The 71,791-nt window shown below is 46.5% G+C and overlaps 1 protein-coding gene across 1 annotated transcript; it reads right to left on the minus strand.

Moving 5' to 3' along the window:
• Positions 1–13,698: 13,698 nt before the first annotated feature.
• On the minus strand, positions 13,699–36,131 carry LBHD2 (LBH domain containing 2). Its single transcript, XM_065063410.1, has 5 exons — positions 35,957–36,131; positions 26,348–26,450; positions 21,836–21,926; positions 17,848–18,049; positions 13,699–16,987 (listed from the first exon to the last, which is right to left on the minus strand). The coding sequence occupies exons 3-5, from the start codon at positions 21,923–21,925 to the stop codon at positions 16,911–16,913; spliced, it is 369 nt and encodes a 122-aa protein (XP_064919482.1). The 5' UTR covers position 21,926; positions 26,348–26,450; positions 35,957–36,131; the 3' UTR covers positions 13,699–16,910.
• Between the last annotated feature and the right edge of the window lie 35,660 nt (positions 36,132–71,791).

A 71,791-nucleotide genomic window follows, 5' to 3' on the forward strand; every position in this document is an offset into this window, starting at 1 on the left:
TAAAATGGTCCCTGATCCAGGGAGGCTATTAAACCACAGGGGTAAAAGAAGAGTTGGAGGGCCGGTTATACTGGGAGAAATTAGCTGCAGGGATTGGGGCTTCATGGACCTAAGCTTTGAGAAGGACCTAACATGCTTTGCCTCTTCAGGGCCATTGAGTATTTGTCAGTGTGTTGGCCAGTAAAACCCTGAGGAAGATGGAGAAGCGTAAACCAGGGAGGAAATGGGGGCACACACATCAGAAAGCGGATGCCCTGCCCTAACAGGAATTTGTCTCCTGGATCCCATCTGACATCCAAATCCAGGTCTGCCTCCATATATGGAGGAGGAAACAATTCAAAAGACATTTACAGCTGTGACTGGCTCTGGGTCACCTAAAATGGTCACAGAAATGGGGCAGGTGGTGGCATGCTCTTACGGACCTCTCTTCTCCTGGAAGACCAGATAGTGGGCCTGACAACTCTCCCCTCTTCAGCTCGGACCCAAGGGGACTGAAAACAAATGGAACAGATGAGCAGAGGGTGGTTTGCTCTGCACACCCAGAGCTAAGGGTTTTCTGTTGGCTGTTTCTGCTGGGTGTGCTGAAAGGTCAGCAGTATTTCAGGTCAAGTAACCAATAGCTATTTTTGGCTCTTATTTTGCAAACACTACATCAGAGACAAAGAGTTATTTTTGTACATCAGGATTGCCCTGATAACTTTGCTCAGTACAATGTTAAATAATCAAACCCCACAGGAATAACAGCACTGTTTTATAATCCCATATTATCAGATACATAGAGGCACACAGCAGGGTGTGTGTGGAGGGGAAAGCTTAAATCTCTTAATGAATACAAAAGAGTATTTATATTATTCATATAATCTGAGTCCACATATTGCAATGATTTGGAGTATTGTGTAGGTGTGCATAGAGGTGTGGATTTTTAAACAAGGGGGTACTTGTCCCAACAGGAGAAAATAGCAATAGCTATTGTCCTCCACCGCTTTTTAGCAAAGGCAGTGCACAATGTGGCTGTTGTGACAAGGAGCAGCTGAAGCGCCTGCAGAGCCCCACTCCTACACACACTGTCACCACAGCTTCCTCCACATCTGTGTTGTGGAAACACCGCCTGTGCCCATGAAAACCTTGGTGGAAGTGGAGTGTACTGATTTGTGAGTCACTGGTAACACTGCTACAGCAACAATGAAGAGAAAGTCCCAATTTCTGACACTCTATGGTTTATGTTACATAGGACCTAAATGGGACCAACATTTTCTTTTGCTAAACACTGTATGGACAGCTCTTTCCCAAAGACCTTGAAAATGTCACTGGAGAAGACAGATAAAGGTAAGAGAAAGGCTGTCTTATAACATCCAATTTATGATTGGAGAAGTGAAGTACAGACACTTCACAGACCATCTGCTCTGCACCTGTCACATCCAGTGTATTTTTAAAAACTTGCTATTTGGGTGACAAAGAAACACCTGTATTTTCAAACACGGTCTTCATGGCGGGCGATGGCCATATGGAAAAATCTGCTTCAAGGTATGCAGCTGGTAGAGGTGAGGAACTGACCTCTCCTAGGAACACAGAGGAGCTGTTCCTGCTCACAGCTGGACTCACAGCTGGACACTTCAGAGCCACGTTCCTCTGACTACCTGCCAACGGTGTCAGTTAGGCTGGTATTGGAGTGAGGCACTGAACTAAGATATCTTAAGCAGGCCTGGGTCAAGAGTTGATCTTTTTGTTAAGCCCACCTTTCTGTTCCTCAGAAGCCTGAGATCTCCCTTGTCTTGTCTTGTCTTGTCTAACCACCAGTGGGTGGTTACGGAGAAGAGGCAAACTCTTCTCAGGTGTGCACAAAGAAAGGACAGAAAGTGACAGTCACATATTGCAGCAGGGGATAGGACACAAGGGAAAAAAAATCTTATTCAAGAGCATGATGAAACAGGAGAGCAGGATCCCAGAGAGGATGTGGTAATTTCATCCTTGAAGGTGTTCAGGGTTCAGTGGGACATGGCCATGAGCAGCTTGCTCTACCATCAGATGTAGCCAGGCTTTGAGCAGGGGTTGGACCAAACAAAGTCCATAGATCCCTCCCAGTCTAAGTTACTCCACAACTTTTCTGAGTAGAATATGTCACTGACATGTTCCCCATCCTATCTGAGAGGCTCGGTGTTTTCCCCAGGAGGCAGCATTGAGATGAAGCCATCACTTACAGACCTGGTGGCTCAGCTGGCTAGTGAACACAGCAGGATGTGAGAAAGCCTCAGGAGTTTTTATTTCTGCTTGGAGGATTTGACTGTGTTTCCTACTTAAGCGGTGAGTGTTCTGTAAAGGACTAGGGAGTTGTGAGGCTGCAGGCCATTTTGAACCCCTGAAAAAACAAAAAACCTACTGCACTTTGCATGCAACATCAAACAGTCATTGGTCTGAGAAGACAAAGACCCTGCAGGCTGCTGCTTAGGGCACCCAGCTGGAAGATAAGTATCAATTAAAGAATATTTTGGAGTCACTATTTGCTAGAGCAAATATTGAAATCCTGGAGTCTCACTTTCCCTTGTCCCTAAATCTCTGCGAATACCAGCCCCTGAGCTGTGCTCTTTTCAGCTGACCTGGTGGAAGGGAGGCCCCAAAATGCCTTTCCCTGCCAATGGGGCTGCCCCTCTATTGTGCTAGGAGGAGGAGGAGAAGGCTGAGTTGGCCCCAGGAAGCCTCCTGGCTGCAGGCACTGAGCAGAAACTAACACCCCTTGGTACTGGTGTGTAAGTCTCTGAGAGAGGCGGAACTCAAACCACCTCCTTCCTCAGGATTTCCTGCAGCATAACTTGGGCTTCCCCGTAAGTTTCAGGCTGGCTGTTATGAGTCCTGTTTCCCAGGCGCTACAGCTTGCCATGTGCCTTCTAGGGAGCCTTGTGTCTCCTTTGGTGAGTCTGCAGGTTTGCAGGATGCCCAAGAGTCTGGCCCTGGGGCTGATGTCCTTGTGTGGGTTTAGCACAGAGGGACCCAACAACCGGTCCAGCATCACAGAGTAGGATTGAAATGTTGCGGGAACATCAGCTTCCAAGGCAGTATCGTTGACTTAGAGTTTATTGCTCACTAGATCACGTTCTCTCACTCTCTCTCTGGAAATTCAGTACTTGGAGTCATGAGACTGTCAGAGAATCTCAGGGTGGGGATTTTCTAAAGGATGTTCTCAGCTGTAATGTTCCTCTTCCCCTGCTGCAAAAAGCAATTAGGGAGCCCAGGTCCACTCTTTTTAAACCTTGTAATTTTAAGCTTACCACGGAACTCCTGAACACCTGGAGCTGACAATCCTACAGCCCAGAGGTCCTTGTGCTTAGACCACCCAGCCTTTGCAAATATCTGCACAGATACATTTGTCTTCAATTTGTAATGTATTTTGCAAAAGCTGTTTCCATTTCTTGAAACCGGCACTTAAAACCTTGAACGTTCACATTCCTTAGTACTGGCTTCTTTTGGAGTATTCATGCGCCTTTTGTCTGTGTGATGGAGAGGCTGCTGTCACTCGGTCAGAAGGAAGGTAATATATGCCATTGCCTATTTGGGTTGCTCATCTTCTGGAGTGTTGAACAGAATTCCTAAATGATGCCTCAGTCCTTTGTTCCACTTTCAAAATGAATATCCCAGAGAGGTCTGCATTTTTCTGGCTCAGAAAGACTTTCAAGCACAATGAATCAAAAAGGGGATGATTTTTGAAGTACCTGTATGGGAAATTTATGGCTTTGCTTCTTCCAAGATGAAAAACCTGATGTAGGCTATAAATTTACTTAGAGGTTTGCCTTTAAAACTCAACTTGTGACTTCTCATGGGAAACAGAAGACAGGTAGGTATAAATCAACCTGAGCTAAACGGAATGGCTAAGACTTCAGAAAGAGAAATCTGGTCCAAAGGACGTGCTCTTTGTTGTGGAGTTAAGTTGAGTTGAAACCCAGTGTTATTATTTCACTCATCTGTGCACACAAGACCTTCTGGCATGAGTTTGGTGGCACTTCCAGCCAAGGGAGTTGCTGTGAATAGGAGCAATGTCAGCTTGCAGGGAAGATGCAGGGTAAAAAACCCTGCTTGGAGCACTCCTATAATTTTCCACCGGTCCCAAGAAAGACAGAGAGGTTTTCCTCGTGCTGAACAGGCGAAAGACCAGGATAAGTGGGTTTGGGGAAGCATAAGAGGCTAGTTACTCCGTAATTCATGCCCAGCCTTGGCTAACCCACACCTAGTAATGGTCATCCAGTGTGGCTGATGTGAAAGCAAATCCTGAACTGCTCTGCTGGGACAGAGAACAAAAAAAAGTTAAACTGCTATGGAGAAACAATCCCATGTGTATTTGTTATTAGTTTACATTGAAACATAACTGCTGACAGGTTATTTTGGTAAAAAAGGCAGGAGCTCATTGTATCCCTCATTCTGCTGCCTGCTCTGCATGGGTGGAGTTTCACTGAAATCGGCTGGAGCCTTTCCACATACAGCAAATGGCAGGATTAGCAGCGATGTTTTGCAAATATCCCTCTTACTCAAATAAGCTATTAACTAAAATGCTCCACTGAGCTGCAATCACTGGTAGGGTTGTTTTAGTTTATAGTTTCTACGGTGAGCAGTGTGTTTCTGGAAGCTGGACTAGTTATTTCTTTTTCCACCACTTGGAAAGATTGTGCTGAAGAAAGTGGAGATTGCTAGATGTTTTGAAACATGTTCTTCCACAAATACAGTTTTATTTTGAATATTTGACAATAAAAAAGTACTTGTATGATGGTGCAGGCTGTGGGCTAAATTGTGTGGCTTGATGATTATTTAGCAAGATATGGAGTTGCCACAAAACTAGATGCAAGCTCAGAAAACAACCGGGAATTGTCTGGGTTTGCAGCTCCAGTGGACTGTCACAGAGCAGAGGGATGGAGAGCTCATGGCATCACTCAGGGTGCTGAGCAGTGCTGGGGCTAAACAAAGAAAACCTCAGCGTTACAGCACAGGAGACAAAGCTGAGGCAGGCCCCATTGAGAGCTCTGACAAAAGTTTGCTGTTTGTCCCTCTGCTCTGTAATGTGGAGCAATGGCTCAAGCCAGCCCCAGGGATTCCCAGGGGTCGCAATCATCTGCCAATGACTCTGGTGGTGGGTGACTGCCCTTGTGTCAGCTCTTCCGGCAGATTAAGATGAAAAGAAGGCAGAGCAGAAAGCTGTTGGGTACATGTGGGCCGCAAAAAGGGCAACAGTTTGTTTTGTGGGTGTTATTTTGGTGGCACTTGGGGACCAGCACCTGCTCTGGACAGGCGGTAGTGTTACTGCCAGCAGCAGGGTTTGGCCACCAACCATCGCTCCAGCTGCAGATTTGGCTCCTCATCTCTCTCTTGGCTGTTCGTGTCCAACAGAGGCATCTGCGTCCTGGAGAGGAGAGATGGGTGTGTAGCAACATCAGGCGACTGCTGATAGGAATGTAGAAAATTTGAGCTATTTTCCTTTTTGTGTATAAAGCTCAATGTCAGCACCCAAAATGCAACATGAAAGTAAATGTCAAACAGGAGAAGAGTCAAGAAGCTAAGAGCAACATCTTCTAGTAACTGCATGCATGTTTCCACCCATTAGTTTGAATATGTAATCCCTAAATCACACTAACCTCACCAGTGTGTTTTATGCAAACCATATACTGTCTCCAGGAGCTGCAAGTAAAACACTGTAGTTATGCTCTTATATCACGTGTAATGATTCTTGTCCAATTTGCTAGGCAGCAGTGTTCAGTGTCACACTGTGTGGGCATTAGAAGTATTATTTGGTAGTCTTTTTTAATTTTAATAATTTCTGAAATACTAGGCATATAATTTGCTGCTTTTAAGTCTGAGGTGAAAAGGGTTAAAAATATGAAGAGTATCACTGTTTTTAATGGGTTTATCATCTCGAGGCCATGCTCTTAGAGGGGAACACTTAACTGCTCAGCAACCTTCCTCCTGCCCTGAGAAGAAGCAACCAAAATCTATCCTGTGGGGACACTCTCCTGGACTAGACCCTGCCAATGAGAAAGTTTGTGAATCTCACAGGTGTACGTGACTATTGATGTCAGATGTAAAAATGCAGAACACTTTACTGAGGAAAGATATGTATTTCTAGGAGAGTAAAGATGGAAGGTTTGAAAATTTGGGGACATATAAATCTCCTTGTATGACTTCAGCTCAGATAGATGAAGTGGCTTCTTCTAGGTTTGTGGTGAAACAAGAACCAGAACAGAGGCCTAGGGACCTGGGGATCCTGGTGGACAACAGGATGACCATGAGCCAGCACTGTGCCCATGTGGCCAGGAAGGCCAGTGGCATCCTGGGGTGTGTTAGAAGGGGGGTGGTTAGTAGGTCGAGGGAGGTTCTCCTTCACCTCTACTCCACCCTGGTGAGACCACATCTGGAATATTGTGTCCAGTTGTGGGCCCCTCAGTTCAAGAAGGACAGGGAACTGCTGGAGAGAGTCCAGCACAGGACAACAAAGATGATGAAGGGAGTGGAGCATCTCCCTTACGAGGAAAGGCTGAGGGAGCTGGGTCTCTTTAGCTTGGAGAAGAGGAGACTGAGGGGTGACCTCATTCATGTTTATAAATATATAAAGGGTGAGTGTCAGGAGGATGGAGCCAGGCTCTTCTCGGTGACAACCAATGGTAGGACAAGGGGTGATGGGTTCAAACTGGAACACAAGAGGTTCCACTTAAATAGGAGAAGAAACTTCTTCACAGTGAGGGTAACAGAACACTGGAACAGTCTACCCAGGGGGATTGTGGAGTCTCCTAACTCTGGAGATATTCAAGACCTGCTTGGTCACATTCCTGTGTAACCTCATCTGGGTGTTCCTGCTCCGGCAGGGGGATTGGACTGGATGATCTCTTGAGGTCCCTCCCAATCCCTAACATTCTGTGATTCTGTGATTCTGTGACCCCTACAGCCCAGCAAGCAACACTTTTCCCTTCTGGTTAATCCATCTTCTGAATCATTTATGTATGTTTTGAGGCTGCTCACAAAGTTCCGAGGCATTAGTCTGGATAAGAAAGTGCGGAGAGGTGTTGTGTGTGCTGTCAGCCCCCCGGCAGTGTGTCCATCTGCTCTCATGCGCTAACGAGGACCTGCTGCGCGACACTTTTCAGGAAGCTCCGATCTTCAGGGCCTTTTGCATTAATCTTTAATATGCTCTTTATGTGCTTCTCATGTAGGAATTCAAAGACAGAAAATAAGCTGCTTAGCAGAGATGGGGCATATTAGCTGACTTATACTGCAGGCTGTGGGCCAAATCCACCAGCCTCTAGTGCAGAAGAGACCAGCTCAGCTGATATGCCCTTTTGCAATTTTTTTTTCAATGAGAAGAGACAAACACATCAGCACCATAAGGGATCCCATCCTCTGTTTTTCAGTCCTTCCTTTCTTTGAGCTACCTGATCTCTCCAAGAAGACACATGAGGAAAGTTCTCAGTGGAGGCTCAGCAAAGCTGCCAAGAAATGCACACCAGACAAACAGGGCCACAGTCGCTTCAAAAGTAAGCTCTAATAACAGTCCAAATGCCCAAATTCAGTGTGTTACCCATCTAGAAGCAGGTCCACAAAGTCAAAGGAACTACTTCTGCACATACGTGATCTCAGAGGAACCTGGGGTTGGAGGTTCATGAGCACAACTTCACCAGACCTAGCCTGGAAGCATGGATACTGCTGGGGTTGGTTTATGCTTTTGTGATAAAAGTTGAGTATCTGCATTAGCTGTTTCCACATTAGATGTCAGAGATTCCTGCTCTTTCATGTATTTTGTGTCCAGTGTTTTGCTTTGAGTTGGAGGCAAACCATTACTCAGAGGGCAATGGTATCATTCCAGGTTAAAAAAAAAAAAAACAAAATCTTCAAAGAGAAGATCTAGCTTAACTACGGGATAATTCAGTGTACAGTGTTATATGTTCCTAGTAGCCTGTAGAAAGCCTGGCATATGCAAGTTTTCTGAGTTAGTGCTGGCATACACAGTCCTGTAAGTTCTAGTAATGATCTTTAAGTTTATTAAAATGCACTGAAAAGGAAGGTGACATAATAAAACAGAATAAATAGTGGTGCCTTGTAAAGCCTGAAATGTCCACGTGAGTATCTTGAGTACAGTGCTAACCACAATAAATTTGGAGTGGAAATGAGCTCTTCCAGTTTGTTCTGAAATCTCTCTCTGGAGCAGAGCTGATGGTTGCTCTAGCAATATTTAATATTTTATTTATTGGCATCATATGCTCTGTACTATTATGCCGCATTTGGTTTGTGTGTGTTTAACTTGTGTAAATTAACTACTCTGCAGTGGTACAGTACTTACAAACCGACCTACTGCGATGCATCGCCTATAGCATATGTTGCTACGGAAGCTCTGTTGTTTATGAACACCCCAGGCGTGATTGCATTATAGCGATAGCTGTATGCTGTTCTGGTGTAAAGCATGGGCCTCATCCTGCCATCCACAGCCATGCTAAGAGCTCGTATTCTGTTGTGTTCAAGGCACAAAAAGTGCTGCCTGTGGAATTTTCCTTCTAAGTAAGAATAGTTCCACTAGCAGGGAGATTTTTCTAAAACATAGTAGCATCTGGTTCTCATTTAGAGAATCAGTCATTTATCCAGTTTTCCAAGACTGAGACGCAAGATGTCAAACGACTTCAGTCCAGGCACCGAGTTGGTGGATCAGGTTGATTTACATCTCAAGATGCTCTTAGTTCTCTCCTTTGGGCAGCACAGGTTACAAACTGATAGAAAAGAGAGTTTCCAGCACTAATGCAGTAGTGCCTGTCTCTTCTCCTGTAACCTATGCACACTCATATATTAAGACTCTGTAAGATCATATCATGGTGTTTTCCCAAGCCTGGATATATCTTCTGATTAGATATGTATGCTGGATTAAGCCAAATCCCCACTTAAGTGATGTATTTTATGTATCTAGGTCATTTGCACAACAATTTTTATTGTAAATCTGGAATAACAAGCACAGCTCTTGGCAGAGTTCCGTATGGCAGAAGCATTTTATGATGTCTTCATATAAACGCATGTGAGCTTTACTAGAGGGGAAAAAAAATAAAAAGGAGAACAAATTAGTTAATTTGTCTATGGTTTTCCTGGCAACTCAAGAGTAACCAGGAAAGACAACTGGAGAGGCTCAGAGCTGCTGCTTTTACTCTGCTTTTGGGTAAACATGTTGGGCAGCTCTTGGCCCACTCTCAGTCTGGCCCTGGGAACCTGCAGTGGGGAATGCAGCAAAAACCTGCTGGTTTTGTCCAGATGGGCTGCAGTGGGGAGTGGGGCTGTTAGCTGCAGGGAGAGGGGTGATATACCAAAAGCTACCCCAAAACAGGGCAGGCACAGCTCAAGCCTCGGGCAGGGTATGGACCAGGCACCTCTGCACGGGTACAGGCACCTCAGGCATCTCCTGCTGGCTTCATCCCACCACAGGTGACCCTCCTGCTTGCAGACCAGAGCCCACTGCCATAGACATTGTACAGTTATTTCCAATGCAAAGCAACCAAAAGGTAGTTGCAACCCTAAAGAGCTTAAAATCGAATCACTTGGAAGGCAAGCTGTGGCTTGGTTGCATTAGTGGTTATCACAACCACAGACAGATGTTAGGTTATGACAAAATCCTACATTGTGAAAACAAAGTAATTACACATCTGGGTTATTTGTGACTTGCATCAGTTCTTTCCTGTTTGCTGAATTGAAATGCAAGCACATAAGCAATGCATTCTGCTGCATTGTTCAAACAGTGAAGCACCTCCAGCAGCACTGCTGCCCAAACACGCTGTGGCTCTGCATGGGGAGAAGGGCTCACTTCACTGTTAGAAACCAAAAAACCTTTGAAAAACACAGTAAAATCTGTACTAACTCAGAGCTGGCCTTGCTTGGGACAGCGACTGAGCATGCATCATCTCTTGGTCTGCTTATTTCAATATATTACTGAGCATTTCTATAGAACAAGGATTTAAAATACCCTCATTTTATTACTTTTTTTTCTTATCGCCCTTGGTACACAAACTCATCCCTCAGCTGCAGTTTACCCAAAGCAATGCCAGTAAATTTAGAAGATTTCTGTCAGTGGATCTGTAAGCAGGGTTTGTACCCACATGCCAAAACTCTAGTATTTTAACAGCTTCTTTTTCTCAGAACGCATACAGAAATCATACAGATGATTTCTAGCAGGACACTTGTTCATGCTGAGCCAGCAAATAATTTTCTAGTCTTATTTTGAATCACTCTTAGGACAAGTCTTAGCTCTGCATGTACCAACTAGGCCAAAAAAAAAAAGGGTGGAGAAAAAGACACAACGCCTTTTGTCCTCTCCAGAATTTGTTTAAAACCTCAGGGATGAATAAGGCACTTTATTTAACCCAGCCTAGCTATAAATAGGAAGCAGCACCTTAGCCTCTACGTGAACTAGGGAATTTAGATGTGTCTCCTCAGTTACAATTCACTTGGGAGGCACAGTTTCAGTTTGAGATGTATTCCCATACTCAAAGGTCATTGAAGGTAACCAAGGGCTCTGGGTTTGGTCCAAAGAAGAGAGACCTTGACTTAGAAGGAAGGTGCTGGGATCAGCAGGAGCCAAACAGCTGCTTTGCCTTTGCTTGTGTTTTCTGGTTGTGCTTTAAGCACCAAGTTCTCCTGACGTTTAGTGTCCCAAATCCCATCTTTTTTGTTTTGTTTTGTTTCTGCTGGAGCAAAACTGGTTTCAGCACAGTGGGAGTGATTGCTCATCCCTGTGGTACATGAAGGGCTTCATGGTGGAAAAGGCACAAGGAGGTGCTCTTCCCTCTCTGCAGAAATCCTTTGCAGGAGTGGGGCCAGCTCCTGTCCCCACAAGGGACACTGGCACTGCACTTTTGAGCCAAATTACCAAAACCAAGATGAACAAGAACGCCTGAGATTTATAGAAACCTCTTCTACAGGAGGTCCCAGACCTTGGGGTCATGAGAAGGGGGTGGATGAGCTGTCCCAGCCACATGTGTGTCCTGCTGGTGGCTGGACATGGCCATTAAGAAGTAAAAAAATCCAACCATGCTGTTTCCAGAGCCCATGCACTTTACAGCTACGTGGAGACCATTTTTGTGTACAATTCAGTTTGTTCTTTCTCCACCATAAATTTGGGGAAAAAAAGCTAGTTGCTTCCCTCTACACACCCAAGCTGAGAGTTAAAGAGCAGTACCAGGGAAATAGCACTTGAGTTGCTGTTTTTCATCCCATGTTGAGTTTATTTTGTTCTGCCTGTGTATCTACAGTTGCAGTTCTGTATTTGCAAGACCTCACCAGCCTGAAGAGTTAATACCAGAGGACATATGAGGCTGCCAAATGAAGGCTGGGTTGACAAGACAGGTGCCTGTGCTACTTCTTCCTGCTCAAATAATGATCAGTGAATAGTTAAGAGCAACAATAAATTATTCTTAGATTTCCAGCACTGTGGGATCTGGAGCTTTCCCCATCTCCTGGGTCTGGCTGTACATCCCAGCAGCACCCCAGTCCCAGGGGTTTTCATGGCTTCATTGCCTGCTGAATAGTAATGCGTGGGGGTACAGTTGTCAGGGGTATAGAGGACACGTGGGTGTGTGACAACATCCAACCTATGTTTCATAAATGAAATGACTAATTCATAAAGAGAATTTGTCACACTCCAGGAGCCATGCCGATGCTGAATGCTGGCTTGATTGCAAACATCCATATAATGGTTGGACTCACCGCAATCACGGGCATTTTAAAAAGATTTTCTTTGGTGTGTGGGCATGAATTGTCAGGCAGGATGAAAAGATCCTTGTCCTTCGTAGAGTAAGGTCTGGGGTCTGAAAGCTGAACATGAGGCAAACAGCTCCTGGTGTGTGTCCCCACCTCCCTGGAGGCCCCACTCCTGCCCAGCTCCCAGGTGAGCTCAGGGAGCGTCTCCAGAAGGGCAGTCTGCTAAGGTTAGATGTCGAGTTTTTGGACTCTTCATGGCAGAAATACTGGACAAAATGGAGGAAAATGTTTCATCAGCATTCTTAGAGGAAAATTGCAACTTTTTAATATTTAAAGTTGTTTGTTGTTCTGGGGTTTTTTTTGTTTTGTTTTTAAAGAGAGAAAACCAGAAACTTTGTTAAAATCCTACTTTTCCAGAACTGAGTGCATATAAACTTTGGAGAGTCACTGTCTCTGAAATGAAAGCCACAATATGTTTTCAAAGACAATGGGAAGAAGGATGCCCTGCTCTAATTTGTGATGGAAGCAGTGCATGTGAGTAACAGCTTTTATAATGTAAATGTGAGGGCTGTGATGTTTGTTATGAGAATCATGGCTCCCTGTAGCTGCCAAGGATCACTTTTCTCCACAAAAGAATTCACACAAATATTGTATTTTGGGGGGGGGGGGGAAGGTAAAAATACTAATTAGGATTGATTTGATTTAGATGTGACATTTTTCAGTTTCACATAATAAAAAACAATTTCCATCTCTTACTGGTGGTATAAATAAAGGTTAATTCCACTGAAAATGGTATTTGCTCCTTTAGACAGGTGAATCAAACAGAATACATCTAAAAGAACTACTAAGCAGACGTCTAATCAAAGACAAATGAAAATATCTCATAATATGTCGATGGGATAACATTAAATAAACCGGAGGATCCAGTGGATTTAAGTTTAAAATATGTCAGGAGCAAGACAACAGTGTTCTGATGCTAATCCTATATAGTTAATTACAGAAAAACTGCCCCTGCCTTCAGCCTCGAGGAAAGAGAGCAGCCAGGACTCAGCACAGATCTCACAGCAACATAAAACCAGCACCAGTTCAAATTGCATCCCCTGGAGCCATCAGGTAGCACCTGTTGCATCCTTATGTGCATGAACACCACACGCCACGCAGGAAAACCCCCGAAGGAAGGGATGGCTTCTAGCAACGTGAGAAGGAGGCAGCACTGGTTGCTCTGCCACCCCACCCCCAGGGTAATATATGCCTGGACGTGAGATTTTCCATGCACGGCACATGGAAACTCCAGTACTGAGTGACATTAAGCATCAGGTTTGCAAGCGTTGCCAAGTCCCAAAGCTGGGGTCATTGCCTCCAGCCTGGACACAGGAAATTTCCCTAATCATGCTGGGGAGAAACTGGCTTTGACCCCAAGCAAAGCTTTTTGCCACGCTGATATACCCATCTTGGAATGCAGCAGCTGCTTTTGAACCGCAAAAGTAAGTGTGAGTCTCAGCCTCCAGTGATCTGATCCTTTGCTTTTTGGTAACTTGACTTTTCGGGAAAAAATTTGTTGTTCAGTGGCAGATTATCTCTGCCTCTCATCTTCTCTGCCACATGACGCTGCTCTCCTTGCACGGCGTATAGGTTTCCAGTAATGTGAGTTCCTGCTGGGCTCCACAATAGCCTTTCCAGAAAATGTTAAAAATGTGCATTGCATTAAAAGGTGAAGGCCGATGAGCCAGCTGACTCGCTGCAGGCAGAGGGACGGGGTCCCAGCCAGGGCCAAGGGGCCGCATCAAGCAGGGCAGCAAGGAAATCCCAAGACAGAAGCAGCGAATGTTGAACTGCCTGGTCTAGGAAGGGCTTCAAGGAAAGAGATGGAAAGGGCAACTGCCATTAATGTAAATCTCAATTTGTCTGAGTAGGAGTACGTGGGTATGAGTGATAGGACGGGAGCTGCACACCACCACAAACGACCCTTTTCATTTTTAAACCGAGACACTGTGGACACATCACTTCTTCCAGTCAGTCCAGTATAGGCATTTAATAGGCTAAATGGTGTAATACATCTACATGACATACATTAGTAGAGTATTATGTACAGGTGGCATTTTACAAAATTAGAAAGAACTGAAATAGAGCAAAATCCAACAATGTCTTACTCCATAAAACTTCCTTTCTGCACTACATGAAATATTCTACAAGCCAGACTAGAAAAATATGACTGAATGTCTTTTTTTTTTTTCTTTTTAGTTTCTACAAAGCTTTTAATCCAGAAAAAAATACAAAACAACTATTGAGTTTATTAGAGAGACAACACTTGCACACAGACAAATTAAGTGGACATTCATAGGCCAGCAAGTTGAATAAATAGGGCTTGTTTGTATAAAACCATTTTTTTCTCTATCTTGCTCTCCTATTTTAGGGCCTTTGGCCCGTGTTCAGAAAAATAAAAAGGGAGGAGGAGTTTGGCTTTGCGTGGTTAAACTGAGGCCACACGGCTTTAGGAGAAAGCTTTAGTCTGAAGTATCCATTTGCTTCAGGTAAAATACTTCAAGGGAGCAGCATTAAGAGGGAAAGGAAAACAGAGGAGTAATTAGGCTGGAAGGAGGAAATCTGGCATTTCTATATGGGTGTAGCTTTACATACTAGGATGAGAAAAGTACTGCTGCGTGGTGTTTTTCTCAGGGTTTATGTAGAATTTTCTTGTTTCTTTGGGAAACTTATTTAGGGAAGTGCCATTGACCTCAGGTGGAAATAGGATAAGAGCCATCCAGAGCAGGAAGGGAGGGAGTGTCTGAAAGCAGATAGAGAGCACATAAAATTGGGGGAAGTGTTCCAAACAACTGTTTTTCCTTTTACAAAGCGAAAAGCAAGTTAAGAGATATGTCTAACGTCATTCCTCACAGAGCTGGGCAGACGCAGATTGAAAGGAAATCACACAGCTAAAAATATGTCGTCACTGCTGTTGTTTTTTTCCCCCAGAGTTTTGCGAAACTTCTTAATGGTTGATGCAAAAACAGTGTTTAAAGAGCACCCCGCATCCGCCCGGCTGCCTCGCCAGCGCAGCTTTCCTCCCACCACGACCAGCTGCAGACGGGTCTGCGCAGGGGACCTCCTCTCGCTGCTCAGGTGCTGCCCGAAAACGCAGCTTGAGCTTGTTCTTGTTGCATTGGCTTTACCAGAAAACTGTCACCAGTGAAGGGGGTGACTGAGAGGGCAGCCAGATTTAGGAGGTGCTCTGAAACCTTCAGTTGTTCTGGCGAAATTCGGTGCTCTGACCAGAATCCCACTCATCAACAAAAAAAAATCCGTGACAGCATAAGGAAGAGAGTCTACATCAAGAAGGCAAAACAGATTGTTATACAGGTTGAGACAGCAAAGTTTAACTTAAGTATCACATTATACTATACTACACTGCTTATAAAAAGGGGTTTAGATCCCAAACACCCCAAATAATAAGCTATAGTTTTGTACATAAATTAATGTTGCTTTGAAGTAAAATAGTCTCTTTCCTTTGTATTAAACATTCATTGCACAGAATTATTTGTAAGTAAATATATTAAATTTGGTTGCTAAGAAGGTATAAACTTATTAATACATCTGACCAGTAAATTTTACCCACCATTACACAATTAAAAGTTAACATTAGAGGAAATTATTACTGGAGAAAAGAAAGCACTTGGAAGTCAATTTAGGAGTTAACACTGGAAGAAATCCTGTTATTTCATTCCACCTACAGCGAGAGGCTTCTTCTGGCTGCAACATTAATTGAAAGTACAGACCCCATTCTGCAGAGATGGAGAAAGCCAACTTCATAGCTTACAGCACACTCGTCACTGACAGAGTCAAACCCTTTTGAGTACATGCATTATCTACCTCCATCAACACTGTCCAAAAGGCAGTGTTTTGGGATTAGATCGGTGCTTCTCCTGGGACAGTGGGAGGGAGTCTCTGAGAGGCCCCTGTGCAGGAACGGGTTCACCCCTGTCAAAATGGCCCCCAAATCCCCAAGGAAAATCCACTGGAAGCCCGAGGTGTCCAGAGACAGCTTGTCCCACCATGAGCTCTGGTCTCCAGGAGGTGGCCCTGCAACCACAGCCAAGTGGGATGCGCTGTGGGTGAGGTCACCCCGGCACCTCTGCTCCCACTGGCATCACCAGTTGGGCAGGAGGGAGGCAGGTGCGTGTCCCATCACCTGAAACGTCCTCCACTCCCTCCTACTGTGGCTGGCATGGGGAGGACCTGGCATCAGGCAAAATGGAGAGCAGGTTTGGACCGTGCTATGGAGTGCCCCTCACCCACCCGCAACCACTGCCCAGCTCGGGATGAGGGAGGAACAGCTGGGCACCTACGTTATACACAAAACATACCAAAAGAAGAATTGTCACAACAATTTCTATTAACAAGGCAGGACAAATCCAGCCCTGGCAGAAGCGGGAGCCATCTCATTGGCTTCAAGGGAGAGGAGCACACCCCATGCCATGGCTGGACCTGGGCCTCAAGTGTGCACGAACAGCACGATCCACCCCACCAAGCCTACAAACAGACAGCCTCACTCCACAAGCACCGGCAACTAGCTAATCCGCTTCGTCAATGTATAGCAAGAAAGCATTTCCCAAGCGTTAGCCTTATTGAAAAGGCGGCTAAGAAAGGCTGGTTCATTCAAATTTGCACAGGTTAAGCCAAAGGGAGAGAACTGCTCTGGGCCGCCCCAGGGCAGCAGCCTGGAGGCAAATCTTACACTTGTGTCTCTATACAAAAGATACAAAATCAAATGGTGACATTATATTACATCTATTGTCCATAATATCACAGTGCTAGTTTTAAATGGCTAAAAACAAGAAAGATTTTAGATTTAAGACATCCCTCCTGTAGAAATGTAACCCCTTTGTCCTGCTGTTGATACCTGAAAGCAGCCTTGCTTGAAAAAGGTAAATCCAATGAAATGTGCTAATTGAAATTAGGAGCATTTTTTCCTTGATAATCTCATATTTCCTAACACGTCCCACTGTTTCCCAAGGAAAAATTAAACAAATAATATGAATCCCAGCCTGAAAATCAAAATGTTGAAAAGAACAGTTCTAAAGCCCAGACGCTTCTTACCAGGTACTAACTAAATAAAAACCTTGCAGATTTAAATACAGATTACTTTGACATGTCTTCAGAGTGTGTTAGCTTTCCAACAACATTCACAATGAAGTTTCACTTCGGAGGCCATGGAGTCCCTACTCATCCTCTTCAGTTCTGCTTTCCAGAGTATCTGTACTTTCTTCCACTTCTTGAGCCGGGTGCACTAAGGTATCTGCAAGGAAATGGTTCATCAGTATTTATTTCCCCATACAGGTACAACAGCCTTCATTTGATTCCATGCTGATATGTTAGGCCAAAATGTGCAACCTGGTGGCCAAGCTATAGACTGGGTGGCTCATATTCCTTCTTGAATGATCAAACCCCGTGGTTGCCACCACCCCAAAACACCAACTGGAATAGCAGATGATTTGACACTTCAAGATCAGACCATTTGTCATCACCCCTTTGAAGATAAGGGAATGTGCAGCTTGCACCCCATCCTAGCTGCTGTCTCTGGGCATTTGGGTAGCAAATGTTGGTGCACTGAAATGGGAACTGTTGTGCTCTTAAAGAGAAAAGAAGAGCACTGAGATGAAAAACAAACAAATAAATAGACCAGTTCCATACTGCAGCATTCCCTATGTAAAGCTCTTGTCATTAGCCATATTTATCTCACAGTGACACCACTAGTTGTGTCTACGTATTTGTGAACTCCTGCTACACTAATGCACTCCTGGGACACCAGGATGCTTTGAAAATGTGCAGCTGTTAAACACTTTACTTCTAGGCTAGGAGACAGGGAGGTAGACACAAGCTACTAAACAGGATTACTGCTTCCTAGGGTGAACTGCTAACGTGCAGTAAACTGCCTGTGGGCCACGCAAGTGGCTAGGAATGAGCCTCGTGCAGATGAAAGCACCCTGTGCTGAGAAGCTAGAAAGAAATATTTAGTCCACAGGACTCCCTCTCCAGTGCAGGTGTTTCTGGGCATCTTCAAGCACCTACTACTCTTTGGTATCCTGTTAACTTCAGTGCATGGCGTGGCTGAAATTGTGACAATGGGGAATAAGGATGAAAATTACTCTTTCAGACCTTCCAGATCCATCTGCTGCTGCTGCTGCTGGACACAGACTCTTTGGTCACCATGAAGACCTTTGTCTTCGGCTGATTTCAGGTCCTCAGGAGGCCAGCGCAGCTCCCCGCTCTCCACCTCCCCGGACTCGGTCGGCTCCACAACGATCGATGGCAGTCTTTTGGACAGCTTGGGGTACTTCTCACGTGAGTCTGGGAAGGCCTGGTGAGACACGTGGGGACATGCTGGTCAAAGCGTTGCCCAGGGCTGCATATTCAGAGCAAGCAGAGTACTCATTCTATCTTAGCATCCCTTCTACATCTGACACGTATTCCCACATCCAACAAAAAAAACCCTCAAAGAGGTGCAGGACAATCAGTTCTGCACAGGGAGGATATCAAAAGCAGCAGCATCCAGCTCCTTGCAGCCAAACATGGACACAGGAGCTAAGATGCCTCAGCACAGCCTCCTCTGCACATGCTGTCCCTCACTGGGCAAAGAACTGACTTTTCTTGCCAGCGTGTCAGGCAGACAATTGCATTGACTTGTGTGATATGCCTAGTAAAAATGGAAACTCAGGCGATAGAATTCATTATGTTGCCGAACACTCATGTTTCGGTTCTGGTGGGTTTTTAGGACACAAAGGTCGTTGCTGTAATGCTAAGCTAAATGGTTGTTGCAGCCCTCCTAGCTGCTGTCCTTTCACTCTGATATTTTTATTTTCTTGCAGTGACAATTTACTAAGAAGCCACCATTCTAAAGAGCTATTTCCTGTACTGTGAAACACTGTATATTATGATGCATTCGTGCAAAACAGGTAGCCCAAGAGATGGGGCTCATCTTTACACGGAGGATGGTGCCAGCTATTATTTTCATTTGTTGCATTGAAACTGCAGGTCAAACAGTATGCAGCGATTAGAGCCTGAAGCTGAACTACCTCTTTTTAGTGAAGGATACTGTAACACACGAAAGTGCTTTCTTGTTTTCAACATAGCTGGTTCATTTAAACCTCTCAGAGTACTTTGTTTTGGACTGGTGGTTTGGTTTTTTTTTTGAGGAAAAACCGTTCTAGCTCCTCCAGGATGTTAACACAAGACAAACTCTGTTGTCGCTTTGCTGAAACCATACCTGTTGGCTTCTTAAACTTCTGCATACCCGCACTAACGAGCTGTAAATTCCTCCATGCTACATGAGTTATTTTTATTTTATATGTAACAATAAAAGCAAGGTGCAGACTAGGGGACTGAACTAGGGGTTGAGAGCAAGAACCATCTCGGTTTAACTCCAGGTGCTGCCTCAGGTTTGCTGTGTGCTGGTGAGAACATCCTGCAGGTCTGCCATACGTTCACCACTGACCTGGGGTCTCTGGTGAGACTGAGCACTGCTGTTATGTGATCCAGTCTCAGCACAGCTTCTGCTAGGAGCACAGGCAGTAACACTCATATATTCCCTAGACACCATAAAAGCAGGTGTAACCCCCAGGACACTGCCAGGGACCTGACGGTGTCATAACCCACTGGAAGTGTTTCCTCCATGGATTTTGCGACCTTCCTTCATCCCATTAGCTGCTTTCTCTAAGAGCTTAGGGTTTAGTTGTCCCACTTGGCATCCGAGCTGGCATAGGGAGGCAAACCCTCGGGAATGGGCAATTCTCTTTCTACACATCTGGGAAGCAGCAAGCACATTTTTGTCATTGGTGTGATGCCTGTATCTGACTTTTGGAGATGGGGAAGGACAATAATTCTCATCCTCATGCCCTCACTCTCCATAGTATTGTTGCAGGGATCCGTTACTCTTTGCGAACCAACATGAAGGTAAAAAATGTATATTGTTGTTATTGTTGAAAAGTGAGACACAACTAAGAAGGAATTTTCTACGTGAGAAAGCCCCTTCAGTGCAGCTAGAGCAAGCGAGTCACTGAAGGTAAACCTTCCTAATGCCGCCCTGAGCTGCACCCACATGGGCATAACTTGTCCTGATCAAGTAACGCTGCTTGTGCTGCCTGTCAGAAAAGTTTCCCCCAACTTCCCATTACACAGCCTCCTCCTGAGCTGTTTATAATTTGGAAAGAAATTTCCATGGCAGCTGTCTTGACTGGGAGGAATTTTTAAGAAGTTGCTAATATGATTCTGCTATTTCCAAATATGAGACAAGGTAAAATCTCCTCGGCCAGGACAGGTCCAGAGACATCCCTGAGCAGCAGTGAATGCTTCTTCAGACCCATGGTGGAGCCCAGTTCCCTGAGCCCCATAGCTCGTCTGGCAGAAAATAGCCATAAAACTGTGGGCAAATTGCCTTATTTCCTCGCAGGGCAGTGTGCACAGGTCACAGTGACCTGTTCCCTCGGCTGCTGCTCAGCCTGCTCGGGTGGCAGAGGGCCGTGTGACAGCCACCCTGTCCCCAGGTCTGGCGGCAAACCCTGGCAGGGGGATCCAACACCACAGAATTTCTGCTTTTTCCGTCTGCTTTCTGAAGCCCTAGGAAATGACACATGCCGATCTAAAAATGCGCTAAAGACAGATTATTACAGCTGCAAAAAAATTTAGGAAAGGCACCTGTGCAGCCTCAGCTTGGCTATTTTTGTTTGTGTCGTTCTCATCTGGCCGTTTCTCACACCAGTCACATAATGTTTCTTTCCACCGGAGCCCAGTATTTACCATGTCCCTCCAGGAATGAGTCAGGACTGGCAGGAAGCAGAGCTGCCTGTCGGGTCTCGCTGTGTTCTTCCACGGAAGCGGGAGCGTGTGATGAGTGGGCAGGAGACTGCAGGAAGAGAAGGACTGGTCTCCTGGCCAGAGTGCTTGGAAGTTGCTGGAAGAAACCTAGCTTTCCTGCTGAGTCACCAGCTTTGTGCTGCCCCTCCTTTCTTTTTGCTTTTTCGCCTCAGTTGGCCATCACTAAAATATGGATGGTATCACCTTCCCCTAGAGAGGTAGGGTAAAGGAGCTGGGGGAAAACCTCTGGAGCATATGATCATAGACATCGTAGAAAAGCCCTCAAGACATACATGGAGTCAGAGCTGGCAGAGAGTTTGGACAGTGTACACTAACACAAAATGAAAACTCAGTGAAAAAGAGGAAAGAAAATATTGAAAATGTGATCTTTGTGTGAGCAGCGTTTATCCTGCATGGCTGAGGAGGCACAGGAAGGCCTATGGTATGCTCTTTAATTGCATACAACCTTTCATTATACACACAAATGATCTGAAAGGAATTTGCAAAATTTCATCTCTGACTTCTCAGGCTTCCAAATGCTTGACTTCAACCTGCAACGGAGTTTTCTGAATCAGCTTGCAATAAAACACCCTGTGTTGAGAAGCAACTCAAGTCCACCAGGACACGTTCAGGTGGATTCTCCCTGCTAGCAGTGACACCGAGAGTCATGAGCACAAGCACAGAGCACAAAACGGGGTGTGGGGGTTGTCACAGGGGGAAACTGGGACATCGTGATCCCTCCTGCTGGAAACAGCGCCACAGGCGGGTATGCAAGTGGGTGTCTGAGACCGCCTGGGGACAGAAAATGCTCTTGCACCTGCCAGCAAATGGCTTTGGCCAGCACTGCTTATACAAAACCACAGCTGTTTATGTGAATTACACAATGGTTTCAAATGGTCTCTCTGCTAAAATGGAAGCTCCCTTTGAGCCTGAGGAAACTTAGCTCATTACAGGGGTGGTTGTACACAAGTTGTGGTACAGTGCTGGCTGGATATCTTCATCATGGTTGCTCAGACCTGAGCTCTTGGTGACAAACACCCTATCTGCCTGCATCCCTGCAGCGGCTGGACATGACTGTCACTGTGCCCCAAAGCCTGGCACCCAACAAAACCCTCATGCCAGAACTCCTACCTTTCAAAAATAAAACCCAAGTAGGATCAAACACCTATTTCAGGGCTTGTTCTTCTGGAAGCTGTGCTCTAAAATTCTGCATCTATGTGTATGAAAGGTATTGGTTGCGTTACATCACTTTTGAAAAGCAGCTCAGGATACTTTCTAGCTTTTCTGAAGTTACCTGGCTTGAAGGGCCTCCTTCTTCTTCAGGAGTCTGGCTGAGCGCAAATTCCTCCATCACTGGTTCCCGTGTGTTCATCACCTCTGTCATGCTGTGAATATTAAATCAGAATTGGAAAACCCAGCTCTGAGCTTTGGCCCCATAGTTAATTTAACAAAAGATATTCACTTTTCACATTTGCTAAAATAATTGTGTTACAGACTGTCCTTTCTAAACAGCCACCCAGTGTTTCCTTTACTCTCCAAGCCAACTGCTACCACGGCATGCTGTGATACAGAGCAGGGCATGGACCCCACCTGCCCCTCCAGCACAGCAGAGAGGACCCCTGCAGAGTCCCAGAGTCATCAGCAGGAAAATACGAGCCCTCCCATGCTATCAGCAACCAGTTCATTACTAATATATGAGCTCAGAAATTGCGTCTGTTGACCAAAAAAACTCACTCGTGGAAATATAAGCCTTGAATTATATTCTGATTCTCCATAACATTTTCAATATTTGCTCTTCCCAGATGTCTCTTCCATTTAGTCATGAGCCAGCACTTCTTTTTAAACTGTTAATTTCAGACACACCAGCTGTATTGATGTCTAAAGGCCAGATTTTCAGTAGTCTTTACTTGTCTGAGTATTCAGAGAGGTGTTGAGTGGGATTTTCAAATGCATTGGGGAAGGTTTGGCACCTAAATCTCATTTAAATCAGAGACTTAGGAACCTAAGCAGCTTAGGTGTCCATTAACCATCCCCTGTGCTGTTTGGCACCTGAAGCACTTCAGCACTGGCCCTCGACATCTCCTTGTTCCACAGGGCACTTTGGCAGCCCAGGGCAGAGGGACGAGAGCCTCAGCCCAGCCCATGGCAGGGCAACCACGCATCTCTAGCGCAAGGATTTGTCTCACATTCGAGATTTTAGATACAGCATTCTGCTGAAAAAATTGAGGATGCCTGAAAACTTCATAACGCATATTAAGTGCATAGGAGCAAACAGAGCCTGAACCACTCTGTCTGACTGAAGTAGCCTCGTTCATTTTGGATGGGAACACATCAGTCCTGGATAGGTTTGGCCCCAGGCATCTCACCCTCCCTAGCTGACATTCATCAGGTACAGCAGCTTCTGGCTGCTGGAGCCTCCTGCAGCACACAGAACGTAGGCATGATCAATCCCACCGCCCTGCCACCTGCCACAGCAAGCACCCCTTTAGGCACGACTAAATGATGCCATTAATTCTGGCTCTGCTTCACACACAAAAGCCTCCTTTGTAAAGGCTGCTCCTACTGAGAAATGCAAACTAAAACATCTTAAGGATAACTTGTTTCAGGCTTTACATTACCAATTACCCCACAAAACTAAATTTTACAATATCTGCAATTACTACAAAGCCCTTCACAATGACTTTAATTAGCTGTAGCACAGAGCAGCGTGATATCGCAGAGACTTTCACTCCCACTGCATCATATTTAAAAAAGAGCATGGCAGACCCAGGAGACACTTGAGCTCAGCTGTGGGACAGGGCCCAACCCCACAAGCATTCAGCAGCTTATGGAAAAGCCCTGAAGTGCCAGCCCTGGACCCAGCCAACACTGAATTAAACTGCATGTTCCTGGTACACACTCACACAACAGGAGAGGCTGTTGTGTTTCAGGCTCTGAAACTCAGCAAGAGGCTGAACCAAACCCCTGACTCAGGCATCCCAGCCTGAATCCTTGCAGAGCCACAGCACACTAGAAAAGGAACAGATTCTGCCTTCTAAGAAGACAGTTTTGAGCTCCTTGCCTTCACTTGGTCCCATATCCTTCCCTAGCAGGAAGGAGCAGGACACCACAATCCACCTTATCAGTAAAATGCATTTATTTTCTGGACACCTGCTTGGATTCCTGCAGCATCCAGTGGACCATATCATTGGGCACCCATGGATGACAACACTGAATGACTGATGATGTGGAAATGGGAGACTCCTTCCTGGAGTGGTGACTGAGGGCCCAGCTGTGACAGCTGCTCCTACACCCCAAGACAGCACTTAAAAGAACAGAGCTGTGCCCCTGGACTCCTCCCTGCCCAAAAGGAAAGCAGAACTCCCTCCATTGCCTCCTCCTGATCGCCCCTGATGCTCATGCAGTTCTTGCCTTTTTTTCCCTGTCCTGGCCTTGGTGCCAGAGGGACCCTTTTGTGTCCCTCCTGCTGCCCCGCAGCACTACCTCTGTGAGCCACCACATTGGGCCACAGCTGGACTCCGCTCCCTGACCATGTCCAAGATTAACATCGTTTGTTCAGATCCATTTTGGGGTTCAGTGCTCCATCCCCAGATATCCTGGATTGCAGGGAAAGGCAAATGAGAAAGCGTATGTCTGGCTGAAAATTATCTTGGTGGCTTTGTGTGGGGCCAGGATTTATGTAGTCTTGGGCTTTGCTACTACAAAGAAGACATGTCCCAGTGCTGTGTGTCCTGGGGGTTGGTATCCACTAGCCAGTAGGAGACTTCTGCAGCTGCCCACAGCTGGTTGGTTTATTTTAGCAGCCTTTCAATACATACCAAGTGTTTAAAACACTCCTCTGTCCTTGTTCCATGGAACATTAGAGAGATGCATCCACACATGCACTGTCAAATGTGTCATATGAGTTCAAAGACATTGTTAAGACCTCATGAAATTCTATTATTGAGCAATAATGGACTCCGTGCTTCCCTAAGACCACATTACACCCTGCAGATTATTTCTAAATGACAAAGACATGATTCTGGCTAGGAAAATGGTGACAGTCCTGCCAGTGTTACAGCAGATGCTTCAGTGAATCAGTTCCCAAGCTGTTGAGGCCCAGGCCGTTTGCACAAAATCTGTGCAACTTAAGGCTTTGATTGAATAGGATGGCAGAAGTGATTGTACTTGATGTGTTTCAGAAAAGAACACCGGACCATGCAATTGGCAAAATAATTAGGCTTTAACTGGAATAGATTAATTGTTCTCAGTCTCCACTTAGTAAAGGAAAATAGAAGAATCTATATGGGTTGTGAAAGCAGTGATGCTTCAAACAAGCTTAACTAGGTATTTAACACTAACAATACCTAGAAGTAAAAAAACTGAGAATGCCACTGCAAATCAGTTCATCTGAAACTTAAAAACACTTGTAGGACATCACTGAACTGTTTTTAATGCCACAGAACCTGAAAAGGGGGTTTGGTTGCTGCTTAGGGCTTTTTTACCTATGGTATGATTTATGTGCAGGAGAATTTTTTACTTTTCAGACAGTTTTGATGGAAAAATATTGAGTCAATTTTACTCCTTCTTTTATGTGAGAAGTACTTACATAAAACAGAAGAGTGGCTGATACAGCAAATTATTGTAAGAATTATATGTATTTTGAATTTGGTCTTGCACTCATTTTATGTACAGTAAGTGATGATATCACCAATGACATACAGTAGCCATAGTGATGCAAAACAAGGCAATAAATAGCATTTACAAACAAAGATTAAATTCTGTTCTGGTAGATGAGTCACCTATTCCGAACCTTAAAATTCTTGTAGCAGTGAATTAAGAGATGCATTTACTTCCCCTTGGTTTAATTAAGCTCAAATATACCAATTAGGGAAAAAAAGAAAAGCAAGATTGCTTCTGGCTTTTCTGTGCGAATACTACATTTAGAGAAGATTATCTTAAATGCAACTGTTAGAGTTGCAGGACCACACTATGTTGATCATTTTTCAGGGGCACGGAGCAAACGCACAGCCCACTTTCTGCTGTTTGTGATGGCGCTAACAAGGCCAGTAACATACAGAGCAATATATAGGTTGACAAGTGCTAAACTACCATGAGAAAGTGCTCAGAAACAATGCATGCATTTTTATTTTAGTTTTGGAACAGAGAGCAAAAAGGACCTGTGAAGTTCCTGGTGGTAAAACAGTATTTGAATAAGGACGACCTTCAGGATTCAAAAACGTGAAGCACTTCTGTGGCTCTGGAAGATGGGCAGGTTGTGCAACACAAGCAGAGATTTCCTTAAGAAAAAGGGCAAAAGTACATTTTATGGGACAGGCTGAGCCACAGTTGAGAACAGCCATTGCCTGAAGCAAGGATCAGCCTGGAGGATGCTCAGACATGCCCCAAGCTGAGGCCTGATCCTGCTCTCACCTCACCAACCAGGATGGGCAACAGAGGAGGTGCTCGGCCAGAGCATAAGGCTCCATGGGGGACAAACGGTGAGCACAGGGCAATCATAGAATCATAGAATAGTTTGGGTTGGAAAGGACCTTCAAAGGTCATCTAGTCCAACCTCCTGTCACGAGCAGGGACATCTTCAACCAGATCAGGTTGCTCAGAGCCCCATCCAGCCTGACCTTGAATGTTTCCAGGGATGGGGCATCTACTACCTCTCTGGGCAACCTGGGCCAGTGTTTTACCACCCTCACTTCCTCATGTCTAACCTGACTGTCCCCTCTTCTAGTTTAAAGCCATTATCTGTTGTCCTGTCGTAACATGCCCTTCTAAAAAGTCTGTCCCTATCAGCGACAGAAGAGTGCGTTACCTTCAATCACGTCAACGGATGTCAGTTCCAAAAACCGTCCTTGCTGCAGGTGTTCACGTTGTTGATGAAGTATCGTAAAAAGTCTGTCAAATCCTAAGAGTGCCTGAAAGAGACAATACAAGTTTCAGAGCATGCAACCAAAATGACAATGCTGGCAGCAACCAGTGTGAAACAGTACTACCAAAACCTTGCTGCAGAAACTCCTGCTGTGAAGGTCTATATAATTTTCTACACCAGATGGAATTTGATCTTGCTAAGGATGCAGCTTGTAGCATACCTTGTGAATTCCAGAGGCAATTAATGTTCCAAAACCACCCAAAGCTCTTAGCTGAAATAACTTGCAATCTGACCTTATTCCTTAGTGTAAGCTACATAAAAACTGCTAAAAACGGGACACTGAAATTCTTTCATACAGAAATTCTGATGATAGTTGTAAAATCAGAAAATAAAAATGTATACCTTATTTGGCAGAATCAGTGTGTTTAGTGAGACATGGTTCAAAATATCAAAGAACAAGATTCCTGCTCAAGAAGCTACCAGTCAAGATACAAAGACGACAGAATATGCTGAAAGAAGCATACCTTAGGATGGCATTGCTGCACATTTCTTACAGATATCACAGACGAAGTTATTTTTGCAAAGGTCTACTCCAAAGTGAAGGTATTACTTTGCCTGGTATCAGGACAGGGAGCCTGGTGAGCAGAGGTGAGGATCTCATAATTTCAAAGTGTGAATCACCAATTTCTTATGATTTCTCTGTCAGAAAGTCTTAGCTGAAGAGCTTGAGGAGTTGCAGTGCTGAAATACAGTCAGTATCTTGGCCAAAGATGATTTTCTGAGAAATTTGTTTAGCTCCACAGCTTGCCAAATATATATTCATGCCAGCCACAGCTATTTCCTTGGATAGGAAAAAGGTGTTTTCAGTGAAGTGAATGGCACTAGTGTGTGTTTTTTATCCTCCAGCGGTTTGGATACCAGCCCAAGTGAGTAAACGATTCTACCTGTTCCGAAGGCCTTCCTACCAAGATTTATAACACTGGATTAACTACACACTGATTTTATTCAGAAACAGTGACAGTGGAAAAATTATGCATTCCATTCTGGAGCTTCTTCTCATGCCACAGGCCACACTTATTGCAAATTAGGGAAGCAGGAACTCACATCTCCATCCCCAGGATTCAATTCAGAATGTTTAATTCTTGTCTGGCAATTTTCCTTCCTAACCAATGATCAAACCGACTTCAGAGAGGCTAATGCTTTATCCCTTAAAAATTCATTACTATACTCAGTGCTTGTCTCTTGTATGGAAAGCAGGGAGCAACCAATACTGTGTTATCTAATACTCTAGGAAGAAGATTTTTATCCCACTACACATTACAAAACCGCTGCTATTAACCACATGAAAATTCAGTGAGAACTCACATACCTTCAGTCTCTCCTTTAGAAAAGCCTGAGTGTAATAAGAACAGTTATTACACTGAGTCATGTCTCAAGGAGAGACAAAATGGTGTAAGAAATAACAAACTGGGCACCACATGGCCACTGGTTGGAATCCAAGTCAGGCCAGTTATTACTTAGAGGGATCTTCAGATGCTGGGTTAGTGGTATATAAGGATCCACACAGTACTGAATGAATTAAACCCACATCCATAGCATTTTTCAGTCTCAGAAAAGGACTCTTGAACTGAACTGACCCCAGAGCAATCTCCTCTCCAAACTTTTGAGGAACTCTGTCCTGTGTTGTGTGCAATGTCTGAGAGGGGATGTCAGCCCCTGGGGCTCAGCTACTTGTAAGATGTAATAAAAAGAAAATCACTTGAGGACTGCAGTGTGGAAGAAGTTCCTTCTCCCAGCTCCACATAGCTGTATTTAAAACCAGAAAAACTTCTTTCCAGTCAAGATTGTTGCAGAGTTGAGTGTTTCCAGTGTCTAAAACTACCAGAATGCATTTATTCTCTGAAGAGGAAACACTCATTTTATCTACCTAATAGATGTGATTATCTTCTTTGGCTGACACTAGAGGAAGCATAAACTAATACCCTTCCTTCTACAGTACTGTTTAGTCTTTTGAAAACAAGGCATGGCTACTGAGATCATGCAACAAACCTCTACTGCCATGGAAACAGTCTGGAAATCACTTGAGCAAAGCCTTTCTCTTCTTGTCCCTTCTTACTTTTACCCACCCTTGCTGCTCTGCTGATTAGTCTAGCCTGGAGCCCACTTGCTTTGTGCACTCTCTCCCAACTTACCACTCTTCTACCCCTCAAATTAACTGCTCCTTCTTTGCCTCAGCTTGATAACCAACCTCTTCTCTGGCTTCAGGAGTACCAACACAGCTGTACAGGCCCTCTTGCATTATTTCTCTGAGAGGAACCCAAAACCCCTTAAATCACCTGAAATGGGTCAGCTGTGCATCAGCTGGGCACCACGCTGTCACCGTATCCTCCTCTCATTTGTCACAAGCCCTCATCCTGGGCTGATGCGGGACCTCTCTGACAAAAGCACACTGTGATGTGTTACACATTGCATGTTGGGGCTGGGATCTAGGAGTGTTTATACCTGACCACAACAGAAGTAATAGCCATTTTTACACAGCCCCCGAGGCATTGCCAAGAAGAGCCATCCAATGGTGCGTGCATGTGCTGCTGTTAACAGTGACAAAGAAGTCTCAAGTCTCAGAGACTGGTAACACTGCCTGGCCAGCCCTCACCTGGGTTTGGGGAGCCCTTCTACACGTCCTAGTAAAGAGCAGTTGATTTAGGCACTACTCCAATGAGCTAGTCATGCCCTGCCTCTTTAGGAGCCACAGCACCAAGTGAATGATAAGACAGCTGGTTCCACTAGTGAGATTAAGCAATGCCTAGTGGTGGTGTCTCTCCCCAGATCAAGAGCCCTCCGCCTCTGACCCCAGACAAAGGGATGGATTTCCACCTGGGCTGCTTGGCACAGGTCAAAAGCCCAGGCACTAAAAGGTGCTCTCCAGGCTTCTCTTCCACTTTGGAAAGCATTTCAGACGCACTGTGTGCTTGAAGTTTCTATACCACAAGGACGTGGTCTATCCCAGTGGGGTGGTCTCACTTCCCATGGGAGGACAACCAGTGGCAGGGAGCAGAAGCAGGATGTTCTGCAGCAGTTCTGGCCTGATGGGTGTGTGGGAAGCCCAGCCTGCCTGTCTCTCCTGCATTGTGCCCAGCCTTGCCATGGGGAGAGACAACTCCATCACACACAGGAATGGAGACCTTTCCTTAGAAAGGTGAATTGCAAAGTACATGTTTTTGAGGTGAGCACACTTCATCAGCAAAACAGAAATAGAAACCAGCCACAGGTTGCAATCCTAGCAGCCTGCAGATCAGCCTCTTGATAAAGGAGCCCTGTGTTTCACAGGTGCGAGACCCCAAACGCTTCCCCCAGATGCAGCAGCACCTCCAACATCAGGTCACTTTTTATTTCAAGGTGCATTCCAAACTGAAAGCATCAACCTTTCTCTTCCAGCTGCCTCAGTGTTGGACACAACTGGGTGGCAGAAGGGGACCTGACCTCAGGGTGCCAGGGCTGCCGCTGGGTTAGCAGGGGCTGTGGGACAACCCAACCCCCCTGGGCCTCCTCTGTTAATCATTCCCCCACTGAACACTCATGGAAATATTATAAAAGCCTAACAATGCCACATTGAAGGTGCACCTTGTAACAAATAAGTGTAGATAGGCAGCAAAAATTGCCCTTGAACCACTGCTCTGCCTTCAAATTTATCATTTTTCTGGCAGTGCAGAAACAGGAGCCCTCCCTTTCTTATTTCAATGGGACAATCCCAGGGGTTTTACCAGCCCTATATTTAAATTGTGCTGGAGAGACGTGCCCTGCACAGCCGTGCAGGCTCAGCCTCAGACTGTAAACACCAAGCTCCAGGAGCTCGCCCCTGCAATCGCAGAGTGCACGCAGTTCCCACTGATGGCAGCTAGCACCTCAAACAAAACAGGAGTTCAGCCTTGGGCATCTGCTCCCCCTGCTTCACCCCACTAAAGCCTCTGGGTAAATGCAAACTTCTTCATTCAAGGAGTCCAGTCTTTTTGTGTGCTACAAAAACTAACCCCTGCTATTGATTACAAGGAAAACTGGGACAGGGCATGCATAAGAATGGTGTTAAGCAGGAGAAGCAATGGTCTACTGCTTCATTCCTGCAAAGGAGAAAATCTGATGAGCTACAGTGAACCCTGCTCAGCAATTGCCAATAAACAGGAGGTTTTTCCATCCAGAAGAAGAAAGGCTGACTTATTTGGGCCACTTTGCTGCAGCAGATCAGGCTGTCAGTTCAGCCAGGGCGTGTATGTGGGTGATCTAGGACAGAGCTATGGTTGTTGTGAAGTCATGAAGGGGCTGCTCACACAGTACCAGAAGGTGCATGTCCCTGCAAAGAAACATACCAGTCAGTGTCTTCTATGTCCACGTGCCTCTGTGGATCCAAATCTTCTAATCTTTGGTCTTATGTCAGTGTCCTAGGAAGCTGGAGCTACAGCTTATGCTCTGCAGTGCTTCAGGCCAGACAGGTGGCCTGGGCCATCCAGAAATAGGACCATGCCTGATACACCTCTCCTGAGGGTGGGACACTAGCTTCAGCATGTTGGCACAACCCAAAACAAGGGTTTACCTCAGTGTCACCCTGCAGCCTCCCATGTCCATAACTGCTTGCGAAGTTCAGCTTTTGGACACTATGGATAGGAACTTGGAGAGCTTCTTTGTTTCCCCTGGTTACCATTTGTAATGGTTGCATTTTATGAAGTGTTGTGGGTTCCATGGGACTACCACAGGGACCACAGAGGATAAATGCGCGTGTGTATGAACTCCTATTTAAACCTCCCACTTCTTTTTGGATGCAAATCTCTTTCCTAAGCAACTGAGAAAAGTGCGATATGTGTCAGAGTCTGGAGATTAGAGATCTGTTCTGTTCCTGCATTTCAGAAGCTCTTGTCTTCGGCCACCCACGCAGTACTTGAGTTCTGCTCTCCGCAGGCCAAAGCTGCCTTCCCCTCCTCGGCGGCGTGTGCTCTGCAGAAGATGTCGATCTCTCTCAGGAAGCAGTGAGACAAAATGATTCTCGATGTGGAGGAGCAGGCATTTCAGCATGAGACACAGCACGTAGTTTCGGAGAGCGAAAAGGGGTAGGAGGCTGCTATTTCCAGACCGCACTGACTCTCGCCACGAACTTCGCAGCAAGCTGCAGTTTTTACTGTTCCTGCTCCAGCGAAGCTACTGGGGTAAATATCACCCTGGGGAATTTATCAAACACTCATCTATGGACTACCAACACCAGAAAATACAGGCTTGCACAGGGCACGGTACTGGCAGATCGCTCTAAGTCAGCGTCCTTGACTCTTGGTGCTGCACAGCAAGGCACTGGGAGCCCTTGTTCTTCTTACATCCCCAGCTCCTGGAGCACCATGACCACACACAAACCTCAACTTCCACTTCGTTGTAGTTGTCCAAATTCCTACTGTCCCTGTTTGCAAAAAGAAGCTAGAAACTTGACTTATAAATGGTCAAAGAAGAAGGAAAAAGAACCAAAATATGCTTGTGTTTAACTATCACAATTTTTAAAGCAATCTCATGATTTGAGGGTGATTTAACTCAAAGTTTTTCACAAATGATATTCGAAGTGCTGTTTGCTATGGGTGCTTCCTTGGCGGGTTTTTATCTTTTTCTTTTTCCTTGGTGCTTTAGAGAAGCTAAATTTTCCAGCTCCTTGATCTCAGCACTAAACTACCTGAGCTTCCTTGCAGAAGATGCCACAAGGGACGGATGCGGCAAGGCAGGAGAAGGGGCAGCCAGCCAGGATGCTCGGAGATAGGGATGAGGAGCAGACAGCCAGGAAGCCTGTGCAGAGCGGCAGAGAGAGGAAGAAGCAGAGCATATGGGAAGAATGACTAAGCCAGCTTCTCTGAATGCTGGTAGACCTCAGTATCATGGAAATCTCCACAAAGTCCTCACGGAACTGTGTGCCAAGAGAAAGTCTGGATTTATTTTTTTTTAACATCAGATTCAGCAGCTAATTGATGTGAAAGGACCTCATTATGAAAACAGCCCCATCAAAACTAGAGATAACAAGCTGTTAAATGTTTTTAGAGGTATGGCTTCTGGTACTCACTGTGCAAATACTCTCAACTGAGAACTTGCTGTTGGGATCAGAAATGCTTGTGCTGAGTGTTTCTGAGCTCTGCTCATGCAGTGAACTTTGGATTGGCTTCAGTTCCTCAAAAAAACCTTATGAAGTTCCTCAAAAAAACCTTACAAAGAAGTATCTCTTTCCTTCTAATTCAGAGCAACTGTTGCTAAAGGGTCTCAGAAAGACATGTTTCTGGGATATTCCCTGGAAGATGACAATTCTTTCGTCCCTCAGATTTCATGCCACAATTGTCCCTCACCTTACAGCATCCGTGGGAACTGGTGACAGATGAAAATAGGCTTCCTGTGCTTCTTTCTACTATTCCCTAGGTGTTTCTGGATGGTCCTGAATACAGACCACAGTCCCATGAGCAGAAGACGATTGGGGAAAAAAGTATCTTAGAACACCGACACAGAGTAGGTGATTGTTAGATGGAAATGCCATGGGAAATGGATTGCAAAATGTCTGATGTCTTTCTGGCACCATGAAAGAATACTCAGGATAGTCTGTCACACTGGGCTTATTTCTAGGTAACAGAATAGAATAAGAGGTAGGTACAGTTAGATAAGAAAGATAAACTGGAAAGATATACTAATTATTTCCCTGTAACTTTGGGGAAATTGGAATACGGTGCTATCCGTGCTGTAATATGATGCAATATTGAGCATTTAGTAGAGAATTTAGTAAAGCCAAAGCAGCAAAAGTGTTAGATTTGAAAAACAAGCAAACAAAAACCCACCAGACACTTCTAATAAAAATAAAAAATAACTTAAAAAAAGACAATGAAGAGACTTTTAATGTTCCCTATTGGTAATTAATAGCATAACCACAGGTGTCACGGCACCACAACCTAACAACAGAGATGCAGCCGGTCTTCTCTAGGAATTAAAACTCCATCACCCTAATTGAATTTCCAAGTATGGGAAGTTGTCCCAGCCTGAGATGGAGGATATGAGAACATGGTGTGCTATCACAGTAGGGATGGGCACGATGGAGGGTGAGGACAACACACAGCTAAAAATAAAGAAATTATTTTAAAAATATGCAGTACTTTTTTTTTTTTTTTAATAAGTCGTTAACACTGAAAGCAGATACGGACTAATAGGGCTTTGAGGCTGCCAAGCAATTAACAAACATCTTCCAGATCTAGAGGTCTCCTAAATATTTGCACACAGGCTGTTTACGTGCATGCGTGTCAGAGAAAAAAACTCAGCTGAAAATTCAGGTTGTATTTTACAGAAATTGCAGCGGTCTCAATAGAAGAGCTGGACTTGGACTATTATCTCCCAGGCCTACGGAGACATGGGCACTATGGGGCAAAATGCTGCAGCATCAGTCAGTGCACCCTGGTGAGAGGAGGGGTTTGTCCTGCTGGACCATGGCTTCTTCCAGCATTGGTATCTGCTCTGCAGGAGACGGCACTGGTTGTCCTCTCTGAGCCATAAAGCAGAGGTGATCCCACCCCTAAGGACTTGTGATCAACGAGGGACAAAGGCTGAAACAGCGGGCTGAGATGAGGTTTCAAGGACCCGTTGGTATCTATCAGTTTTTTTCCTTCTACCTCATTGTTATTGGTTTGCAGTTTTCCTGGGGTTTGCAACAGAGTCTTCCTTTGATGACACAAAATGCAGGAAATTGATTAATTTACAGATTTTTCCAGAGAAGGTACGCGTCTGATGAGCAAAGGGAAGGGCTGTTGCTGAGAGGCAGATGCTGGTCTCCTTGAAGTCACAGCAGGGCTCCTCCTGCATTACATGACACAGGATCCGTCCCAGATCAAGGCTTCTCTGACTGACCCCTCCAAAATAGACAGATGTGCTTAAATAGGCTCAAACACAGGGGCATAATTTCAGAAATGAGAGAAGGAGCAATTTCAGCCTGTGACACTGTGGGATTGATATCAGATCTATTAAGCCTGTTGCTTAATACAAAGAGATCATTGTGAGAAGGGAGTGAATGTAGTGACTGTATTTCCACATTCATTTCTTCTGCTAAAGTAATGTACCAGAGATGTTAGAAGAAATTCCACTTGATTGACAAATTGTCAGGCTAGATGGGGAAAGCAAGGAAAGCAGGTCAAGTCATTCCATTCGCTTGTTTTCTCTCTGTAATCATAATGTTGACTCCAAAAACATGTTTTTTAAATGGAATATTAATTATTGAAATCCTGAGCTATGAGTTGGATTCTTTTCTGGGCACAAAATTTGTTGCTCATTAAATCTAAGAGATGGAAAACACTGGTTTGAGCCTGGTTGTGTGTAGGCAGACTTCCCCGCTCCACCTTCATTTTTAGACTACTCATAAGGACACATTGTGCAGAGAGACAGGCTACAGGACAGGCGTGAAGACCAACTTCTGGGTCCTTCAGTAAGATTTGAACCTACAGCCAGGATGGCTTTGTTTGCTGTACCACTGACTATACGACTCCAGTAAAGATCTCAGTCAGGAAAAGACTCATGGAAACAAATTTCTCTCTGTATATTGCTTATTGCGGCTTGAGGGGTTAATGCTACATCCAGCCGAACCCAACTCCCCTCCGCGACTGTAGCTACATTCAGAGATCCACAAACACGGCTCTGTCCCAGATGAAAAGAAAATTTTTGTGGTATGTTCATTTGGCAGTAGGAAAATATTCACACCCTTTGCTCAGAGTGAAACATAGTCCTCATTTACAGAGCAAAGTAGGTTCTTTCTTTCTCTACAAGTGATCGTATGTATGCTATTTGCTACCTGATGGGAAAAGCAGGATTTCAGTGTTCTTTTACCCAGTTCAGCTAGGCTGCAAGAAAAAGCATTATTGTCTTAAACTTGTGCTTTGTTACCTGTTTCCTCGCCTCAAAAGTTACCTTGAAAAAAAGCACAAAAAAAACAAAGAAACAGAACTGGAACAAACGAATAGCTGAGGCGATCGCAGACCACAAACCAACAACTCCCTCAGCGCTACGTTCATTCATCAAGATTCCTTCACACAGCCCTTTCGGCTGCCGCACAAGTTGTTGGGTTTTTTTCCAAAGGAGAACCTGTTCTTCAGTGAATTCTCCTTAACAACAACAAAAAAGCCTCTGGAGAAACAAGGCGACGCAGAGGTGCACCTTCTGCCTTTCCTTCCCCTGCAACTCCCCGCAGCCAGGCGTGGAATTTGAGACACTTTTTTCCGAACCGCGCTCGGCCGCCCCAGCGCCCGGGTCCTTCCCTCCCGCCCGACCCGCACCGCTCCGACCCGCCGCACCGCCCGGCTCCGGCCGCCGGCCCCGCTGCCCCGCGGAGACCGGCAGCAGCGTCCCGGTACCCGGGCCGCCGCCGCGGGGCTGCAAGCGCAGGTCTTACAGGTGGCGGCTCCTTCCTGGGCTGCCGCCGGACTCCTCAGGCGACCCCGGGGCGGCAGCCCCCCACGCCCCGCCACCCGCACCTCCCCCGAGCCCGGCGGAGACCCCCCGAATCCCGGCCCGGCTCACCGGCGGGGCAGGCGAGGCGAGGCGGCAGCCGCCCGCCGCCCATGCACGGCGGCAGAGGGGAGCCGGCAGCTCCGTCAGCGCGTCCGCATCCTCCCGGGCCGAGCGCTGGCACCGCCGCCGCCGCGGTACCTCCCCGCCAGCAGACCGGCCCCGCCGCTGCCGGCGCGGGGAAACCACTCCCCCGGCAGCGCCAGCGGGGCGGCGCACAGCCACGGCCCCCCGGCACGGCACGGTACGGTACGGCACGGCCCCCGCCGCGCCCCGGGCCGCCCCGCGGGGGAGGAGGGAGCGGCAGCCGTCGTGGTCCCGGCACTTTCCGCGGACACGCGTGGAACAGCACGGGCGCCTCCCGCGCGGGACAGAGGGGCCCGGGAGGGGAACAGCCCCCACCTTTTACTTGCTCACGAGTGTGGAGCTGACACAGGGCTCCTGAGCCCTCCCTGCAGCAGTCCCTGCTGAGAGAACACTGAGTTTAGGAGGCATAAACCTTTTTTGCTCTTTTGGTGGGTTTCCTGGGGAAGGGGTATTCCCCCTAGAGTGAGTTTCCCAGCTGCATGCTCAGCCTACAGCTGGGACACGCTCTCCTGTCGGCAGCATCCCATCACTGCCGTGTCCAGAGGGGCCACGGAGCTGGAGCTGGCAGGCAGTGGGCTGCCAGGAGCCCACTGCCTCAAACCCACAGGAGGGAGGCTGTCAGGGGAGCATTTGCAGCTCTGCTCCTATTTGTGACACTGGGGAGAGAGGCAGAAAACACCCACAGTGGGGTGAGGCAGTCTTGTGGCAGGAGGCTGGGGAGCAATGGCAGGAGCATGCGGTCCCGGAGGGCTGTGAAAAGGAGCCTGTCCCCCCCGGAAGCAGCTCAAGTGCAGGCACTGAGCGGTGCGAGGCGGGGCTGAGACTTCCCTTCCTCCCTCTGCACATCCAGCAGCTGAAGTTGTGGGTTCAGCCTGCAGAGGTGCAACCCCTGGGGTCTGCTCTTCACTTGGCCCTAGGGGCAGAGGGGCTCCGGAGGGACTGCACTGTGGCTGCCGGAACAGGCCTTATCCTCCCGTGCCGTTTTCCAAGAGCAGTTCTTCCAGCACAAGCACACAAAAGCACGATGGAGCAGCACAAGCACTGAACCAGAGATAAGCGTAGACCAGGGAAGGGCCATTACAGCATTTGGCTCGTGTAACCAGTAGCAGGAGTGGGACTGGGGACATGTGCATGGATGGCACTGGGCATGTGGAGCCCCCAGGGATGTCACAGTTGCAGCCTCTGCCCAGCCAGCAGCATGCAGGGGAAGAGGACACAAAGTGTAGCCTCCTCTTCAATTGCCCCTGCTCAGGCTAACATTGAGTTTTCAGGACACAAGGAGCTCAGCCTCTATTTCAGAGTGATTTGTGCTGGGTTGATGGGGAGGTAATGTCAGCTGCAGATGACTAAAGGGAAGACACCTGCCTGTTTCTATGTGCAATGCTGAAAGTTAATTGAATTACAGCAGTGGGACAGTGCTGGAACAGCTACCTTCAGCTGCTCATGCACCCAGGATGGTGGATGGGAAGGATCTGTGTCCATGCCCAGTGAAACCACTTGAGAGTGAATTCAGCTTCTTCCCGAAAGATACATATAAATATATGTACAGTCTCTATAAAGAGAGTGTATCTACCAGGAAGTTTTCCAGTGCCAAGGTTATAGGCATGGACCTCCATGCAACAGCCACCCAAGAATGGGTTGTGTCAGCTTTCCTTTGGGAGCTGCTCCTGACTTGTGAGTACGTTGTGTGGCTTTTACATGCTCCTTTTGCAAGTGTGTATAAAATGTAACTATGTGTTTAAACCTATATGGGCAATATATAGCTTTGGTGTATAAAGGCATGGTGTGCTGAGAATGAACTCTGCTGTGGTGATGGGCTGGCCATTTGTTCATGGCAGTTTCATTCCCAGACTCATAATAAGGAGTTATTCTTGTCTGAGGACAGAACAGCTGTAAGGGTAGATTTATAGAGTGCGTATTAAAACTGGCTTTGCAGTGACATTGAGAGTTGCAGGAAATCTTTAGGAAGGTGTCTCTGTAACTAGAACCCAGGGTGATATTAGGGAGCCTGTGCCCCATCAGGCCCTTATGCAGTGCAGGTGTTGGCTGGGATGTGCCAGGATCCAGCCAAGGGGCAGGGCAAGCTGCTCTGCTGAGTCAAACAGAGAAAATGCTGCTGCTGCTCTCTGTATGTAATGGCACCAAAATCTTGCAGGGAGTGTGAAGGGGAAAGTGTGGTTGCCACTGAAGGACCTTTCACTCTGCTTCCACTTCTCCTCCCCACTCCTCATGAACAGGTTCCTGTGTGCACTTTTTCCTGAGTTGCATCACCAGGAGCTGCAAAAGACAAGGTGGAGAACAGGTACAGGGGGTAACTGCTGTCAAGAAAAAAAATGTTTAGTTTTGCAGATTTTTTGTTTGTTTGTGGTCTTGTTTGGGGGGGGATGTTTGTTTGGTTTGGTTTTTTGTGGCCACAAGGAAGGGAAGAACAAGCTTCCATCGGCAGCACGGAATCTGTGTAGTCTCGGGTGGCAGGCGAGCCTTGGCGGCACACGGGGTGCTGCACCCAGCGCTGTGGGTACTGCAGGATGTGCTGTCTGCCCTCAGCCCAGCAGGTCCCCTGCAGAGTGCGGTGGGGCTCTGTTCCTCACAGAGATTGTGGTGGGGAAGTGTGCAGTTGTGCTGCTTTCTGAGGGGCTTTCAGGTAACAGGTGCAGCTCAGAGCCTCTCTGTCCTTCCTCCCCACTAGTATGTTGGGGACTTTGAGGGCTGAGCAATGGTCGAGAGCTTTCTCCCCTTCTTTGGACATCGTGGTACAATGGGCAACTGCTAGCTGACACCGGGCAGGTGGCTGGGACGCAGCCCAGGCAGGGCAGCAGGGATAATGGTGGATGGTGCAGACAACCAGAGGACATGGCTGACATCCTTTGGAATAATGAGAAATCACTGGACGTTGTTTGATGGTCCTCTTGTAGCAATACCTCAACTGGGTATTTACCACGTATCTGGTGAGGAAATTTGACCGTTCTTTTCTCACATAAACACTTGTGATACAGCTCATGCCTCTGCCAGATGTGCCTGTGGCAGTTAGTGAGAACGTTCAGATGAAGGGACCAGCATGTGCCTGGTGCTCCCCAGGAGGGCTTTGGAGTCGTGTTTGCAACCTTTGGGTCCCCAAGTCATGAATTCACCTTCCCCCACTAGCAAGTTGATAAGACACCAGCTGGGAAAGCAGAGGATCTGTCTGGGATATCCTCTGTGTGGGCTCCTGGAAGGCCCATACTGGTGCATTCTGAAGCCCACCACAGTTCCTAAAATAGGCTGCATGGCAGAAGCTCTTTAGATGATGAACAAAGCACGCACCAGTCAGGCAATGTTATTTCTGCAGAATGCATTTCAACACAGCAAAAACTGAGTTGAGTGTCATGATTAATTATGCCAAGAGCCCCCAAGTACAGGTTAGATGCTTTTATCATACAAATATAATGGAAATAATTCTTGGCTCCATGAGAAAGAGTTTGCCTTTGCAGATCTGGAGGAACACTGGTGTGGGAAGAGCACTCATCCTGCACGTTAAGATAAGACAAAAACCCATGGTCAGGAGGCTCAGTGAAACCTGCTGGTGCTGAGGCCATGAGTGACACCAGCTGCATGTGCTGCATGTTTGTCAGGAGGGGACCACATGCAAGCTCCCAGTGCCAGCACTGCTGCATCAGAGAAGCCTCTTGGCCTCTGCCAAAATCTGACTTGCTATTATGGCCAAAGGCACCCAGGTTAGATGTGCATTTTCCACAAGGTAGGTGTCTACAGCAGTGCTTGAAAATGTCTGTGTCCATCTCCTGTACCTGCCTGTAGAGCTGTGTGCAAGAGATGTAGCTGTCACCTTGCTTCTTCAGGGTGTATGTGCTGCTTTTTTCACTTGCCTTAATAAGCCAGTGCATCAGCTGAGTGGTGGCAACTGCCCCCCGCACAGCATTCGTACAGTGCTGTGTCTTACCATAAACCTTTTTGGTATGGATTAAAAGAAACCAATTTCTTTTGCTTCTGTTGCAGGGTAACGTCAGAAGAAGGAACAGCCATGCTGGCTCAGGCAAAGTAAAGGAATCAGATAAACATGAACGATGCTAAGGCATTATTAACCTTGTGAATTTACTGTTGCAAATTTGATCTTTCTTTTTCAATCTCTTTCCTCTCTGTGGATTCCTGCTGGATCCCTCCTGGACACACCTCTCATTCTGAACCCAGGTGATGTCATGCCTTGTTGTTTGCTCTCTAGGTCACCTTGTGAGTGCTCCAAGACAATTAATCACCCCAGTCCTGATTGAAAATTCCCAGTCCTTCAATTTTCTGGTTGCATTCGACTGAGTAACATCCTTGCAGAGACAGGGGAGAGAAGAATTTCCAACCCATTTGCAGATATTTGATTATTTTAAAAGGTGTTTTTGTGAAACATCTTATAATATGTGAAGGCCCATGGCTACATATCTCGAATGAAAACCCAGGCAGCATCGCTCCTTGGTCCACGCAGCCATGGACAAACTGGCCAACAGCAGGCTTAGCCCTCACATAAATCAGGCAGCAGCAAAAGGGAACAATTCCGGCCTGATACAAAGGCTTTTAGGTCAGAAAATCAGTCATGTCATGGTGCTGCTTGAACCGGAGAAGGTAAGGTGTATTAATGTGCACTGAGCTTCAGAATCACAGAGGCTTCAGATGCCAGGGCTTTGGGCTGGGATCACACAAAGCTTTCTGATTAAATGTGCAAATGTACAAAAATGTACTGGAGCCCTGCAAACCCCACATGTGGGTGTGCAGCACTGCAGGGGTAGTTCAGGGGATAAGACCTGCAAGGATTGCCATAACGGGGGCCTCCATGTATGACGCCAAATGTTCATTTTAAATTACTATGCTTAATGTTGGCCATGATAACGAGTTACTATGTATTTGTTTCCTTCTCCAAATTTGTTCCCTTTCCAGTGTTGGAGCAAGGTTTTGTCTGTCTGAATCACTGCATCATCAGATGTGGTCTATAGGCACAGGGCTGTATGGGAGTATGGTTGCTATGGTGGTAGCAAGACAATTAAAATGGCTTTATAACCAGCTGAAGGTACTGACTGTTTCCAGGATACCATATATCCTAGTCAATCTCAGCTCTGACAGTCCTTGGAGTGAAGCCAGGTCCATTGACAGCAGTCGGTGGTGTTTAATTGTTTTATTCCTTCTCCAGCCCTCTAGGGTTAGCTTTCTTGCATGGGTTTGAAGCTGCAGTTCAAGGTGAAAAAAAAAAAAAACAAACCTAAACAAAACAACCCTCCATCCTTTCTGGATGTGGTATCTTTCATTCTGCATCCTTTAATTTCAGCCATGCAGGAAAAAAAATGTACAAAGTAATCACCACTCTTCTGATCTCTTGACCTGCAAGCAGCTGAACTGGCTGCCTTGCATTGAGTGATGTGGGTGCTGCCCTTTAGCTGAGCACAGGGAATAAGGGATCTCTTTGTTCGAGGCTCCTCCAAACGGGCTGTGCTGTTCCCCCTGCCAGGCCATTCCCTGTGGGTGGTGGGGGCTGGAATCAACATGTTGGAAGTCACACTGTATCCCAACAGCTTGGGATTTGGAGCTGTCAAGCAATGGCTCATTGTTAATACAACTTCTTCCAGAACGCCAGAAAAAGAAAAGGCGACTTCAAATTTTTATGACCCGCTGACACATGAGCCTGGTAGGAATCTGACTGTCTGTGAATCCAGAGGAATAGTGGAGGGATTTGGAGATCTGCTGCTGCTAGTTAGAGGGTTATTATTCCTGCAGCTAGTGATGTGAGCTGGAGGGCTCCTCCGATTTGTATCTGGTTCTTCCAGCTGGTTTACAAGGGCCTACTTTGTGGTGTAGGTACTGCCCTGTATTGGGTCAGCACTTCAGATGGATGAATACTGTTTCTCTGAGGGCTTCTTGTATCTTTGCCATGATTTAAGAACAGTTGAATTCCCATTTGAGAGAGTTTTTGACTTACACAAGCTCTGAGGTGACTATGTTGTCCCAGGTGGGTAGCTGGACCAGGTGTATCCCACAAGTCTGGATGAGTTTTGGCAGTGTGAGGGTATAGGATGGCACAAAACGACACTCCTAATTGCTGCTACTGTTACCCACATTTCTACAGAACTTAGCCCAGGGCTGCTCTGTGTGGCACTGGACTCTTGAATCCTCATATAGAGACAGAATGCTTAAAACATCCCCAAATATCAGCATTAAAATAAAATTAACCTGCATCTAACTTAGGTTTATGGCCCTGTTTAAACCTTCTAGGGCTGTGAAACCTGTTTTGGAAGCTGCTGATCTATGTCTTCAGAATCAATCAATAGCATGCAATCAATCACTTTGTCTCATTTGCTTTAGATTATCAAACCTTGCACAAGTGTCCTGAATTTCTAGCATGCCCGTAGATTTGCTAGTTCCTTGCTCTCTGTTTGGATTTACCTGATCCTTCCATCTGGAAGAGTCTGCAAAATGTCCCCATGGAAGGGGCACTCCACCCCAGGTGAATGCTCCTAGCATCTGCTGAAACAGCAAATTTGGAAGCACTAGACTGCTCCATTAGTCTCCAGGTAAGAGGGTCACTGTAAGTCCCCAAAATAAACCAAAAACCTTGTCTGGAGGATTTTTCTCCCTTAGGAACCAGAGACCTTCAGTACTTCCTCAGTGATCTAAGAAAACAGCTTGTCAAAGTCCTAATTTTCCGAAGAAAAGCAATTCAACTATGTAAATGGAAAGTTATGGGTTCCTTTAAAGGCTCTGTTTGAACATATTTTTTCCATGACTCTCCCTTGACACCACTGGGTCTTCATAGCTGTTCATTTTGGATTATTTTATTTCCAAATCTGTTTAGAAGCTCAGGTTCTAATGAAGAACAACAATTACCCAACTAACAATGAACTTAACCAACCACCCGAGGAGTCAGAATGATTTACAGCTTTCAAAGGCGCTGATGCTAGCTTGTGTTTTGTCTTTCTGCTTGATGCTTCTCTAATATTCTTCTCTGGACACAATGTGTTTCTGAACTGGTTTTTCTTATATTTTTTTTTTCTTAAACAGAACACTAAGTGCCTCCACCACCTAATTCTCTGCATACAAAAGAAGATTTAATATCCTCTAAATGACTATAAAGAACAAACCTACCAGATGGCAGACTTTGTTGCTCAAGGGGGATGCAGGCTGCTTTTCTCAGAGAAGCATTTCAATGCGGTTTTGAAAGAGAGAGTCACTAGATGTATTAATCTTTTCTGTAGTGGGGAGCTGTGATATAACTCGGGAGAGGTGCAGGAAGAGGGAAATGCAGTTCGTGATCCAACAGAGGAAACAAATGGAGCTGCATGAGGAACCTTTTTTGCTAATTTCATGCATCTCTTTGAGAAATATGTTAACTGTGACCTTGAGCATCTCTGCAGAAGTTTTGACATGTAGCATCTGGATCCTAGACATAACTTTACAAACTTGAAGAAAGATTTAAGGTAGCATTCAAAGACTACTTCTTGAGATTTAAAACAAGGATGTTGTTGACATATAATCAATGCTCTTCAGGAAGAAACTGTTCTGCTTCATTCTCTTTCCATTTTTCCTATGTCAGAAGCTGACTTGCTAACAAGATTAATTGATTAAAAGAAGGACTTCTCTAAGAGCAAATGTTTTGCATCTCACTTATTTTCTAAGTATTCAGCTGAATAATTAATCTGACACATAACTAAATAGTTTCTCTCCATAGTTTATCTGGGAAGAGATCACAATATTTACATATGGACCTATTGTTCAGACTGATTTGCTAAATGATTTATTGGAATAATCTGTGCTCTATGTCTCATTTGTGGCCAGTTTCTTGGGAGATGTTGATATTCTGATGATGTGATACGTCTCTGTTCCCAAGTGGGTGAGTGTAACTTTCTGGAATCATTTTGTGATGTGAGTGGTTGTTATTATGAGTTTGAAATGTGTTTTCACACTAAATTCACACTCGGTGAGTATTCCTACAAGAAAATGTGTTCCCTATGATAACTGTCAAAAGCAAACATGAAAAAGGAAGGAACACAGTCAAAGCAAATCCATAAAAAGATTCAGAGGAACAGAAATGTGGTTGCAGGACACACTTATCTCTGTTGTGAAGCAACGTGATAAAGGAGGAGACCTCAGGTTTACAAGGTACAAATCAGTATATTCCAACCAGCCTGGTATCCTGTATGGACAACATGGAAGGCAATCATCTGCCAGACCTGCTACCAAACAAATATGACCCAGGGCCCCTTCTGTTCTTCTCAGGATATAGGTTACACAGCAAAGTGTCAAGCAAAGCAAAGTGTAAAGTTACATATAAAATTAAAAAAGGTGAGAAAAGTGAGAAAAGTGAGAAAGATAGGAAGGGCATATTAATGGGATGGCAACAATCTCAGTATTAGGGATGAAGAAAACAGGGTATTTTATATGTCTCCAACCTAACACAATAGCCTGCAGTAATGGCCGCTACCTGATACCTTGAAAGCAAGAGAATAACTTCCATTGTGATCTAGTGATCAGCTTTTACCCTGAATTTGGAGATCTGATCTCCTTACCTTTGCAAGTGCTGCTGGGAGACCTGCTTGGTAACAAGAAGATATTTCAACCTAACAACAGCCCATTCGTCCTGGTGCTGCATCCGGCAAAAAACAAGTGTTTATCTGGAACATTAATTCTCTGCAGAACTTTGCTTCAAATCATGTTTGCTGTATGCCGGGATGTATATTAAAGCAGCCAAAGAGAGGCCTTACTCTCACAGAAAGTCGATTGAACTATGTTTCTCCCCACCACGAAAGAGTATATTCAAATGGTAAACCTGTCACAATATGGTCACAGAGCTCAATGGTGGAAAACAACTATTCAAGATTTAATCCCAGCTATTGATTGGGAGTATAGGCTGCCGTTTTTTTTCTCTCTCTGGTATTCACATCTTTCTCTAAATTTTGAAGGATGTCTTTGGACCAACTAAAACAACAGAACAGATACTGATACTGAACAGATAAAGAATAGAACAACTGAATAGATACTGATTTTTTAGAACTTTGGCCAGAGACAGTATTTTGCTGTAGATATATATGTACACTGTACACACTATATCAAACTCTTGTCCACCTTTCTTATTACAATAGTCTAAGGTGCTTCTCTTGATAATTTGTGTGCAGTCACTGTTTGCTCAGTACCTGGGAGATGTCCTGAAGTCCAGCGGTCCCTCGCTCTGCTCTGTGCTCTACAGATTTATTGGCAGCACGCTGTGGGATGCCTTTCCAAAACTACAGGAATACTGGTCTGGGGGATAAGTGTATTAAACTGCCAAACTCCCATGATTCACATCCTTTCCTGCCATCCATTAACGTTCCTGGCACCATTTTCAAATTACTATTGGACGGCAGATGGAGGACATGCTGCTAAGTGCTATGATTACGAGATTCATTAATATGGATAAGATTATGCATATGCATTTGTAGTTGGGCAAGCAGAAGAATTTGCGTCTCAGGTTAACTAAGACATTGGATACTGAGGTGACACAGCTGTAGGAAATTACGTGATTGGAAGATGAGATCAAATTTTGTAGAGTGCTTATGTGAAGTAGTTTTACTTGACAAATTTTTTTTGTTTCAGGGCTCACATAGGCAGCAATGACTGGTGGGACACAGGTAGTGCTGCAGAACTGGATGGTTGCTGCCAGTGGCAAAGGTTTTGGATGACAAAGACCAATTAAAGTTGTGGGCAGAGTCCAGAGCTACAAGAGAACAACACAGCCATGAGTGTGCCCATCCAAGTGGGCAACCATGCCACATTACCTCTGGCACCTTACTGCTGATCAGGAACTCACCAGCTGGGGCTGGGAGATGTCATAGGGATTTGAAATGGGGAGGTTTCTGCTCCATCATGTCATCAACCTGGAAATCTGTAACAGCTGGTGCTGACTTTAAAGGGTTGTAAATGGTAGACACACACATGCCTAGTCTTTGCCAGCAGGAAAAGCTATTTTCCATGGGAATGCAGAGGCTGACTGATAACTATACTGTCCACTGACAGTAACATGAAGTGGAAAGGTCTGTGACGCTATGTTATTGCAAAAATTGGGTCTGGGTGCTGCAGTGGAGAGGGACTATTTTCTTCAAGAGAAGACATGAACATTATGGTTCCTCTTGTTCTGGGCATCTGGATTCAGTGTATGCTCTGTTTCCCTGGCCAAGGAAGCTCTTTGTTGGTGGTTTCAGCATGAAGGAAGAATTATTTAGCTTTGTGTGGAGTGGTTGCAGATGATCTTTAGCATGTATTTCAAGAAGATGGATAGGAGGGAGGTGGTACTTCATGAGAAGGGTGGGTGTTTCTCATCATGATGTGCCTTGTATGATAAGTGCCTGCATTTTTTTTTTGCACATTCATAAAAAGAAGAGAGACATCCTGAAGGAAGTATTGGGGCAGGAATGTGAGTGGGAGCAGAAGGCAGAAATTTAGTATTTCTGGCAGATGGGGAAAGCGTCTCTGTTAAATGACCAAAATAGTCATGACCACAACATAATGGATGTTTGGTGTGCCGAGGACAGAGAGTGATTTTTGGCCTATGAATGCATTGTAACCAAGGAAATGTCTTCCTGTTTGATGTATTGATGGTGTGTGGGCATGATCTGTCATTTAGGGGTTGAGCTGGATCTACATGACCTTTTCCAGTCAAATGCACCAAAATGAATTTGAGTGAGGAAAGTAGTACATGACATGTTGCATAAAACTCCAAAGGCTGCAGTGAGGAAACACACAAATGTAACAGCTGTGAAAGAGATGCTTGCTTGGACTAAGGGTGCATAGGACCACAGAAAAGTGCCAAAGTGCGGTTGGCAGTAACAAGAGCCCCAGAATGGTATGTGCTTGGGGTTGCCTGGGGTTCTCTGTGCCAAACTCAGTCTTCCCAGATGCTTGCCATTGCGTTGCCCATACAATGTCCCTTTCCAGGGCACCCCGTTCCCATTCTTCGGGAGCATCCCAGGAAGTGCCACCTCCTCAGCTGCCCCATCTTTGCAGTACCTCTGCTGGAATGCATTCAGTCAGCCCTGGCACAGATTCCGTCACACATTTTTTCCCATTCAGGTATCTGTCAGCCTCTCTGTGCATTATAATGCTCCTCTTCACACAGGTTGTGTGCTACAAGTGCTAAGGGAAATGATAAAACCTCTAAGTGCTTATTGTCCATTCCCAGTTTCCATGGCAACCATGATAAAATGTTTCATTTCCCACATTTCAGGAATGCCATTCACCTCCTTTCTTCCCACTCTTCAGTTCCCTTCAGGAGGAGGCGATGCTTACCCAGCTGCTTCCCCAGGGATGGAGCCCTGTGGTAAAGGCTCAGTGCTGCCTGCACCCCAAGGGCAGATGCTGGAGTGAGTGGGGCAGTGCTGGGTAGCTGGAGGACATCACCTTGGTACTAACTCCCCCAGCCCCAGGCAGATCTCGTCTGAAGAGGTCGGGACCACACTGGGAGCTGGTGTCTGCTCTCCTCGTGGCTGCACATACTGGGTTTGAGGTGTGCTTAATTACCTAATCAATGTGTTTCTGGTGCACTGAACCCTGCATTGTGTGAGCTGCTGTGGGTAACAACTGCCACTACCACAGGAATGGGATGCGAGGGTAGTAGGTCTGGCTTATGGCTGCAGGGTGGATATGGTGGGCAGGAAACCTTTAAGACCCTGGTGACTTAATTTTGAGTTGTGTGGTGAGTGTGCAAAGGGAAAGAGGGTTGAATGCTAAGCAAATAGAGAGCCACTACCTGGAGAAAAGAGTTTTTATATATTGTTTAAATATGTATTATATCTTTTATATGTGTGTATACACATCTACTACTGGAGGATGCCTCTGCACCATGTTCAGTAAGAGTCTTCTCAAGACATTTGAGCGTATTGCCCAAATCTGCTAAATCTTTGCCCATCATTGGCTGCCTTTGCTAATGTCCACCTTGGCAGACCCTGAGGCATTTCTGAAGTAAAAAAACCCAGATTCTGGGGGTTACTTCTGTCTTGCTACATACTCACCACAGAGTGGTTCTGGGAAAACAGTCTATCCCACCACTGTCCTATCTGGTGGCATAATCTGTACAGCACACCTGTAACATCAGAGATGTTATCTGCAGAAATCTAGTCCAGCTCCTCATAAGCTGAACAGTGGCTTCACTTCCTGCCTGCAAACACTTCTGCCAGAGTGATCTTTCCTTCCCACAGCACAGAGCTGGCTCCAGGAGGGTGACTCCTCCTCTGTGGCATTCCTCATCCTGGTGGTGCTTCTCCAGATGGAGACTGAATATGAAGCTCTGGAGAGGCAGCTTCATCAAGACCCTCCAAGATCTAAAGCGGAGCTGTGTGGTGCTGGTAAACGAACATGCTCCTCTCAAGCACTGGAGAGCTGGCATGTAGTTGAGACATCGCTGGTGCTGTAGTGGGCACACAGAGGAGGCCAGTCCCAATACGGAGCAGTATCACTTGGGTAATGTCTGGAAACCTACCAGAAGCAGCAATGTTGGTACCAGAGCTGGCTGAAGACCAGTTTGTTTTTTTTTTTTCCCCCAGAGTTTCTGCAAATTGGGACCCACAACCCATAAGCTCATGGTTTCTTAGCCCAGGAGCAGACTTTGCAAATACATCTTCCTGAGCCCACAGTTTGCAGTACCCTCAGCCTGGAGATGTCGAGGATCCAGAGGAAAGCACCTCCAGAGCCTGATCTCAGATTTGGTCAGCTGAAGCGAATGTGTTCCTTGTGAGACATTCAAGACCTGAAGAAAGCAGCTGTTGGCCTGAAACTTTGCTGGAAACGTCCCAGCCAACTGTAGTTTGAAGTGAGCCTTCATGAACCCTAGAGACCAAAGCGCCTCCCTGAGGAGTCAACCAGCACCTCATCATGAAAGTTTCCTACAGCATGAGCAAATGAAAGACCCCATATGTGGGCCATCATCCGTGTTATTCAATGGCCATCTCTCTCCCTGGCCTGGCACTGGCTGGTGCCAGCCAGTGGTCTGCCAGCTGGTGCCCTGGTATGGCATGGAGGGCAGCTAGCACCGAGGACCATTCCCAAATGGGCAGTGGGGGCCAGGCTGCACCAGCTCCAGCACTGTCCTCCCCACACAGTCCTCCATCAGTGCCACACCTTTTACATACCCCATTTTCATAGTATCACCCTGCTCAACTGCAACACTAGTTCAAAGATAATACTAGTAATATTGTATTAGTGCCACAGGGGCAGCACATGAGAAACAGATGAGTCCCAGAATCAGATGTGTTATGGACTGGAAGTGGCTAATCTGTGCCAGTTGGCTTCAGAGTCTGATTTTATTTTTTGTTTCAGACCCAGACTGGCCAGCAAATTTGGTATAGAAGTGAGCAGCATGAAGACATCAGGCACTTTTTATGCTAACTAATTTAGTTACCCTGGTGTAACATCTCCTTAATTAAGGTTTTATGGAAGCACCTGGAGGTACAGATGTGTTGTTTTGTCTGCATAATAGGTTCATAAGGGTGCTCAGGATGAAGTATGCTACACTAGAGGTTCTTCAAATTGCCAAGGTGACCAAAATCCTCAGAGCTGCATAGTTTTTTGTACATATCAATTATGATTTCAGTGGTTATGTTTATAGACTGCCCATAGTTTACCAAATTCCTCACAAACTCATTACGGGACAGTTTCTGCATGGACTTACCCCCAAGCTGGTCAGTGTACAGAACAGGGAGTGGGGATGATTTGAGGCTGGAGGATATTAACTGACATTGTTTTGGATTTTCACTCCTCTAGTTCATGAGTAGTTCTTTGGAAATTAGCCTGGGATTCCTAGGTCTGTTGAAAGAAAAGTATTTGAAGAAGGACTTGAAGAAGAGGGCTAAAGAAAGGAATGGTTGCACAGGTAATTCCACATCACAGCCATGAGCTTCTCATCTATCTCCCAGCCATTCCCATTACATCTAATAGGCCTGTTGTAATGAAGCATGGAGAGGTGAAAGAGGGGGTTAGTGTACTAGTCTGTTAATGCTGGAGATATCATTTCCAATTTGATGGAAGTCACACATAAAAATAAGTGTGGTTGTCTCAGCTGATTCTTCAGGGCATATCAGGTGGCTAATTTTCCTGAAATCTCCTGGTTTTGCATTAGTTAAGAATCTGCATTGGTGACTTTGAGAGAGGAGATTGTGTTTATATCGTCTTGGTTTTAACACTGTACTCATTATCTGGAGTTTACTCTTCTGGTGTGATGCATTTTCTTCCTCTCAGATAAAGCAAAGTAATAGCTGCCCAGGGGCTTGTAAAGTATACAGATGTGGCTGAGCTGGAAAGGTCATGTTGGACCATGCCAAAGAGCAAGGTGAACAGATTAAGCTATATAAATATTTAAAGAGCTGTAATTAGGACTAACATGGCCTCACTCCCAAGGTTCATTATTATACATGCACATGGCAGAAAAGTAACTAATCATGACCTTTTTTCACTTGCTTTTCCTTACATTTTTAACAGAGCATTTTTCGCTCCCTAACATGTCCCTGGCTGGCCCTGGCCTCCTGGGAGGGGACAGAAGATTTGTCACAGCTTTCTGTGAGGTCAGGAAAAATCCCAGAGAGGTTTCACAGGCAATTATGGGGAGTTGTTGGCTTTTGCCCAGGCTTCATCACCCTGTGCTGCTGGAGTCTGGGGCAAGAAGGCAAAGGTGTCCCAGCATGGTGGAAGCTCACATCCAAAGCCCAGCAGGACTTGGGAAGCCCTTACTAAAGACACCAAGTGTCCCAGTCTCACAGACATAAAAACACCCCCTCCTGGCAGGACAAGTCCAGCTCATCCTTGGCCTCAAGACCATGTATTTGCAACTCCCAGACTCAGCTGTTACAACTCTCCTTGAGGCATGCAATCTCACAAGCTAAAAATGCTCAAGTTGGTACAAAGTACAATATCCCCTTTGCTTAGCAACACACGTTTCCATGAATACCTCACACCATGAGGCTCGCTGTTGCCTCGTCACTCATAAACTGAGTTCGATGCAAGGTCTCCATCTTTGGATGGAGGTAACAGGTGGCATGGCTTGCCCCCATGGCCATGTCCTGCAGCAGCAGCCACCTTTCTGTGACACACAAACCAGTGGCACAGCCCAGGGCCTGGGCCACCATGGCAGCCACCCTGGGTTTTACACTTCTCGAAAAGCGGCCGTGGCTCAGCACCTTGGTGCCACCACCTCCAGGCAGGGAGAGCACAGGAGGTCCAGTTGCTGAAACAGAGTTGCCTTCTCCTTCAGAAGAGGTCTGAGCTGTCCTCCTCAGAAAAAGAGGGTGAATGAAGACCCTGGTCCTGGGTGGGGCCAGATTTACAAGTGGTCTCTGCAGCATTCCACAGGCGATGCTCTTGGTGGGGACCAACCCCTGCAGGGCTGCTGGTGGGGTTCAGGGATCAAGGCACACACCCACAACACATTTTTAGACCTGCTTTTCCAAGTGTAGCGTTTTAAGTCTGCACTTGTGCCCCTTCACACCATGCTCATAGTTCAGGAGGAAGAACCAGCATTACCAGCACAACAAGCTCATCTGTTTTAAACCAAACATGGTGGTGCTGGACAACATCAGTCAGAACAAAGCAAAACTTCTAATGGCCATGAGACAGTTTTGATGGCATTTCCATTGAGAAAGACTTACTGGTCATCTGACCAAAATGAAAGAAAGAGAGTAGGGGAGGATGTATCCCCAGAGAGCCTGGGAGCTTGCACGCACACCTGTACTGCACTGGCCAGCAGCCTACATCCAGACACATGTCTCTGAAATAGACCATGGAACAAGAAAATTCACATACATGCACAGGCAAAAAAATAAGAAAGCAAAAAAGCATGTTTGCTGCCCCGCTCTTCCCTGCAGCTAAATTAATTGGGTCTTACTCTTGCCATCTCTACGCCGGCAGTACTCCCACAGCACTGACTTTAATAGGAGTGCAGATTGCAGGATCAGGCCCACGGTGTCTTGGAAAAGATGAATAATAATCACTACGTGGAGAAATACTGCAGTTCGCAACTCAAAGAACACTTTAAATCTGCTTAGCAATTTGTAACGCCCACGGTAGCACACTGTGTAGAGCTGCAGTTATGAGACAAATCACTTCTCCATTAACCATGGCTCCAGGATGTGCCTTGTGGCAGCTCGCATGGGGAGCAGGGAGGGATGCAGGGGAGGGAGATATGGTGCACAGGGTGGTGTGAGAAGCCAAGAGGTTTGCTTTTTACAGAAGCAGCTGTGTTATCCCTTTGTAGTTATTTTCTGGACTCACAGCAATTAATCCCAAGCTCCAATGCCCATCCACCCGCAGATGGTTGTGCCGCCTCTCAGATCTGACCATCTCTCAGTACTGATGACTTTCCTTCAATAGCGTGCCTGGGAAAGGTGAGTTATGTGAATTTTTCCAAATTATGGTACTTTTCCCGAGCATAAATCTCAGTGTTGTTCGATGAAGCCTTTCCTGGCTAGCCCTTTGGCCTTCCCTCAGCCACCCAGTGAGCTATTGGTTATCTGACCTCACCTGCACCTGAAACATCCCTCTGCCATGCCAATGTACAACATCAGATCTACAAAAGATCATTTTAAGGTCCTTCCACTCTTTCTTATTTAAGCCTTTGACATCCTGCTGATTTTCTGGAGGAAGAAAACATCTCTAGATGCAATATGCCCTTGGTTGACTCAGGGTTCACACTAACAGAAGGTGCTGAGCTGCTCAGGGCAGGAATAAGTGTCAGGTCCCAGTCTCAGCCACCACAAACCAGTTTAATCAAATGGTGTCTGGTCTGCACCCGCTGCCGTGCTCACCTGGACCACCCCGAGAGCAAGAAACCTGGGTGTGTGGCAGGAGGCTGTGGGTAAAGGGGCAAGGAGTGGTGTTATCAGAGCTAATCCTCCTGGTTGTTGTGGGAGAGCTGGTTCTGGGCAGCCTTGTGATGGCTTGTGAGTGAGAGAAGTCTCAGCAAAGAGACTGAAAATTGAAGAGGTCACACTGAAATAAGCCAAGAGAAGCCAAAGGGAGGCTGACTCTGATGTTCAGCCCCCAAAGCAGTTAAAGGCAGTATGCCGTGCAAAACAACCCTGATCCATGGGACTTAAGTCTGAACCCATTTCCCGCAAAGGGCCAGCTGGCTTCTCAGAGGTCCTTTCAGATTTGTTGGGGTAGCAATAAGGAGAGATCTTCCCTACTGGTTTACAGGGAGGAAGCAAACCTGCTAATTCTGGAGTCAGTAAGCCTTGCAGCTGAACACCCACCCCTGCTATGGAGGTGATGAAGGGTGGATTTAACCAACCCTTGCCACCTCTGACTCTCTCCTCCCCAGACTCCTCCATGTGCAGGGTGCAACAAGCCTTCACAACCCTCTGGTTGTTGTTTGATGGGTACCAGATCATGACAAAAATTGTGGGCAGAGACACTGCCTGAACCACAGCCTTCAGTTTTAGGAGGCCATTTACCAACAAATTCTTCACCAAAGGTTTGGCCAGGATGAACTGGCTCTGAAGTTCCACCAGGGCAGAGCAGGCTGCTGCTCTGCTGAGCCTAGGAAAGACTTTGGACATACTGGAAATAAAAGTGTGAGAGAGGGATGATGGTAAGCTATCTTGAAGCACCCACATGAACCATACAACGACATTTAAGCCTGACAAGGACGGTGAAGAGACCCAGGAGGACTGGGGAGTTAGACAAAAGGGCCAAGGTCTCAGTGCAAGCTTTTATCTCATTCCTAGGGAAGGTGTTCTGAGACCTTGAATGAGAAGAAAGGGTATCAAGATAAACAGAGAAGGCAGCTGAATCCCCTTAAGATTTAGAAACAAAGATCAAAGGAAAATGCAAAAGAGGAACATGCCCTCAGAAAGACAGAGGAAAAAGATTCATAGCTCAGTGGTGGAGATGAGGTATTAGAGGAGGTATTTCACACCCTCCAGAGAATCCAGCCTGTCCTGCACCAGGAAAGCACACACTTGTTCTGCAGGGAGAGCATGGGCAGGGCTGAACAGAAAGGCCAAGTTTCCTCCTGCCTAGGTTATGGGGAATTCCTCAGTTCCTAAATGTTCAGTCTGGGATGGCATGGAAGGATGTGTAAAAGGATGAGATATTATACAAAACAGAAAAAAATCTCACAGCAAGGGTGGTTAGATGCACACCTACAGAGGCTGTGCAATCTCCATTCTTAGAGATTTTCAAAGCTCAACAGGGAAAGGCCCTAAGTAATCTAGTAATCTGGTTTAATCTTGAAGTTAGTCTTGCTTTGAATGAGAGGTTGGAACAAATTATGTTTGGCAGTCCCTTCCAACCTAAATTGCTCCATGATTCTCTAACTCTGTGATCTGAAATGACCTCAGGGTAATATTTTTAAGTTGCAGGATGTTCGCTTGCTATACTGGAAATGCAAGCACTGCAGTACTTGGACTTGGAAGGCTGGAAGGGAGCTCAGAAGAAAACGCAGGCCATCTGCCAGCTCAGCAAAACCTGAGCCATTCCTAGAGTGACGCTGTCAACCAAAATGAAACTCCCCCAGCTTGCTCCCTGGCTGGGGTAGTTTATGCATCTGTGGTCCTGTTGTGACTGTGAGAGATTTTACCAGCGAGCAATTCCACTGGGCAATGCATCTCCACTTGCAAAGGAGCAAAAGAGCATCTCTACTTCTTGCAAGCAGTCAGATATTTTTACTTCATATCCCATCCTGAGAAAAGTTTTAGTGCTGGGTTTGGGTAGCATTGTGCTGATGGAGGAGCAGAAACATTATGTATGCTCAAGATCTTTTTGCAGACTTCACCCTGACAGCCTCAGGGGATGGTGTGTGGCCATAATGCATTTAAATCAGCCTGCTGGATAAGTAAGCCCCAGGTCATGGACCCTGTAGCCCTGACTCAGGGCAAGAGATAGGAAACAAAAAAAAAAAAAAAAAGGAAAATAAACCTGAAAAATCAAAGCAAAAAAAACCCCAACAAAACAAACCCCATGACACAGGCCTCAATGGCAACATTCAATTTCAAGCTAGTCATGCTTTACATGTCAAGGCATGGTCAGATTCCCTTACCTTCCATCTGTCAGTCATCCAGAACTGAATACCACAAACAAATCACATTTGATCATTATTTCCTCAGTAGTACCTTGAGGCTTCACTACAGGACAAGAACTAGACAGAGCTGGATATTATGTGCACAAAATACACCCTCCTCTCACCCATAATCACAGTGAAACTTCCAGTCTATTCTCCCCCTTGACCCACATTTTTGTAGCAGGTGCTTTTAAACGAAGGAAGGAAAATGAGAAGCAGCTGTTTGATGGCTACAGAAGGGCCTGGGATGGCAGCAGCAGCCCCAGCTGAGAAGGATTAATAGGCAGTGTGCACATGAGGAGGTCAGAGGTGGCAAATAAATGCAGTTTATCAGAGAGTCATGGAAATAAAGGAGTGAATCACGTTGCTCTTATCACCATAGATGAGGTATAAATAGAGTTAATCAGCACTGAATGAAAGCATATTAACTCAAGGAGAATTATTCATGCACTGCAGGTGTTTTCCCAGTCCCTGTCCATAGAAGTAATGAGTGAGAGCAGTAATTGGTGTCCAGCCCATCTCTAGCCAGCAGCTATTGCCCCTTCTGGACTGAATTAATCTTCCAAATTGCTATGCTGCTTTACAACACATATTTCAACATAATGATCTTTTACTTATTATTATTTTTGGTAGCTAGTGAGTTATCGAGATTGATAGCATCCTTTGCAAGAGAAATAAAGAACTCGAGGGGAACTGATAATTCATTGAACTTTTGAACTACCTCCAAGTCACCTCTCTGGGAATTGAAAATTATGATGTATTATTTATCCAGCACTGGCTGTGCCTCTCGCAGTGTGGTAGGAAGCTTCAGGAGAGTAATAACAACATGGGCCCTGTATGCTTTCCCAAACACTCGCTGGGGAGAGCCTGCTAGTAATTTGCCTTTCATTAAGGGCTATATTTTCCCTTTGGTGCCATTTTTTAAAACAGCGATTTCTATGTGTCAGGTTACCCGTGCAGCCTCGAGAGTTTCTTTCACTCTGTTGAGCAGAGCTGCAGCCTCCCTGCTACTTTCGTGGCCCTCACAGGGACGTGCACAGGTCCTGATGACCCCCTGTTCTCTGGGCCTGAGACCACATCTCCCACAGCCATCAGTAACACAGGGACAGATGCCCAAATAAGTGAATTGTAGCTCCTCGGGGTCCAGTTCTCTCTCTGAAAGGTGTTGTGGTGTGGATTCAGCAAAGTGCTCAAACGAAGGTTTAACACAAGCATGTGCTCGCCTTCCTTATTAGCTTTGAGCTCAAGGGATCATCCCTGGGCAAGTCCAAACCCCGTTTAGTTCCCAGCAAAATGAAAACGTGAAGACTTCAGTGGGTGCTGAGAAAGCACTTCTTGCCTTTACCAGCAATGCTGAGTTTTCTCACACTGAGCTCCTCATCCTCCATTCATCAGGGGGAAGATGCTCAAGGGCTGCGTATGGGACCATACCCAACCCATTGGCCCCTGCACTGGGAATAGGGCCATGGCAGTGGGGCTGAGACAGCGCTGTTGAGACAGGTTTCTCTGAAGACCTGAAGCAGTGCAGCAGGAGGAAGAAGGACAAGCAGGAGAAGCGTCCACCTTGCCACTTGCATCAAGTTTAGCCTTTGACAGAAAAGACTACATGCTAAATTTACTCCATGGGTATTCAGAGGGATGTCAACGAGCCTGCCTGCAGCTTTTATCTCAATTATGTGTACGTATGTTATTAACCCTTTGGGGGCCAACCCCCAGCTGCGCAGGCCGTGCATGGCGCGATGTGCGTGGGGCCGGCGGGGCGGGCGCTGGCCCTGGTCGCTCCCGCGGACCCGCAGTCGGACCCGCAGCTGCCGGGCGGGGGCCGGGGGCTCCGAGGGCCGCGGCAGCAGCCACCTTTCCTTTACTCCTGGCTCCCTCTCGTGGGCCTCCCCAAAAAGCGCAACTTCGGCGGCCTCGCAGCGCCTGCACGGCGGCCGCGCCGGGGATCCCCCCGCTCCGGGGACCCCCCGCCCCGGGCAGCCCTCTCCGTCTCTTAGCCGTCATTCAGCCCGCGGAGTGGGTAGGAAACGAAACTGCCGTTTGGGCCGTGGTACTCGGCCAGGCACATCGTTCTCCTTGTAAGGTAAAAATTTGAGTTTTCCAGGGTGTGTCCAGCTGCACAGCTATGCTAATGACTTCAGTTGTGGGGAGTTGGCCATTTAATGCTAGTACATTCATGCCTTACCACCAGTTTTAGGGACAGATGTGCTTTCTCGCAAGCAAAAAGACCATCCATAGTTGTTACTCCTCTTTCCTCTCCTTTTCCTGCACTCCCACAAGCTAAAGCCTGTAGTAGCTGCATCCCTGTCAGTATCATTGCGTTTTCCTCCCCTGCTGCTTCCCTCTGTCTCATGGGGTTGGGCCTGCCTGTCTCTGTAGCATCCTCCATCTACCCACAACCTATCTTAAATCTTCACCTAAGTCTTCAGCTTACAGTACTTTCAGAGAGCTGTTGCCTTCCTCCTTGTTCCCAGTCTGTCTGCCAGCTCCTCTGCCCCCTCTCGACACACTTCACCCTGCATCTCACCTCCTTCATTAACCATGGTCCTGCGCCTGTTTGGCAGCCCTTTCACCCCTCTTCCTTCTCTCTCAGTATCTCCCACACTGTTGGCAAGGCACTGTCAGGACTGCTATCCGCTTCTGTCACCTGACCCCTTCCTTTCATCCCTGTGACCCTAAATCACCTGCAGGTGTGCTTATCCTCCTTCACTCCTTCCTTTTATTCTTTCCCCTCTTACATTCTCATGTTTTGGTCCCAGCTGTATCTCTTGTTCCATCTGTAACTCATTCTGAGATGCAAATGAAGAGTGACAAGCCACGTTACTGAAAGCTGCACCAGGGGACACAGAGCTGACATGAGGCTCAGGATGTGTCTGCAGCTGCGGAGCTGTGAATTAGGGTCTGCTGCTTTGCTGCAAGAACCAGGGTAGGTAACTGAGCCTTCCTGTGCCTGCCTTTCCCTCCATCTGTCCTCTGTATTTCAAGCCTAAGCTACTGATTGCAGGACAATTCCTTATTCTCTTGCGGGAAGGTGTCGGATTCAAAGAGGTTCTATTTTCTGTGTGAATCTAAGGCCTGATAACCATGCAAATAGTAATAGCAGTGTATAGAGCTTGTAAAAAAACCTTTGACAAATGGGTATCTTTTAAGTGAAGTGATACTTACTAGACTTTTACACATTAAACACCCATGAGCCTGCAGCTGCCACTAGGACAATTTATTTCAATTCCAATTCATTTTCCACTTGTGAGATACTCCATAAGACTTAGTGTCAGTATGTGAAAAAGGAGTTAGAAAGTGTTTCGGTGTAGAACAGCCATTGGGCTATTCAACATGCTTGATGTGCTTTATTCAGAAACATAAATCATTGAGTACTGAAAATTTATGGATAAAAACACAATTTGGTGATGCTTCTGCCTTGCCCTTCTACCCCAGTAGGTTTCTTTGGGTTTCCTGGTGCCTTTAGCAGGGAGGAATATGCCCTGTAGCAGTTGCATCTTCCATGCCCCAGATCCACCCAAAAGCTCCTTTGCCTCACGGTACAAAGGGTGTAAGTGAAGTGGCAAAACCACTTTTTTTGTCTGCAAGAATCACTGTTTACATGTCACTTGCTCAGAAAATTTAGCAAGGGTTGCATGTGTTAGAAATGTTTGAAGTCTTTGGAAAACAAAGCAAGGCTATTTCCAAATAGTATCGTGCAGACTGGTGCATTTCCCCACCAAGATGGAGCCTGGCTATTAGATAGGAAGACAGTTCAGAGCTGAGAGAAGAAACCGGTTTTGCTTTGACTGGTTCTGTGTCCCTTCAGTCTGGTCATACAGATCTCAGCAACATCATCTGCAAATAAGCTGTGGTGGGGCTAGAAATGCCTTTGTGTTAACCTCACTCATTAACCATTGGAAAGATGCTGGAGGAAGCCCCAGCTTGGTTCTGCTCCAGCACACCAGGTATTCAGTGCAAGGCAGGATTTCCTCTGGGGTAAGCTCCCAGGCGGGAAACAAAGTCCTCATGCAGAAAATGTCAGCAGACAAACATCAGCGGCTCAGCAGGAGAGCTTGCAAAGTTTCTGCCCTCCTCCAGCTCAGCATGCCCGGGGACACCTCAGCCCCTCCAAATCCAGGTGCCCTCAGCTTTGCACTCTCAGGTCCAGTTGTGCTAGAGACCATGAACCAACCCTGTACAAGGTGGTGCAGAGATGTCTAGCCCTAACCCAAATTTATAAGCCCATGCAATAGATGTGAAAGGCTTTATGTGCCCTTACAGTCTTGTGCACCTTGTGGGACCAGTCAAGAGCAGAGACAAAACTTTATTAAAATTAGAGGGTAGAGTGCTGGGCAACTTATGAAACATCCACCCACTGGACCTTGTGATATCCTCCCACACCACAAGCTGGTACTTGCATAGAAATGTAGCTGTGCATGAGGACCAGAAAGCCAATGGGGCTATTCCCACCATATACATGATTTAGTGAGGTGGCATTACCAGCATCTGAAAGAAGTGGCCTGCAGCAAAGTAGAGAGCAAGCCAGAAGAGCTGAGCCGGGCTGTGAAAGCTATCCAGTTGTGTTAATATCCACCTGAAAAAGAGCAAGAGCAAGGGGATTAGGAGTGCCCATAGACTTCAGGAGAGGAGAAGGAGGAAAGGACGAAGGGAGTGAGCTGAACCACATGCCTGGAGCAAGAGGCGGATAACCTGACCTGAGCTGGGCCTGGGCAGGCATGGTCTGTGTGGGACAGAGCACAGGCAAGATGTATCTCCCCAGCTCACTATCTCTCTGATGAGAATGATGTGTTTAGTTTCTGCAGCCCCAGGCATGCAGCCACCCTGAGAGGCCAGCCTCAATGGCAAGAGCTGCCCGTGTGTCCAAGGGGTCTGTGTGGCACAGGCAAAGAGAGCAGCGGCCACAGCAGAAGAGAAGTCAGAGGGCACAGGAGGAAGGTCAGGCAGTTATTTAAAATATGCCCAGCATGTCCAGCACCATGAGTCAGTAGGAAGATGGTCTAAAATCTTTGGAAGTCAAAGCAATATAAATACCTATCTGCTGCAGAAGTCTTTCTTCAGTCTTTGTTTTGCCTGATCGCACAACTCCTCCTTTTCCTCCTAGTATTTTTCTTTCTTCTGGCAGTCCTCTCTCTGTCCTTTTTCTGCATTTGTGTTTTCTTATTCTTTAAACCCAACTCTGCTTTCCCTTCCTCTTGACCTCCCTGCTCCCTCTCAACAGAAAAATGTAAGACACCTCAGTAAGACACCTCACACCCAGCCTTGGCCTCCTGCTCTGCCAGTTGAAAAGAGACAAGATGCAAGGTACCAGGCTGAAGGCAGGATAAACATGCTTTTCCAACCATCCCAATGAACAGTCGCAGCCTGAAGAAGTACAGGAGATAAGAGACATGAACAGAAAGACTCAGCCTTTTGGGTTTTTTTCCTCTCTTGGTGCTAGCCCTTTTCTCCAACAGATCCCTCCACAGCCACCACCACCATCATCAGTGGAGAGCTGACCTCAGGCAGCACAGCACCAGCCACTGCCACGGGAGAGCAAACTCTTTCCTCTTTAAGCAGAGATGGGATGCCTCTCATCTCTCGAGATGGGAAGAGAGATGCTCCAAGAGAGATGCTCCTGCAGTCACTGCCATCAGTGAGGGGCTTGCTTTTGGTGCTGACAGCATGAGCTCCAGCCCAGACCTGGCCGTGTTTGGGGGACACAGTCTGCTATAATAGCTGAAAACATGAGCTTGGCTCCCACTGAGTCCAGCCGCCAGACTCCCACTGCACTCTGCAGACACTGGGTTTGACCCTTGCCAGGGCAAATGCACAGAGGCACAGCCCCTTGCAAGACCAGCAGCCAGAAAACCCTCTCCTTGCCCTCCCTCCTGCTGCTGACCAACCCTGACTGCGGAGCCCCGTGTGGCTCAGCTGTGGGGCAAGGCATGTGATATTTGTTGGCTGGTGTTTGCCAGAGAGACTAGCCACTCATGTCACCACTGCCTCCATCCTGGCAGCCTGCAATCCACTTTCCAACATGTTGTTTTTATCTCAGGGATAAATGCTGGCCAGTGGCTTGTCCACTCTATGCATTTCAAGTTGGGAACATGCTGCTAAATGAACCAGCAATTGCCCTCCAGCTGCCTCTCCCCATTTCCTTTGTCTTCAGCAGGAATTATTTATTGCCCAGAAGCAGCAGTGAGGGGCTGGGTGTTGGTGCATCGGCTGGAGAATGGCCACAGCTAGAGCTGGGTTCTGCCTTTTGAATCCTTTGCTGCTGGATCCATTTTTATTTCAGAGGACCAGATACTCTCATGATGTATAATAGAAATGAGTGAAGTTGTAGCGCTTACCCCAGGATCAGCCTCTTTGAATTCAGATGTTTGATCAGTGGATAAAGGGACAGAGGGCAGGGGAAGGAAGAGTAATTGCAGGACCATAAAGGTCCTAAGGAAGCCATGGCATCTTTATGATGTTTCCATCAGTGCAGGAAGTCCAGGGATTTTGATTCTGCACATCAAAGTCAAAGGTGAACACAAGTAAATGGAGATTATTCACTTCTCATTTGGGCAGCAAGAGTTTACTCATTCTTCAGCAGATGCCTAAAGCCCCAAGCAAAAAATATTACTTAATTTTATTCACCACTGTAGCACTGATCCTGTTGCAAAAGCAAGTGGATATTATTTTTTTTTTCTATTTATTTTTCAACTTAAACAAAATGGCTGAAGAAAGGCATCCCTAGCCTGTGCTCAGGAGAGGAAACCGGCAGGTACTTTGGGGAGACACAAGCACACACTTTCTTCACCCTGCAGCTGCAGGACTTTGTCTGTGCCCAGACCTCTGAACCTGCTGGCTGTACATGCCACCCCCCTCACTGTGTCTTAGTGGGCTCCTTGGTGGGTCATGCAGTGTGAGGTGCTCTGCAAACACACACAGGGATGGTCCCCTCCTCCCCCAGGGTCTTCATGCGGAAGGATGGGACAGGGGACTTCAGGACAGCCAGAAAGCAGAGGGCAGCAGCAAAACCAGCCCCTTTGCTGCCTGTGATTAAATTCCTCTCCACTTATCCTGGTTCATCTCAAAACTTCTGTTAGAAAATTTTGGAGAGGACTTAACAAGAGAGATCTCTGCAGTGGGCAGGCAGATTTGAGGAGGGCTTTCTAGCAGCTGCTGAGGGGGTAGGCAGAAGCATAACCACAGCTTGGTAGCAAGCTGCAAAGCTGGACTGTTGCATCTGTAAATTCAGGCCTTCTTAGAAGAGCCTGTAGCTGTAAGCTGGATGCCCTACTCGTCTCGGCAGCCAGGTCTGTGTTCGCACATTGGGTTGCATGAAACCAGGAGCGGCTCCATGGCTTCGTCTGCGGCAATTGGAGATATGGAAACTCTGACTAACTCCCCGGGGACTCACACGGCACTGACTTAGGAGAGCCGTTGCAGTTAGTCAGGCTGGAGGAGTCCAGCCACAAGCAGCAATGTGGCATCTTATTGCTTGATTAATTCACCTTATTCGTTAACTGTTACGGAGGAAGAAACATCCTGGAAAAAACACGACATCTGACAGGTGGAAAGTGGCCAGAAGCCTTGCCGATGCGGCTGCTACTCCCGCTGTGGTTACAACGTGGGGCTGTGGTTACGATACCCACCATGGTTTGAGGGCAGGGTTATGGTTTTCCGCTGCAGCAAACAGTGTCTGCAGCAGACCCAGGGAATCAGACAGCACAGCATGAACGCTGTGCTCAACTTAGGCTTGCACTGAGAAACCAAACGTAAAGGCCACTGGATTTGAATTTAAGAGTGGGGGAAATGGGCCTTTGGAAAGAGGTTTCTGGCTGGAAATGATGGATAAATACTATCACAAGCTTCTCTCCCAACCCTGGGCTGCTGCTGGGGTGATTTATGATCTGGTTTATGGACACAGGCATGCAATAGTGATTGCCTGTTCCTCTCCGCAGTGCAACACAGGCTGCAGCCGGCAGTAGCTGAAGGGCAGAAAGCATTGCTGTGTGGTCCCCATGGCTGGGAAGAGACAGATCTACTGCTTCTGACCCTGGAGAGACCTGTGCTGGGGTCCCCCTCCAGGATAACACCCAGCCCAGTGGTGACAGCAGTAACAGCAGTCACATCCCAGCCTCTCATGGGCAGTCAGGGCTTGAAAAATCATTTTCACAAGGCAGTTGCGATATTCAAGGGGTCAGAGCTTCAAGGATGCTCTTTCATAAATCAAGTGCATCTACTGGCTACATCTTCCTAATCAGAGTTCCTGGGAAAAAAAAAAAAAAAGGCTTTTTGTCTGGAATTAATGTTTGGGGGTTTGCTTTGTGGTTCCAACTTAATATGTTTAAATGCTTTGCAAAAGAGCAACGGAAAAGAAAGAGCTCTGCAAACTGGTCATGCATATTAAAAGCCTCATCCTTCAGCAGACTAAAGCCAAGCAATAATCCACTCAGCTCGCACTTATTTTAGACTCGTTTTTAAAACAAAATGTGGAAAACCATCAGAGTACTTGGAGTGCATTAGACAACCCAGTATCACTGATTGAGTATGTTGCAACCTGCAATCTTTGTTGAGGAATTGTGTGTGGCTAATTTGAATGTCCCCATCCTTCTGCGGCTGTGCAGGACTGTGCATTGGGACTGCAGCCCGCTTAGGCCAGTGACAGTTTACAAGATCAGCTCAGTGCTGCTTCATTCTTGTCTTGCTTTGCCATAATAAACACAATAATCACAATCAGCATTATCACCCTAGCTATTTATTATTTTTATTTGACTTATAGTGATAATTTGTATCATCACATGAGAGCCTCTCTCTATTCCAAGCAACCACATTGGTTCAGGAAGATATATTGGCAGTCAAGCTGCCCATTTTAATTGACTCCCTCATCCTAGCCATGGCAGTGCTGCTCCAGCCTGCACACAGAGCAAGGACCTGCCAGCTGAGGACGCTGGCCATTTGCTCAGCTGTTCATCTCCTCACTTGACTTATTCCAGTAAACAGATTTCTACCAGGAAACCAAGGAACAGGTAGGCTCCTACCCGAGCCTGCTGCAGGAACACATTGCAGTAAACTGAAAGGAGAGACACCCCAAAATCCCAACAAAAATTAGGGAGTTGCCCGGGACAGATAGAGTCCCCACGCAGCAACAGCTGGAAGAACAGAGCTTGCTTTGCTCTGGCTGTGTGCAGGGGGGCACAGAGGGAGGGGAGAGATGCCCATGCCCGGTGGTCCCTGGCTCAGAGCCTGGCTGCTGTGAGGCAAGGGCAGCTGGTGGGGGTGAGGTGCCGTCTCTCTTGCCTCGGGTATTTGAAAGGGCAGCTGACGACAGAACTGCAAGGAACATTTGTCTGTGACTTTATCACTGGTTTCCATGGAAAAATATTGTGTCACAGGGGAGTATGAATACAAGGCAGGAAAAAGCTGAAGAATCGGAGAAGCTGGGTAACACGGCTGCTGCCGCTGAGCCGGAGCAGTGGGGAAAAGGGAGGGGAGGGGACACGCTGGTCCCCTCCCAGTGGGCTTGTTCGGTGGTCACCTTGCACATACAGGCTGCAGGACTGCCACGGACAGCTGGGGTTTCCAGCAGGCTACGGTGGCAGGACATGGGCTATTTTTATAAATCCTCACCCTTGCAAAGGCCTCTCCCCCCAGACCACCCCTCAAGGCCTCCGTGGGCTCCCACCACCACCCCTCAGCTGGAGCCCCACACCCTGATCCCACGGATATCCCCTGGAGCCCCAGCATGGCTCAGATCCCATGTCACTAGAGGGCACTCGGCTTATTTTTTCCACAAGCCTTCAATATTAATATTCATAACATGCGCCGCTCTTGGCGCAGCTAGGCAATATTCTCTTACGGGAGCTGAGATTTTTTTTCTAGCTGGTTTGTGGGGAGTGGGAGTGATTGCAAAGGCAGTGCCTGTTTTCCAAGGGGATGCCACAGGGGCTGGCGGCAGCGGCACAATCAGTGTGTGCTGTGTCCACCATATATGGGACCCCTTATTTCTGCTCCTCAAAGTGACACAGGAGAAAGGCCCAGTCCTGGCCCCGCAAGTGCTAATTGCAGCAAACTCCCAGCCTTCTGGAGCTTCAGATAAAATAAGAGTATTGACAGATCTGAAGCTCAGTGCCTGGTGAAGTATTAACTAGCAGTGCTGGCTTTTGTTTGCTGTCTCTAAAGCAGATTACTAATGCAGCAGTGAAGTAATATGCTTCTATAGGGACCTGGAAAAGATCCTTTAGAGAGAGAAGATGTGAGTGATGAATTGCCTGGATGGAGGGGTTGTACTGCAAGCCTCACTTGGAGGGGTTTTTTCACCTAGTTTGACCTGACACTTAGGATCCTACTGTCCTGCTCCAGTTCTGGTGTCTCCACCAGAGCAAAAGGTCCAGTTGCTGCCCACACACTGTCCCAAGCCGGAGCAGCACCACTGCCCTTGGCACAGGCATTGTGGGCCAGTGTCCCCAGCTCAGCTCTGCGCTTTCCCAGCTGTGGGATGCCCCATGTCTGGCCTTTCCCCTGTGTCCTGCCCACATGTGCACACACACACTCACACACCCCATGACACATGCTGTGATGGCTCCAGGCATCTGTAGGAGCAGCCAGAGGCTGGCACGGGTTGTGGCTCTGAGGAGCAAGGCTGTGAGGGACACTTAGTGCTGTGGCTCCCAGATTCCCCCAGCTGATGGGCCAGCCCCGGTCCAGGGTGTAAGAGACTGTGGCAAATTCCCTGGTGCCTTCTACACCAATGGCTAAGCACTCAGCCGGGGGCAAAGCCTTTGTTCTCCCATGGGATGCCAGAGCTTACACACTGCAGTCTTAGGAAAGTCATTCTCACCACGACCCTCCAGCCTTCACCAGCAGCGAAGCATGTGTCTCTCTACTCTGGTGAAGCACAATTTCCTCTCACAAACCACATCTCATTAGCACTAATGCTTTCTAAGCTGTAACTGGTATTCAAATCAAAGAGAAGTAGCGTATTTTCTCTTATTTATTGCCACTTTATTTGCACTGGAGTAGCAGCTAGAGGCTCTGATTGGGACCCCCTTGTGCAAGACATCATGAAAAGATGGTCCCTGCCCCAAAGAGCTTCTGGTTTAATTACAGAACAAGCAACAACAGATGAATGCCCCATACAGACAGGGAGGAGCACAAGGTAACAGGGAGACAATTATGATTAGCTTAATAAGCCACGGTCACAGTACAACAGCTGCCTGCCATTGTCACTAATTGTGAGTTCTTTCAGTTTCATCACAAAATGTTCTCTGTCACCCAGGGGGAGAAAACCCAAATATGTGCTTCGTGCCTCACTTATTTATGAAACCATTCTGCCAAGCTTACAGATCCAGGACGAGTTGCCACTGGCAGCAGCGCTTCTGCAGGTATCTCCCTGCCCCTGCATGCTTCCCACCTGACCCTGAGACATGACAGTGGCTTCTGCCCCCTTCGCTCCAATCCCTGCCTGGTCTTGCCACGAAAGGGATGAAGGATCTACAAATAATTGTGCTATCAGGGCTGCAGGAACAGAGCACCATGCAGCCAGTCCTGCACAGGAGAGAGCAGCAGGAGGTCTTGTTGCTGGAGGTTTGGTACTATTCAAGCCCAACCTGAGGGCTCATCTTTCTCTTTTTCTCTCTCTACCTCCCCACCATAACTCAGTAACATCATAAATGCTCGCTCCCAGCATCTCTCATGTGCTCTGACCTTGTGACTATTGTAGCAGAAGACCAAATTGCCAGCCCTTTCACGGTTGAAGTAACCATCACACTTTTAAGTAGTATTTAATTCAAAACTGCTCCAATCTGTAGCTTGCTTGACTAGCTATTTTCTATGTATTTCATTGTATTTTTCTATGTATTTCTGTGTCTACTTTCACATTTTGACTGCTCGGATTCATGTTCCAAGTGTTTCTCAGTGTTTTTTGAGACTGGCTTGCCCATATCACACACACACCTAGCCATAGATTTTCAGAGGTAGCAGGATTCCTCCCTGCCCACAGAGGAGGAGAAACAAGAGGACACATCTGGCCATCCAAATTGGATTTCTGCTTTACTGAGCCCCAGTGGAGCCCATCTCTCTCCAGCAAGCAGAGACAGTCTCAGGAGACAGAGGCTTCAATTTGGGGCTCAGCCCAGACTCCACCAGGCACAGCTGCCCTGCACTCCTCCATTTCTACAGCCACTGGCCATTGTCCCTCCCCTGCACAGGTATGAATCCTCACATCGGCCATGAAGTGACTTGGACCATCCCACCTCCCTTCTCCACAGACTCCCATTGTACCTCAGATGGGAAAAAACTACCTCCTGCCTGCTGAGTGACACCATGGCTCTCAAGGACCTCCACTGGGCCATGCCAGTTCTCCTTAGCATCTCGCCTTCCCACTGGGCTTGTTCCTAGGAAGGAGCAGAGATGTGAGCATTGCCCTTGCTGGCTGTAGCCATCACACCACAGACCTCTGTGTTACAGAGACTTCAGCCCAACCTCCCTCCCTACAGGGGCTTTGGTTTCCCTTCTGCTCTCCTCAAGCTGAAGTAAAAGACACCTGTGTAAATGTTTGGGGTAGGGAAGGAAGATCGTAGAATCATAGAACCACTTTGGTTTAGAAGAGACCCTCGAGACATTGAGTCCAAGCATTAACTTGGCACTGTAACTAAACCATGTCCCTAAGAGTCTCATCTACACCTCTTTTAAACACCTCCAGGGATAGTGACTCAACCACTTCCCTGGGGAGTCCGTTCCAATACCTGACAACCCTTTCTGTGAAGAAATTTTCCCTAATATCCAATCTGAACCTTCCCTGGTGCAACTTGAGGCCATTTCCTGTAGTCCTGTCACTTCCTACTTGAGAGAAGAGACCAACATCCTTCATGCTACAACCTCCTTTCAGGTAGTTGTAGACAGCAATAAGGTTTCCCCTCAGCCTCTGTTTCTCCAGGCTGAACAGCCCCAGTGCCCTCAGCATTAGCCTGCACCAGTGAGGACACAGCCCCGAACTCTCTGGGCCTCAGGTTGTTCCCAGCAGCACCAAACCCTCAGTGGAGTGTGGTGAGTGACAGCCAGCAATGGGGAGCAGCAGTCAGGCTGACAACTCCTCCTTGTTGCTTGGAGAGGCTTCTCCACACGCCAGTGTGGATGCTACTGGAAGGCAACCACTGCCAGCCACACTGACAGCGCCATCGTCGGTGCTGCACCGCATGGCACGTTGTGTCGGTGTCCTGGAGAGAAGGGGATTGCCCGTTTACCTGCTATGATGGAGAATAACAGAATCACAGAATGTCAGGGATTGAAAGGGACCTCGAAAGATCATCCAGTCCAATCCCCCTGCCGGAGAAGGAACACCTAGATGAGGTTACACAGGAAGGCGACCAGGCAGGTTTTGAATGTCTCCAGAGAAGGAGACTCCACAACCTCCCTGGGCAGCCTGTTCCAGTGTTCTGTTACCCTCACTGAGAAGAAGATTCTTCTCATATTTAAGTGGAACCTCCTGTGTTCCAGTTTATACCCATTACCCCTTGTCCTATCATTGGTTGTCACCAAGAAGAGCCTGGCTCCATCCTCGTGACACTCACTCTTTACATATTTATAAACATTAATGAGGTCACCCCTCAGTCTCCTCTTCTCCAAGCTAAAGAGACCCAGCTCCCTCAGCCTTTCCTCACATGGGAGATGCTCCACTCCCTTCATCATCTTCATTGCTCTGCACTGGACTCTCTCCAGCAGTTCCCTGTGCTTCCTGAACTGAGGGGGACTTGATGGAACCAAGTGGGAGCGCTTGCACTGAAGCAAAGCATGAGCCCATGTGCACTGCAGGCCTGCCAAGCGCCATGGGTGGCTGTTGGGCAGGCCTGGCTGTGTCCTGCCTGTAAAAGCTATTTTAGGGCACTTTATTTGCTTTGTAGCATCCTAAAAGCAAGAATTAAGTTGCTTTTGCCTTGCAGCTTGGAACACTCCATGTTTTTGGATACTTACATCAGGTCAAGTATGAATTAATTGCTTTTATTGGAACCTGCCAGGTTCATTAGCAAGGTGAACAAAAATCACTGGTGTTTTTTGTTTGTTTGTTTTCCTGACCATTAATAACTCCTTATTTATTCCCCAATGACAAAAACCGTACTTAAAATATTCAAAGCTTTTATGGCTGCTGGTGCTGAATAATTGCAAAGTGGAGAAATTTCTACAGTAAAAATTAGCCCAACACATGTTCGTTTGGTGGATTATCTGAGGTTGCATCTCTTTTCTTTCCCTACCTGGTAAATATTGACATGACAGGTACAAGCAAGGTACAAGAGGCAAATATAAGTTTAAAATAAAACCTTCTGTGTGGAGAAGTGGTAACTATATTGCAATCAATCTGCTGCTACTGTTTTCTTTCTGCTCAAGTGGATACAAGTCAGGGAAAAGGAGGATGCCACAGGACATAGCAATGTGCTTGCTGCAGCCTGGGCTGCCAAACGAGCTATCTCAGGGCCTTAAAGACCATGACAGTAGGAAATGATTTTCCAGCACATATTTTGCACCATATGTCCCAGCAGTTGAAGTACCTACGAAGTGTGCTCAAGCAATGATATGCTGCCAGGACGAAGGCTGCTGTTGCTCAGCCTTTCAGCATCTCTGCTGAGGGGAATGACTACAGAAGCTGCAGAAATCTGTCGGTTTTCCTCTGTCTTGGGAATGCAGAGTTGGATGAACTTGCCAGGCAGCCCAGCAAAAAGGTGAAAGACATCAGAGGCAATTAAAGGTCAGTGTAGAATTTGCAGAGTTTGAAAATACCTGAACTGATCCTGTCAGAGTGGGACAATATTCCCAAAAGAAGAATGCAGTCAAATATAGAGGGGGAAAAACCCAACATAAACATGTATTAGGAAGAAAAACTTTCTGTTTCTGAAGGATGCAGTAATGTATTTGAGACAGGTCTCAGTGAATCAGTGCTTGGTTGCCTTATTTACAATGATGAGACAGACAATGTGAAATGATGAGAAGTCTTGCATAACTAATTTGCTGTGATGTTTCAAAGCTGTTAGTGAGATGATAGTAAGGGGAAATAGAGTGGATATTTTGTGCCAAGATTTTTTAAAAGCATTTCATAAAAGTTAAAGATTAATTAGCTATTGGCTGTGGAATGATACTGCAGTAAAGCACCTACTTAGATAGTCAGCTGCTTAAAAACAGCTTATGAGGGGAGGCGAGACATGAGCAAACCAGCAAGCATTTGATTTTAAGACTTTAATTATCTGTAGTGTCTTGTATTTTTAAATGACTAGGTTGGGATATGAAATATTAGTTACTAACATTTGCAGGTTAAGACAACAGTCGGATTTAATAAGCAGGAAGGGAACTGGTCTGTGTACAATACAGCTCTGCTCTGAAAGGTGACTGTGAAAATTACATACTGGAATTTTTTTGCATGGTTATATTTCACGTACAAGAAAATGACAGTTTCATAACCATCTGCTCTGCAAATTGAACTGGACATCCTTGAACATCAGTGGGAATATTTGTAGAGTTGGGTGCTTCTCAAAGTGAATGAGGGCATCAGTCTCTGACCCGAAGCCAATAAAGAAGACACAGGCTTCAATGTTGATGACTAATGTGAAACAATAAATCGGGAAAAGTGCCAAGCTGCAAATAGCACTGTCATGCAATACACTGCCAAGTATTAGAAAGTCCTATTCAGAAAACTTTTGAGCTCATCAACATTGTATGTATCTGTAATAAAACTGAGAGAAATAACACCACTGTTGGTGGTATTGATGCAGAATCTGCACCATATGGCCTGTGGTAGGTGCATTTTGCTGAGATTACAGCATGAAAAATAAAGCAGTAGTTCCATAAATACTGATTTAGGACTGGGATAAATCTCATGAGCTATGGTAGGTTTCTATGCTGCTCTTCCATTTAAGGGATCTTTAAGATAAACATATGTTTCATATAGGGGAGGCTGCTCAGGAATTTGACTGTTCTGAATAGTGTGGTTTTGTCTGGGTAGTGTTTGAGGTGGAGTGACAAGGGTTGAGAGACAGAGGAGTAAATCACAGGCCATCCAGAAACAGACACAGGAAGATATGTTAAAAACATAGCTGCAGCAGTTGAGGGGAGAGTATGGGGCTTGTGTGTCCCAGTGTCTGCCCATTCTGAACCCAGAGAGCTGCTCATTCTGACCATGGCATCGGCTGAAAGGCCCCCAGGGATGTCAGCCCCCAAACCACCTTGGACTGTCTCAAGTCCTGTGTTGGGGAAAGCCTGAGGAGCTCCCTTGCACAAGGGGTCTGCTTCTCTGTGGCAACATAGCTATATTTCACAGGCCTTGAAGAGCAGTTTCTGACATTCTTGCAGTCTCGTTTTCCTCCTTTCTCCAAACCGGGCAGGCAATTTAGGTCACGGTCAACCCTTCCATTATTGTTTCAAACCTCCAAGCCAATAAAAATAGCTTGTAAAGGCTTTCATCTTATCTCCACCAACCACTTTTTAGTAATTTAGCAGGAACACTCTGTGCCCTGCTGCCTTGTTGATCCTCAGTTTCTCAAGCATCTTTTGCATCTCCTTTTAAAAAATTTCTGCTGCAAACAGCTCAGCTGTCTGGAAAACAGCCACTTACTCTTCACCTTTGCCCGTCTCTCTGTTAAGGAGCTCATTAAAGTGTTCCTCTGCCTTTCTGCAATTGAATTCTTTCAAAGCTCACATTTTTGTTCTCTATCAGACTCACTCCCACTTGCTATCTTTCCTTCACTGCCACTTTTGCACAG

The sequence above is a fragment of the Columba livia genome, chromosome 5 (assembly GCF_036013475.1).
Source record: "Columba livia isolate bColLiv1 breed racing homer chromosome 5, bColLiv1.pat.W.v2, whole genome shotgun sequence".
NCBI classification, from domain to species: domain Eukaryota; kingdom Metazoa; phylum Chordata; class Aves; order Columbiformes; family Columbidae; genus Columba; species Columba livia.

What these genes read in the sequence shown, in the direction of transcription:
- LBHD2 (XM_065063410.1), bottom strand. Translation starts at nt 21,925, where the DNA reads ATGACAGAGGTGATGAACACACGGGAACCAGTGATGGAGGAATTTGCG. An exon ending in AAGGAGGCCCTTCAAGCCAG is followed by an intron (nt 18,050 to 21,835) that starts GTAACTTCAGAA and finishes GTGTCTCACCAG; the next exon opens with GCCTTCCCAGACTCACGTGA. An exon ending in GCAGCAGATGGATCTGGAAG is followed by an intron (nt 16,988 to 17,847) that starts GTCTGAAAGAGT and finishes ATTTCCTTGCAG; the next exon opens with ATACCTTAGTGCACCCGGCT.